A 64,345-nucleotide genomic window follows, 5' to 3' on the forward strand; every position below is an offset into this window, starting at 1 on the left:
TGGAGCCAATGTGGGCTCTGCAGGAATTCTTGGCAGCATTCCCACAGCTCCCCTACTCCCGAAATTCAAGGATCGAGCCACAACGACCCCGGCATGTGAATTAAAACGAGCTCTATTTGCTGGTCATGCTAATTGAGTTAGATGAACTCCAGGCTGGAGGATAAGCAGAGCCTGCCCTCAGGTTCCTGGCTTTCAAAGGAGAGGGATTCGGTCCTGGGTTTTCCGCTTTCATCCTGCCCTGATGAGGCTGGGTGGGAACTCGGCGTGGTTTATGGGGATTGTGGAGTGGAGGCTGTGGTGGATCCAGTGCGAAGTCTCCTCCTCTGGAGCGGGGATGCAGAGCCCCGTGGCAGTGCCAGGCGGTGGTGGCAGCGCCCGGGGTGACCCCAGTGCCACAGAGGGGTGGCAGCAGCTTCTCCCCCGAGCCCACACCCCACATCTCTGTGGGGCAGGACCAGCCTCACCCTCCGGGTGCTGCAGGATCCCTTCCCCCGGTGCTGTCCCCATTGTTCCCACCCCGGCACAGCACCCACCCGAAATCTGGGGCACCCAAGGGCTCCATGGAGGGAGCGCACAGAGGTGTGGGTGGGGAAGGAGAGCACACCGCCCTCCCCAACGTGGCCAAGACAAACCCAACTCGAAAAAATTCGGGCAGGAGGCTTCAATAATCCCAGAGGACCCTGCCAGGAGTCACACTCCCCACACCCAAGTGCACAAAAGCTGGACATGTAAGACACGAAGAAAGCACCGTCAGGGCAGGCCGGTGCCAGCCAGCAAATCTGTAACAGTGGGAACATGAAATATTAATCACTGGTGCATAAAACAATAGGAAAAAGCTGCCTTTTGGGGCAGCCATCCATCCTCACTCAGCAGGGAACATCAAGAGACACTAATGCCATACAGGTTCTGCTTAAATATTTGCCTGCCCTAATGGTCACGCAAGAAGCATTCGCTTTGAAGTCGAAAATAGACTGTAAATGTCTTTTGTGTGAGATGAAACATGATAAGACATGAAACCAGGAGGCTAAACTGTAGTTAATCACGGCGGCTTTACAAGCAACAAATCATTACTGCAGACAGCCGAGTGGATCGCTTGAAAGAGCGGCCACGTGGGGAGAGAGCCTCGCCCTCCACCGCGGGGGTTTTGGGGTCGCGGCACATTGGGGTGGCAGCCACAGGGCTGGCTGGATGCTCACAGGGCTGGGATGAAGGGCTGGGAGGGCTGGGATGATGCTGGGAGTGCTGGGATGCTGCTCACAGGGCTGGGATGCTGCTCACAGGGCTGGGATGATGCTGGGAGTGCTGGGATGATGCTGGGAGTGCTGGGATGCTGCTCACAGGGCTGGGATGATGCTGGGAGTGCTGGGATGATGCTGGGAGTGCTGGGATGCTGCTCACAGGGCTGGGATGATGCTGGGAGTGCTGGGCTGGTGCTCACAGTGCTGGGATGCTGCTCACAGGGCTGGGATGATGCTGACACGGGGCTGGACCAGTGCTGGGAAGGCTGAACTGGAGCTGGCAGGGTTGGATTGGTGCTGGTATGGTTGGATTGATCCTGGCAGTGCGGGATTGGTGCTGGCAGTGCAGGATTGGTGCTGGCAGGGTTGGATTGGTGCTGGCAGTGCAGGATTGGTGCTGGCAGGGTTGGATTGGTGCTGGCAGGGCTGAGCTGGTGCTGGCACAAGTCTGACCTGGTGTTCCCAGGGCCAAGCTGTTGCTGGCATGGGGCTGGACTGCTGCTGGCAGGGCTGGATCCATCCTGGCAGAGCTGGATAGATCTTGGCAGGGCTGGATTGATCCTGGCAGAGCTGGATTGATCCTGGCAGGGCTGGATAGATCCTGGCAGAGCTGAATTGATCCTGGCGGAGCTGAATTGATCCTGGTGGAGCTGAACTGATCCTAGCAGAGCTGGATAGATCTTGGCAGGGCTGGATTGGTGCTGGCAGGGCTGGATCGATCCTAGCAGAGCTGGATAGATCCTGGCAGGGCTGGATTGATCCTGGCAGATCTGGATTGATCCTGGCAGATCTGGATTGATCCTAGCAGAGCTGGATAGATCTTGGCAGGGCTGGATTGATCCTAGCAGAGCTGGATTGATCCTGGCAGATGGGGATTGATCCTGGCAGAGCTGGATAGATCCTGGCAGAGCTGGATTGATGCTGGCAGGGCTGTGCTGGTGTTCTCAAGTCTGGATTGATGCACTTAGGTCTGGATTAATGCTGGCAGGGCTGAGCTGGTGCTGGCACAGCCCAGAACATCTTCCCTGGTGACGTGGCCTGGGGTCACCCAGCTCCTGGGTGACCCCAGGACTGACTCCAGTCACCCTGCTCCTGCAGGGCAGGGTGGCAGAGCTGTGACACTCCCACGCTAGCTCTGTCCCACGGCACGGGGGGAATCAGTCCCACCCCAGCCAGATCCTGGGACACCCACAAGGAAGGGACCCTCAAAAACTTGGGATGCTCTTGGGATGAGGAGGAGCCCGTGGCGGACACAGCTCTCCAGGCATGGAATCATGGAATTGTTAGGGCTGGAAAAGACCTTAAAGTCCATCAAGTCCAACCAGCAGCACCATCATGGTTGTCGTGGGTTTTGGTCAGCTTTTCTTTTGCTAGGGTTGGGATTAAATGTGTGAGATTATATTTTTTTGTTTGGATTTAGATGTTTATTAATTCTTATCTATATCACAGTTTCACAAACCCTGAGTTGTACAGCACTTCTAACTTTCAAGGTAAAAATGGAGCTGTCTCTCTCTCTACAAGGTCTTTCAAGGATAAATTGTCCAATTATGAAATGACACCTGAATTATTTTTACTTTTAACCCAATAACAAACCACCCGTGGTCCATAATGTGGATTTTCCCATCCAGTTACAAAACCCCACCCAGACCCATGAAGGAGAAGATGAAAAAAAAGGACTCAGCCTCTGCCCCAATCCCTCATCTTGCTTTATCTCTATTACTGTATTCCAAACCCATAAACTCTGTGTTTTCCACTGTGTAACATCACACACTTCCATTCAAACCACACACCCATAACCCCAGTTCTGTCATTCGATTTTAAAAGCCTTCTCCACAGCCTCATATCGAGTGCAGCGTTTTCTCAAAGATCAGCACAGAGAGGGTGAAATTCCCAGTGACCAAAGTTCCGGCATCGGTCACCGCTAAGCCACGTCCCCAAGGGCCACATCCACACGTTCTCCAGCTCTTCCAGGGTTTTACAACCTCTTCTACAAAACAAAACCTCCTCTGATCCCATCCAAACCTCCCCTGTGCCGCCCCGGTGCAGGAACACGCCTGGGACAGGTATTTCCCACATCAAAAACGAAGCTCGTGATTACAGGCGATGCTCACTTGGGAGCAGGAGATCAGACCCCAAAGCAAGTGTCTGAGTATGACTGATTAACAACTAAACCCTCACTAATTGCCTTAAAAAGCCAGACCTCAACAGCCAGGGAAGGAGGAGAAAAAAAAAAAAAAAAAAAAAGAAAAAGGATTAAATTTTTCCTTGGGCTAAACATTTTTTTTCCGGCGTGCTCGGACTCGCTCTGGATGTCTCCTGTCATTATCTCCCGAATTAACACGCACCGCAAACCGAAAACAAATTTCCCCACCTTGTGGCGCTGGGAGGTTCGGTCGGACTGACCAAATTCGGGGAATGGGATCGGCCGGTGCCGGGCAGAGGTGGGATTTGGGGTGGGGAGATTGACACAAATCGAGTGACAGTGGCACCAATGATCCGTGCCATTGCCCGTGGATGAACCGCAATAAGCCGCGGATTTTCTGCAGGTGCTGGGGGACGGGTGAGGTCTGGCATGGGGCGGGTGAGGTGATGGGAGCTCCTCTCCTCCCGCCGACCCCGTGCCACCGGGAAATCCTGAGGGGGTTGGATTTTTTTTAAATTCCCACCCCTTTATTTCCTGTAATTAACACAAACCCCGCGTTTTCACGGCCCCAAAAAGAACCCGAACAATCCCTTCGAAGCAAACTGCTGCCAAAGGCCTCTGAAGGGATGGGAGCTGGCACAGCTTGGGATGGAGGCAGCGTTTGCAGGGAACGACGGCGCCAGGGCATCCCAAATCAGGCGGTGCCCCCGGTCCCGAGGGATGTGTAACCCCCAAAAGTGCTGCTTTGGGAGTCTCGGGCTTTTGGGCAGGGAAAAACTGTGGCTCAAAGGACAAAATGGACTAAAACCGACACAAATATCAAAGCAGCCATCCCCCGTGCTGCCGGGCAGCCACTGGAAACACGAGTGAGAGTTCCAGGGGTGCAGCAGGAGCAGCCAGGCGCTGGCTCCGAGGAACAGCGGTAATTAGAGCTTCCGAGTGCCTCCAGGTCATTTTCCCTTTCCTTGGATAACGCGATTTCTATAGGGCTTGTTGTCTTATTAGAGAATTAATCTAAATCTCGGCGGGCTCTGGCGGCTGGAGCCATCCCGGGGAGGGTCAGGGGCAGGTCCCGTGCGTGGCATGAGGGGGGGAAAAATAAACGACAAAACTCGAAAGGGAGGTCAGCTGGAGGCTACGGGGGAGGAAATGAACGATTTCTTAAACAATCAGGGAAGTTTGTGTCAGCCTGGAAACGTAATTTAATCTGCGTCGTTAGAGCCGGGCCGGGGGCGGCTGCTCCCGACTGAGCAAAATCCTCCGGTTGAGGCAGAATCGTCATTAGCGGGATAATTAAATGAGGAGGAATGGCAGAGGGAATGCCCGGGCCATGGAGTGAGGGAGGGAAGTGCAGAATTCCGAGTGCCCCGGGGTCCGGGGAGGAACCGCGGGGCTGAGGGTGCTCGGGGAGATGGGATGGGATGGGACGGGACGGGACGGGATCCATCCTGCAGGATCGCATCCTGAATCCTCGGCACCAGGCGCTGCCTGGAGCTCTCCGCCCTCAGCTCTTTATTATTCCTGCTAAAATCCCATCTCCGGCCAGATTTCCATGAAAATGTCCCACCCCTATTTAATCCATCCCCGGGGGGTTTGGCTCCGGGGACGTTTCCTTGCTGCTGCAGGGCTGGATGCAGGAGATCCCACAGGAGCATCCGGTCCCTTCCCTTCCCTCCCTGGAAGAGTTAGGAAAGGCACTTGCACCCTCCCGTGCCCGCATCCACGAACTGCAAGGCGGCGTGGAATTCCGGCTGGATCCGCTGTGGTACGGGCTGCAGGAACGGAGGAATTCCGGCTGGATCCGCTGTGGTACGGGCTGCAGGAACGGAGGAATTCCGGCTGGATCCGCTGTGGTACGGGCTGCAGGAACGGAGGAATCCCGGCTGGATCCCCCTGGCACAGGCTGCAGGAAGAGATGAATCCCGGCTGGATCCCCCTGGCACAGGCTGCAGGAAGAGATGAATCCCGGCTGGATCCCCCTGGCACAGGCTGCAGGAAGAGATGAATCCCGGCTGGATCCCCCTGGCACAGGCTGCAGGAAGAGATGAATCCCGGCTGGATCACCCCTGGCACAGGCTGCAGGAACGGAGGAATCCCGGCTGGATCCCCCCCGGCTGCAGGAACAGAGGAATCCCGGCTGGATCCCCCTGGCACACGCTGCCCACCACTGGGAGGAAGCTCTGCCATCCCCTCGCTGCTGGCACTCCCAAGTTTTCCTCCCATTGCAGCATCTCGGGGGAAACCACTCCAAAAATCCCTTCCTTCCACACTTCCAGGGCTCACGGGGACGTCACCTGACCTGGGAGAATCCTGGGATGGGTTGGGTTGGGAAGGACCTTAAATCCCATCCAGTGCCACCCTGCCACGGCAGGGACACCTTCCATTATCCCAGGCTGCTCCAAGCCCCATCCAGCCTGGCCTTGGGCACTGCCAGGGATCCAGGGGCAGCCACAGCTGCTCTGGGCACCCTGTGCCAGGGCCTCAACCCCTCACTGGGAAGAATTTCCCCTTAATCTCCTAAAATCCATCCAAGGATGAATCAGTCAAAAGGCAGATTGGACCTCCAGACTGGAACCTGGTGAATAATTAAAGCTGGAGGTTGACCCGAGGTGAGGGCAAAGCGAGGAGAGCTGGCACTGGCTCCTGAGCTCCAGAGGGGACTTCACCCCCTCGGAGCAGGGAACTGCAGCCTGGCAAAGGCCAGCTCAAACCTCCAGGCTCCAGGGGTTTGGGGTGAGGATCCCATGTGAGGCTGAGGGCTGTGGCTTCCAGTCCTGCACACGGCTTTGTGTGGGGAAGTTCTGGCGAGAAGCTGAGCTGCCTGTGCCCAGAAAATCCTGACAGCCCGGGAAGTGCCAGGAACACACCTGGAACAAGCTCAAACCGGCTTCATTTGGGAAAAAGCGCTAAGTGGAGTGAAAAGGAAACCTTCCCAGTGGAGCTCCAACGCATCAGCAACCCCCTTTTCCATGGAAAACGTGGGGAAATGGGAAGAGATTCCCGGTAAAAGCACAGACATCCCACCGCAGCAGCCACGGAGCAGAGGAGGATCCCACGGCGCCGGGATGCCGTTCCCAGCGTGTTCAACACTCCAACACAGTGAATCAGTGCTTTATTTTCAGCATGGAGAGGTACCAGACCAGCAGGGAGCTCCAGGAGCCGGCGTGGCAAACTTCCCCCCGGCGCCCTCGGATCCGTGGGATCGAGGCAAAGCACGTGGAAGGAAAAGGCCCCAACACGGCCCCGAGTGCAGCTGCACCCCTCTAAACCCCACGGGTCAGCGGCAGCCCTTCCCCTCTCCAAAGATCCTTCCAGAGGAGGGTCTGGCACCTGGGGCAGGGAGGGAAGGCCACGGATCAGGCGTGGAATTAAGGAGAATCAGCGTGGCTGCAGCTCAGAGGAGCGTCCCTGGGATTTATTGCACAGTGCAGATCAGGTGTAAGGCCAGGGCAGAGCCCGGGGCGCCGGCGTGGAAGGGAGGTGGGCACAGAGGGAAAACACCTGGATGCTGCCCGGGGGGAACATAAAACATCGCTGCCCCAGCACTCTGGAAGGGTTTATATAGGGCAGTTCATACCATGATCCCAGCCCAGAATAGCTCCAGGGATTAACCCCGACCCCGAGCTCGGCTAATCCCGCGTTATTCCCTGGAAGTGCCAGCGGAGCCAGCCTGGATTGCATCGGTGCCTGCCTGGGATCTGGACACTGTCAGCAGCAAACTGAGAGCTCAGCACAGGCACAGCAGCTCCTTGGATGGAGCTGGAAGAGCCCCAAGTTGGGACTGGACCAGGGAAACCAGGAGAGAGCCGTGACAGGGAAACCAGGGGGAAACTGGGCCAGGGAAAACAGGGGAAACCGTGACCAGGAAATCAGGGGGCAGTCAGGGGAAAACTTGAACCAGGAGCTTCCTTGGGGTTCTTCCTGCTGTGGGGCCCCTTGGCAGGACAGTGCACGCCAAGGAGCGAAGGCAGGATCAGCCCAGGGCAGTGCCGGGTGCAGCAGCTCGCTTACTTCTCCTTCAGGTCGTTGTCAGCTTTACCTAAAAACAGGGGGAGGAACAATCAGGGCTGGTGTTTTCTTCCTCCAGGACCACCAGCCCTTTTTATTTGCGGGTTTTGCTACACAACATCACCAGCAGCAGGACAAGCGGGACAGCAGCTCGTGGTGCCGCCTGGAATTTGTCCTCCCGAGGCCTTTCCTCGACAGGAAACAACTTCCCTTTGCGCGAGGGAGTGTGACCAGCGGACCCCTCAGTGCCACCACACACACCCCCACCTCACAGCCCCAGAGAAACCCCCCAAAACTCAGCCCCGCCTCAGACCCAGGGAGAGCCGTGCTCACAGCCCGGAGCTCCAGCGGGAGGCGGGGGAGCCCCGAGCGGAGCAGCCCGAGCCTGATTTACCCCGGAGCAGCTCCCGGCGTTATCAGCACTGCCAGAGCCGCCGAGCTGAAATCACTGCAGGGCACACAGCGCCCCAAAAACACCTCCCCGGCCCGGGACAGCTGCCAAAGCACGGCCGGTACCTTTCGGGACGAACTTCAGCGAGCTGCTGAATATTCAGAAGCGGGACTGGCCCCTCCTGGGGCCGTCGTTGAGGAACTCGTGGCCCAGCCCGTTGCCACACTTGCCGCAGGTCACCTGCAGGAGCGAGGGGAGGGGTTGGCAGCAAGGTGGATTTTCAGGGGCTGGAGGAAAACAAGCCCCGGGGGTTGTTTTTTTTTGGTGACATCCCAAGGGTTCGGGGATCCGCACCTTTAAAGCCCCCGGGCGCTCCTGGCGCTTGGCCACGCTGTCCCCGCGCAGGGTCTCGGTGAACGCCGGCCACGGGGACGAGTGCTCGTACTTGGCCCGGCTGGAGAAGAGCTCATGGCCACACTTGGCACACACGTAAATACCTGGGAGGGCGGCACAGAGGGGTCAGAGCGGTGACACGGGACACCCGCGGGACTTTGCCCACGCGTGGCGCTGCCAGCTGCGGGGGCCGGAGCCCACGGCACCTCCAGGGCCGGGCAGGGGGTGGAGGGGCAGGACCCCGGTTCTCCATAGGGGTTCCCACAGGGCGGGATCCCCCCCAATTAGAGACCCCGAAGCCCCTATGGAGACCCCCCACCCATCGGGGAGGATCCCCCCCACCCATCGGGGAGGATCCCCCCACCCCGTTGGGAGGATCCCAACCAGGACCGCGGAGGGGGATGGATCCGCACCCGGAGCCACGGCTGGAGGATGCTCCGCAGACGGGACCCCCCCAAACCCCCCCCTGAACCGCTCACCCGCGGGGTTCCGCCTTGCGGGGTGACACCCCCCGCCCGCCCGGCTGGGGATCCCCCCGGCCGCACCCCCGGAGCCCTGGGGGCGCCCCTCACCCGGCTGGAAGTGGTCCTTGAACACCTCTCCCCCCAGGAAGGAGCAGAAGGACATGGCTGCGCCCGGCGCCCCGGCCCGTTCCGCTGGCCCGGCCACGCCCAGACACCGGGGCCACCCCCGTGTCCCTCCCCCCGGCCGGGCCACCCCCGTGTCCCTCCCCCCGGCCGGGCCACCCCCGTGTCCCTCCCTCGGTCCCCCCTCCGGCCCCGCCCCGCCGCTCGCAGAGGGCGCTGCGGGACCGGCGGAACCGGGGGGGGGGGGGCGCCGGTACCGGGGGGGTCCCCGCTCCGAACCCCCCTTCATCCCCGGGAACCCCGGCCCGGCCCGCGGCCGCCCCGGGGCGGTGTCGGAGCCGGGGGCAGCCCCGGCCGGGGGGTGCGGGGGGGCGCGGGGCGGAGCGCGGAGCCGGCTCGGGGCTGCGGATGCTCCGGCATCGCCGGTGGGAGCGGGGCGGGCTCCAGCCCGCCTTTGGGCGTCTGCAACCGGCAGCGGGACCGCGACGGAGCCTCCGGTACCGGCTCTTCACCGCCGGTACCGCCACCGGAACCGGCGGCGCTCCGGCCCTGCTATCCCGGCGCCGGCATCAGTCCTTGGATCCCGGGACCGACCGGCCTCCACCGGCACCGGCACCGGCACTGACACCGGCTCTTCTTCCCCGGCACAAGGTCCGGTCCCCCCGGCACCGGGACTGATCCCCACGTTTTCCTCCCCCGGTACCGGCACCGCTCCGATTCCCCGGCGCTGCTCCACCCCCGGGACCGAGCGACCCTTCCCGGGCCCCCCGGCTGCCGCAGGTACCGGCGCTGCGGGGCCCCGGGGCGGGCGGCGGGCCCGGGCAGTCCCGCTTTCCCCGGCAGGGTTTTATGGGTGGGGGTCCCACAGGGGCTCCTGGGGCTCTGAGGATGGGTGCGGGGGTGGCAGGGCACGGAGCAGCCTGTCCCGGCGGCGCAGGGCCGGGGTCACCCGTGGGGACACACCGGGCCCGTCGTGGGCGCGGGGGGTCCCGGAGAGGAGGAGGTGACAGCCCGGCAGGGTGAGGGCTCTGAAGGTGAGCCTGGCCAGGTTCCAAAGGGGCTGAGCTGCTGCAGCTTCCTTCTCCTTCCAAAACTCAGCGCCGCAAATCCTTCCTTGTGTAGTTCATCCAAAACCTCCTCCCGGATGAATCTCCGGGCTTTGGCTCTGGTGGAAATGGTGCAAGAGGGGGAAAAAAAAAATAAAAAATTCGGTGTCCTTTGGACAAAATGCGGGGTCTGGCCCTGCGGCGCTCGGATGGATCCCCACTCCCAAATGCCAAGGGAAGTGTCCGGAGCTCCCCCGGGGCTGCGGGATCCTGGCGTGGGGCCGGCGGTGCCGCTGCCCTCTGGATGCTGCCGCTTCGAATTAGGTCAGGCTTCATCCCGGGCGTGCTGAGCTCCCGCCGCAGCCCCGGGGATTGATGGCTCGTGGCAGGAGCCCGGGCAGGGGGAGGAAGGGGCTCCGCGCCGCGTCACCGCGCCGGAGGGAGGGGGATGCGCTGCTTGGAAAGCGCCTCCAGCAAGATCCACCGAGATCAGAGGAGCGGGATGTCAGGGAAGGCTCCAAATAGACTCCCGGGCCCCGCGCACCTTGGGGGTGTGGATTTGCAGGCGGTGGAAGGAGCTGCAGCAGCCCGAATGTCTCGGCAGCATCACCCGCCGGGGAACTGCCGCTCGCTGCAGTTCCTACGGTGAGGCTGTGCCGGTGTGAATGGGATGGAGGTTGGAAGTGGCTGCTGGATCCTTCCCCACGGCTGAGAGCTCCCGTGAGCTGCAGCGGCCATGCGGCTCAGGAGGACGAGCGGGATTGGGAATGGCTGAGACGGGAGAGTGAAGCCGAGCCCATGGAGAGGCTCCGGTGGGATGCACAGGCTGCTGTCGAGGCTTTGGGAGCGGCTCCTGGGGCGGGCTGGCTCTCAGCATCCTGCTGGAGGCATTCCAAAGCACACCTGGCTCCTTGCTCCCCCAGCAGCATGAAACCCACTCCAGTACCCGCCAGCAGAACCCCTGAGCGGTGTGATGTGGAACTGGGAGCAGAGCGTGGAGCTGGAATTCCACAGTGCCCGGCCCAAAGTTACATCCTGAGCTTGCAGAATTCCCTCAAAGCCGCCCCGCTGCCCTCTGGTCTCGGGATCATGCGGAGCGCTCCAGGGACAGCGTCACAGCCGGGCTCTGTCACGGCGTTTTGTGCAGATAATTAGAGAGGGATTTCCAGCTCCCCTGGCTGGGTGAGGAAAGCGCTTGCTGTGGTGCCACGTCCCCGCCAGCAGCGCCGCTGCCACCCTAATTAACCACAGAGGGCTGAGGGAAGTTAATGAAGTTGATATTTCAATTAACTCTCCCTGATTCTACGACCGAAGCAAACACCATGCGGGCAGTGCCCACCCGGGAGCTCCCACCCTGCCAGGCTGTGCCGTGCCACCTCCTGCTGCCCTGGCCAAGTGAGGGGAATGCTTTAGGGACAGACACTCCAGAGCACCAGGCCAGGCTGGGTCACAGCTTGTCTCTGTCTGGTCATGGCAGAACCTGAATTTGAGCCGAAGCTGGGAGCAAGGAGCGGAATTCTGGAGCTGGGATCCAGTGGAGAGGCTGATGGTCACGGCTTTGTGCGTCCACACACGGCCAGGGGGGACACTGTCATTAGGGGTCCTGTGTCCCTACCCTGCAGAGGTGTGACCGTCCTGGCCTGGGTGTCCCAAGCACTGCTCCTCGGCAGACTCAGCCCCAATCTTTCTCAGGGATGTCCTGGAAGAGGTGGGATCACCCCTGAGGGCTTATCGCTGGCACCATCATCCCCACTGCCCGTGACCCCACCGAGCCCTCCCAGCTCCCCCCTTTGCAAGGACCTCCCATGTCCAATTTATCCCGTAAAGGGCAACAAATCCTGCAGGGCCACACGCTGGGAGGGGGGTGGTCAGTGCTGGGGCACCTCCACACTCGCTGTTGACTCTCTGAAGCCTGAGCCAGCAGCAAGGCCTCCCCCGGGGCTGCACCTCCCTTTTGGGGTGCGGCAGGTCCAGCCAGGGCAGCCAGTGGGGTCTGTCCTGTGCCCCCCACCCTCCCCAGAGGCAGCAGCAGCAGCAGCAGCGTAGCCCCCGCTGTACTCACCATCCCTGCCAGAGGAGAACTCCCATACAAACCCAGGCTATTATTATCTCTGTCTTCCACCGTGCTAATGGTCTCTCAGGAAACAGACTGCTTTCTTTTTTTTTCTTTTTTTTTTTTTTTCCTTTTTTTTTTTTTTTTTTTAGCCTTTAAAACCCACGAGTACGGGAGCGGTGGGAACGCAGGGCTGGGCACGGTGGAGTGGAGCGCAAGGAGCGCCGAGCCCAGCGCTGGGCAGTCACCGTGCCCCTGACCCGGCAGGGACACGGAGCAGGGGCCGGGCAGGACCCTCCACGGAGCAGCCCAGGGACGTTCTGGTAGGAACCAGGGGTGATGGGAGGCACTGGGGGCGCTGGGAGCAGCCGTGATGTGGGGCCACGGAAAACCCCTCATGGCCAGGGGCAGGGGTGGGAGGCGGACGGGGCCCTGTGGCATCAGGGGAGGGATCCCTTGGAATCACAGAATCACCTTGGGATCACAGAATCATGGAATGCCTTGGGTTGGAAGGGGCCTTAAAGACCACCGTGGACAGGGACACCTTCCCCTCGAGCAGGTCCCCTCTCAGTCCCAGCCCCACTGCTGGTTCCCCTCTGCTCACTCACTCCTCGCTGGGCTGTTTCCGTGCCTTGCCAGGCGCCGGCAGTGCCAGGGCCCTGCCCAGGGGCTGGACAGCACCAGCCAGGCTCAGCCGGGAGCTGGCACCTCCGGGACAATCACCCGCGGGCGATTTGGGGTTAACAAGTGGCTCCTGCAAAGGAGAAGCAAAGCAAGAGCTGAGATTATATAAAGGGGGCTGGAGGCAGCTGCGGCACAGGCTGTAATTAATTCCTGGCACTGAGGAGCTTTGAAGATCCAGGGCGGCGCGGTGCGAGCGTGCGGCAGCCCCGGTGTCCCCGGGATGAGGGGAGGAGGGCAGGGAGGGGCTGAGCGCCCCGCGGACCCGCTGGGAGCTGGCTCAGCGCCGCGGTGGCCCTGCAGAGCCCGTCCTGCAGATCCCTTCTGCCCCCCAAAACCACGGAGGGGGCACGGCTCCGAGGGGGCGGGCGGTGGCTTTGGCAGGAGCGCGGCACTGAGCGGTGGTGGTGGCTGCTGGGGACAGGAGAGCACTTCAGAGAGACCCCCTGAGGACAGCGGAAACTTTGTGTTGGAAACACTTTTGTCCCCCGCACCGCCAGTAAAGCCCGAGGTTGCTGACTGTGCTTGCGGAGCATCCCCGCGCTGCGATGGGCCCGCAGCTCGGGCCGGCTCCGTTTTGGATTCATGCAGCGCTTGGAACAGAGGCCCCAAACCAGGAACTTTTAGAGCAGTCAGGGAGCTCTGCCCGCTGGCCTGGCATCCCTGCTGGCAGCCCCAGCGCTCGCACTGGGACCAGTGGAATGCGCTGGGGTGGAAAATCCCCCAGGTTCTGCAGCATCCCCGCCCGGCAGCTCCGCGCTCTCACAGCCCCGGCTCTAATCGCCTGGCTGAGGTTTTTCCTCCTCAGACAAAGCGGTTTCTCACACGCAGCCTTGGAGCTCACCGGCTGGAAGGCGCCCAGCGCCGAGCGGGGGTCCCGGGAGATGCCCCAGGGCGGTGAGCGGGGATGTTCTGTGCCCTGAGGTTGACACGGAGCTCTTCCAGCTCTGACAGCTGCTCCCCTGTCCCTCGGCAGCGATGCGAGCGATGGCAGACCAGGCTGCGGTGGCAGCAGACGCCTCTCCGGCCCTGGCACCGTCCCCGGGCTCACCTCGGCGTGGGGACATCGAGGGACACACGCCCCACGCCGGCGGCACCAGGGAGGACGGAGGCGGCCGGGACGGCTGCGGGCTCCTGCCCGCGGCGGAGGGCGACACGAAGCGTCCCCCCTCTCCCCAGCCCGGGGGGATGCTCCTGGCCGACCCCCAGCCCCGGCTGAGCCCGGCCAAGTCGCGCACGGCCCCGCCGTCGCCCAGCGCGTCCCCGTCGGAGAGCAGAGCCGCGCTGCTCCGGCTGCGCGACGCCAGGCTGGAGGACACCAGGAGGCGGCTGTCGGAGGCCGTGCAGGAGCCCCTGAGCCGCCTGAGCCGCCTGATGGCCGAGGAGAGCAGCCCCACGGGCCGGGCCAAGGAGCCGGGGGGCAGCCCCGGGGGCAGCCGCGGGGCCGGGAGCCGCCGGCTGCGGGACTGGACGCCCTGGGAGCCCACGCTGAACTGCCGCTACGAGATCTGCTCCTACGGGGACGTGATCCAGGTGGTGGAGGTGGCACAAAGAGACGCAGAACCCCCGCTCCCGGCGGCCGAGGAGCCGCCGCCGCCGCGCTCCGGGGGCTCCGTGCCGGGCAGAGCCCTCGCCTCCGTGGCCCTGCTCGCCTACGGGTACCTGGTGCTGCCGCTGCCGCCCTACGCCGCCGGGCTCTGCGTGGGGCTGCTCTGCGGGCTGCTGCTCGGCTTCCTCGCCGTCCTCCTCCTCGTGCCCAAGGCTCCGCCGGCCGCTCGGGGACCGTGGGGCCGCCCGCGCCCCAAGCTGCTCCCGGGGGAGCCGCGGGAGAGCCCCCGTCTGCAGGTAGGAGAGGGGTGCTCCGGGATGAGGCGCCGGAGGGGATCCCGGGGTTGGGGGTGCTCCAGCCGGCTCCTTCCTCCCCCTTTTCCAGGGCTGGATGAACCAGCTGCACGCCTACGACCCCGAGCTTTTCCACCCGTCGCTCACGCACTCGGTGCTGGCCGTGCTGGACGGGGCCACGCTCAAGCTGTCCTACCCCAAGAGCAACATCCCGCGCCGAGCCACCTTCGAGGAGGAGATCCTGGACGCCGTCTTCGTCAGCCACCGCTGCTACGACCTGACCGACGCCAAGGTGAGCCCGGAGCTGCCCTGGACCCTCCCACGGGGACCCCCCACCCCAGGCCTGGCCCGGTCTCACCCCGCTCTCGGTGCTGCAGGTCTTCCTGTGCCCCCCCAGCCTGGCCCGAAAGCGGACGTGGAACAAGAAATATCCCATCTGCGTGCTCCTCCCCGAGCCGGCCGAGGGAGAGGAGCGCGACGCGGAGCTGCCGGGGGATGAGGGGAGCAGGAAGGCGCCGGTGTCCGGGCAGGACGGCGCAGGGGACTGCAGGGACAGGTGCCTGTACCTGTTCGGGCGCACGGGGCGGGAGAAGGAGGAGTGGTACCAGCACCTCGTGCAAGCCTCCCGTGGGACAGCCGGCAGCCACGGTGACGCCGGGGCAGGTGAGGGGCAGCCACCACGGCCTGTGCCCTGGGCCAGGGCTGATCCAGCAGCACAGTGAGCACCGAGGGACAGGGAGGGGCCCAAAGCGTAGCCGAGGGGGTTCACCTCGTCAGCACAGGGCGGGTGGCGTGTCACCGGCACCATCGTGTCACCTCCGATGCCATCCTGACACAACAGATTGGACACTGGGGACAGTTCTTTCACGGAAAGGGCAGTCCAGGCCTGGCACAGCTGCCCAGGGCAGGGGTGGAGTGCCCGTCCCTGGAGGGAGTCAAAGCCACGTGGATGTGGCACCCAGAGACACGGGCTGGTGCTGGGGAATGGTTGGATTGATGACATCAGAGGGGTTTTCCAAGCTAAAGGAATCTGTGATTCCACATCCCCAGGCACGGGATCGGCTCCGCAGAGCAGCGGCAGCAGCAGCGGGGGCAGTGCCGAGGACATCCCGTCCATGGACGTGGCCAAGGACGTGTCGGGAAGCGCTGAGGAGATTTTCCTGGATTACAGCACCTACATGGCCCGATTCGTGCCAGCACAGGGGGCACCCAGCCCGGAGCAGAGCCCCTCTCACGGAGCTCTGGGCAGCCCCACGCCCACAAAGGTGAGCGGGACAAAGCCAGCGCCGGGAGCGGGACTCCAGCGCCAAGCGGAGGCTGATGGACCCCGCTTCCAGTCTGTGGTGTGTTTGAGGGGCCAGGCCCTGGGGCAGGGGAGCACAGGACAGCAGGTCCCACTGCTCACGGGGACACCTCGCTGCAGGGGCCGGCGGCTGCTGTCCCCCCGCAGCTCGGCGAGGACGCGGCCAGCATGGCGTGGATGAACGCGCTGGTGGGGCGCGTCTTCTGGGACTTCCTCCGCGAGCAGTACTGGGCAGAGCAGGTGTCCAACAAGATCCAGAAGAAGCTGAGCAAGATCAAGGTGAGAGGCAGGAGCGTCAGCTGGCTCGGGGGAGCCGTGTTCCCGAGGCCCCACGGCGAGGGGTGACTGTCCCCTGTGGGGGTTTCCCTCCATCAGCTCCCGTATTTCATGAACGAGCTGACGCTGACGGAGCTGGACATGGGCACATCCATCCCCTCGGTGCTCAGTGCCTCCAACCCCACCATCAACGAGCGAGGTAAGAGCCCCGCAGAGGGACAGGGAGCCCCGTGCTGGCTCCAGGATGCCTTTACGGAGCTGCCAGCCCGGTCCCCAAAGCCGGGAGGGTTTGGCAGTGCACGGGCAGCTCTGGCCTCTGTGGTGCTGACCTGATCCGGCCCTGTCCCTCTCCCTGGCAGGGCTCTGGGTGGACATGGAGGTCACCTACAGCGGCTCCTTGCAGATGACACTGGAGACGAAGATGAACCTCAGCAAGCTGGGGAAGGAGAGCTCTGCAGAGGAGAGCGGCCCTGCAGAGGCGGGCAGAGAGGGGTAAGGAATCTGTCCGTGGATGGGCTCGTCCTGCTCCTCCTGCCCCAGGGAGGCGAGGCCGCTGTCCCCAGAGCACCCCGTGATCTCCTGGGGCTCGCAGGGCCAGGCCACGGCTGATCCTGCTGGCGGACAGCGATGCGGAGTCGTCCAGCGCCGGCTCCTCTGATGAGGAAGATGCCACCACTGCAGAGCCCCCGGGACCCCCGGGGGAGCGGCTCCCCCCGCCCGGCACCGAGGGGTAAGGGGGTGCCGGGGGTCTGTGCCGTGGGGGGCACGGGGAGGGGCCGGGGACATCAGCACGGGGCATGGGGACGGTGTCCCGAGCAGGAGACACGCAGCACATCGTGGCAGCTTTCAGAGGGGACTCTGTCCCTGTAGGGTGCTGCGGCAGAGGGCTGGGGGACCCCAAAACCCATCAGGGCTGAGCTGGGGCCCCTCTTGCTTCAGCCACGTCAGCGGCAACAGCACGAGCCGGAAGATCCTGCGCTTCGTGGATAAGATCGCCAAGTCCAAGTACTTCCAGAAGGCCACGGAGAACGAGTTCATCAAGAAGAAGATGGAGGAGGTTTCCAACACGCCGCTGCTGCTGACGGTGGAGGTGCAGGAGCTGGCAGGAACCCTGGCCGTGAACATCCCCCCGCCACCGACCGACCGTGTCTGGTACCGGCTCTCCTTCCCCCCGCAGGCGCATCCTGCTTCCAGCTCCCCTCGCTCCCTGCACGGAGCCAGCGCCAGGGCTTCGGGCTCACCACGGGCACCAGCAACCCAAGGCCCTGTCCCAAAGGGGCTCCCAGACCTCAGGCTCCAATTTCTCGGAGTCTGCACCCAGGCCAACACAGATCCGGGGAGCCTGAGCCGTCACCTCCCCGCTAAAAGGCAGCGGCGGGGCCGCCTGGGCTGTGCCACGTCTTCGGCAGGTGATGATTTCTGCCTTTCCCTCCCCCTCACAGGTACAGCTTCCGAGTGCCCCCGCAGCTGGAGCTGAAGGTGCGCCCCAAGCTGGGCGAGCGGGAGGTGACGTTCCTGCACGTCACCGAGTGGATCGAGAAGAAGCTGAAGCACGAATTTCAGGTGCCTGGGCTGTTGTTCAGGGGATCAGCAAACCCTGCTGGGAGCTGGGCGTTGCTGCCGTCGGGGAGAGTCGGCCTCGGTTCGGGCCAGTTGTTTCTGCAAACACCTGGTCTGGTCTGGCCAGCTTGGAACAGTAAAGAACCCAAATAGTGAGCTCAAGGGCTGAGGAAAAGTGATTTCCTCCCGTTTTTTGCAGTGCTGCCTCAAGCAGGGAGGGTTTGGGGCGTCAGGCAGCCCCAGGCAGACACCTCCCAGCAGGGCTGTATCAATCTGCCCCTTCTGGTCTGGGGATGTTTGGGAGATTTGCCTCCCCAAGGGTCTGTGTTCAGCCTCTCACCTCTGCTCAAAGAGCAGAAATGTCCCCACAGACATTTAGGGCCCCTCAAATCCACCCATTTGAACGGCTTCAAAATGCTGGTCCCTCCCCTCTGCTGTGACCACCCCTGCAGCCACGGAGGTGGCCAGGGCAAAGAAAAACTGTTGCTGCTTGTCCCCACCCTGACATCCAGAGCTGGGACCCTGCTGGGGCTGCTGCTGCGGGGGTGGGAGCCCAGGACCTGCAGCTCCCAGCCCCGGTCTCTGACCCGGGCGTGGCTCCTGCCGAGCGCCTGCAGGCAGTGTCCCCGTGGCGTTCAATCCCACTGATTTGTCATCCTGGATTCCTCTTTGCAGAAAATTTTGGTGATGCCGAACATGGACGATCTCATCATTCCCATCATGAGCTCTGGCCTGGATCCTTGGCCGCCCAGCACGGGGCTGCCCCGGGACGCGCCAGCCAAGGGGGACAGGAGGCTCTGAAGCACAAACCCAGGGGCAGGGACACTGCCCAGAGCTCAGGGACCTCGCTGGGACGCGGGGACAGCCGGGACCTGGCCACTGACTGCACCCAGGGCTGTGCCTGGATTCACCCTCATCCTCTGCTTCTGCAGATGAGCCTCCTCAAATCCTGCAAGCACACGTTCAGGGCACAGCCAGGCTGCTGGAGACCCAGGAGCTCCATGGCCACGTTGGCAAGACTCCTGGTCAAGCAGGCAGCTCTGGACAGTGGAGGGCTGGGCTTCCCACTGGCTGGTTCCCAAAGAGGGTGCAGGACACCTGGATCGTGGCACCAAAGGGGTTGGGATCACCGCTGATCCAAAATTCCCAGCTCTGGGGCATCCCCCCCCCCTCCCCACAGGCAGCTGGGCTGCAAGGAAAGCACGGGTGGGAAAGGATCCCGAGTGAATAAACCCATGGCTGCCCAGCCCTGCCTAGCAGCCCTCTTGTCGTGCACAAATCCCCTCCTCTGCCGAGGGTTCCAGCCAGCATCAGGGGGCTTTGAGCAGGGAGGAACCCCCGGGCTGCAGCTTCAGCTTGGCAAAGGCAGGGCTGGAGGTGTGTGGGAGAGGCACGGAGGGGACAGCCGGGGGCCAGGGCAGAGGCAGCTCACGGGGAGGCCCTGCATTCCCATGGAAACCGGTGCAGAAGTGCTGGGACGTGCTCTGCTCTCTGCTGGGGGAGAGGAAGGGGAGTCTTCGTGGTGATTTGGGTGAGCGGGAAAAGTTCACTGGGCAAAGGAAAGGGAGGATCCAGAGCACAGAGCAGGCACTTGGCTGTCCCAGTTAGTCCCTGCCCGTGTGGGCCAGTCCCAAATGCCGCTTTTCCCATCCCCACCTGCTAAGGAGGCTGAAAACAGGGAAATGACCCCTCCAGGAGAGAGGGAGCAGGTGTGGCTTGGAGCCCTTTTATTGCAGGTGCCCAGTCAGGCAGCCTTGGATCTCCATCCTTAGAGCTCTTCCTGCACACCTGGCTTCTTCACCAGATGTTTCTTCTGGGGGCCCTGGAAGAGAGCAGAGAGGAGAGTTCGGATTTAGGGACACACAGACCCGGCCTGCATGGCTGTGTCTGGACTGTGGCCACCAGAAATGCGGCTGTGGCCAGCAGCTGGAAAATGGGGTTGTCCCACAGCAAATCAATCCTGTGGGAGGAGGTGGCAGGAATTATTTACGTCCCTCAACTTCCAGACAAATGTGGTGATTTACCACAGAATCCGTGGGGCGAAACGGCCAAGAAAAGAGCTGCACCCAGGTCAAACCTCCTCCTGTCACCCAGCTCCTCGTCACAGCAGCTCGGGGCTGGCAGTGACACAACTGGCTCCTGACACTGAGCTGAAGGAAATCAGCTTAACCTCTAAGGAGCTCTGCAAAGGCAGCACCCAACCAATCCCCCTGCCAGCACTAAGGAGGCTTAGCCAGCTTCACATGGCATTTCTGGCTGACAGGCCAGAGCCAGACCCAGTTTACATCTGCGTGGGACTCAGGCAGTTGTTTCTTTCCCTTCTCCTTCTCCCTCTCCTGGTTTACTCAGTGCTTCCTCCACTTCAGACTCAGACTCGCAGCAGCCTGGTGAAGGCTGCAAAACTAGTCAAGAAACTGCTGTGTTTGGATTATATATATATATATTTTTATATATATATATATATATTTTTTTTTTTTTTTTCCCCTGGATTTAAGAAAAATACACTGCTTGGCCTTCTTGAAAGCTTCTGACAAAAGCACCACAAGTTCGTATCTGAATTTGACCCAAACTTTTTTTCCTCTAAGAACATTAAAGCTATAAATCATTCCGAACAAATCAAAGCAGTGCACAATCCCAAGTGAAAGGGACCATATGGCCAAGGCAGTGCCTGCCAAGTTAACTCCTTGTTTAAAGCTCCCCGTGGGGAATGGGAACTGGTTGCCCATATGGTCTTTTATTTGCGGGTTGACTTGTCTTGGATCGCTCACACAACCATCCTCTTCTTCCTGAGCATCATTTCTGCCGTGTGAACGGAATTCACGGCTGCCTTTAGTCAAGAGAGTCTCAAGCATTCATTTGGCTGTTGTTGTATCGAGAAACAGATCACAGAATCATGGAATCATGGAATCATGGAATCATGGAATCCTGGGGTGGTTTGGGTCGGCAGGGACATTGAACCCATCCAGTCCCACCTCCCTGCCCATGGACACCTGGAAGATGCTTGGTTGGAGTCAGTCATGTGCTGCGGCCCCACGATGAGCTGGAGGCAGCCCGAGGAACTCACCATGAAAGCTCTCTTTTCCTGAGCTGTCTGGAAGCGGCCGTGGCCGAATTTGGAAGTGGTGTCAATGAATTTGAGCTCGATGGCTTCATGGGCCCGGCGGCTCGTGTGCACCAGGAGGGACTGGGAAAGGACAGACACAGCATCAGGAGAAGCGTCACAGAAACCCAGGAGGGCTGGTCTCATGGAAGCAGGGCTGGAATACCCTCTGAACAAATGTATCCTCCAAAATCTGTGCTCTCAGAGCACCACCCTGGTGCTCAGGTGGTGGAGAGCTTGCAGAGCTGCTCCTCACTCGGTGTTTTACAGAATCACAGAATCAGCTAGGCTGGGAAAAACCTCTGAGATCACCAAGTCCAACCTATGAGCCGACACCACCTTGTGACCCAGGCCACGGCACTGAGTGCCACATCCAGCCTGTCCTCAAACACCAGTGGCTCCACCACCACCACGTCCCCGGGCACCCCATTCCAACACCCAACCTGTGACAACCCAAGGTTTCACTTCTGTAACGAGCCACAGCCCTCGGGGCTCTGAACCTCTCCAGCTCCATCCACCTGCCAATGGTCTCAGCACCACACTCGCGTGTGACACAGCACCAAGGACCCACCCAGTGTCCCTGCCCAGCATCTGGAGGGCTCTCCACGTGGGGAATGTGTTCCTGGGGAGCTGCAGCCCAACCCAGCTCTCACCTTGCGGAGGGTGAGCACGCGCTTCTTGGTGCCCACCACGCAGCCCTTCAGCATGAGGAAGTCGTTGTTGACCTCCCCGTAGTGAGGGAAGCCACCCTGCGGGGAGAGCAGAGGGGTTGGTGGGCAGGAGAGCCGGCTGGGAGAGCCAGGAGGGTCCCAGCCCCGGCAGCCCTCACCAGAGGCGTGATGCTCTTCTCGGTGATATCGTAGTGCGTCGAGGCGTTGTTCCTCACCACTTTGCCGTCCTCCACGTGGATGCCGTGGCCAATGCGGTAAATCTGGCAACACACAGGCAGCGGAGATGGAGACTCTCCCGCCCTTTGCTGAGGAGCTTCACGGGGCGACAGAACCCCCCGCAGAACCCCGCCGCTTTCACCAAGGTGTGCCCTCGAGCAGCGGAAAAGCACCGGGGATGACGTGGAGGCGTCCAGGGAAACACGCGGGAGGATGAGGGGAGCTGAGGGCGCTGAGGGGAGGAGGATGGTGACGGATGGCAGGCCTGAGGGAGCCCCCTGGGCCGTACCTTCTTGTTGATCTCAGTGCGGTGGTGGTAGCCCTTCTGGCCAGCCCGGGCGATGGAGTAGCCCACGCGGGCCGGGTGCCAGGCCCCGATGCAGGCCACCTTCCGCAGGCCCTTGTGCGTCTTCCTGGGCAGCTTCTTGGTGTGCCAGCGGCTGGTCACCCCTGGGAGGGTGGGGACAGCGGGCAGGGTCAGCAGGGAGGGGCGAGGAAGGACAGCCACATTGATCTCCTAAGGGACAATCCCATTGCTGTCTTGAGGGACAATCCCATTGCTCTCCTGAGGGACAATCCCATTGCTCTCCTAAGGGACAGTCCCGTTGTTTTTCTAAGGGACGATCCCATTGTTCTGAGAGACAATCCCGTTGTTCTCCTAAGGGACAATCCCATTGCTCTCCTGAGGGACAATCCCATTGTTCTGAGGGACAATCCCATTGTTCTGAGGGTCAGTCCCATTGTTCTGAGGGTCAATCCCATTGATCTCCTGAGGGACAATCTCATTGCTCTCCTGAGGTACAATCTTATTGCTCTCCTAAGGGACAATCCCATTGCTCTCCTGAGGGACAATCCCATTGTTCTGAGGGACAATCCCATTGCTCTCCTAAGGGACAATCCCATTGCTCTGAGGGACAATCCCATTGCTCTCCTGAGGGACAATCCCATTGCTCTCCTGAGGGACAATCCCATTGCTCTCCTGAGGGACAATCCCATTGCTCTCCTGAGGGACAATCCCATTGCTCTCCTGAGTTACAATCCCATTGTTCTGAGGGTCAATCCCATTGCTCTCCTGAGGGACAATCCCATTGCTCTCCTGAGGGACAATCCCATTGCTCTCCTGAGGGACAATCCCATTGTTCTGAGGGTCAATCCCATTGCTCTCCTGAGGGACAATCCCATTGCTCTCCTGAGGGTCAATCCCATTGCTCTCCTGAGGGTCAATCCCATTGCTCTCCTGAGGGTCAATCTTATTGCTCTCCTGAGGGACAATCCAGTTGTTTGCCTGCCACAACAGAACTCAATGTCATGCTTAAGATCCTGAGGCTCTTTGCTACTCCCTCTACAAAAAGGTGGGGGTTCTCAGCGTGCCTAACACTCTCCAAACCCAAAACCACCTGATGGGCAGAGCCATGTGAGAAGGACAGCCCCAAACCCTGCACCTTTCATCCCGTGCCCCTTGGTCACGCCGATGACATCGATCATCTCGTTCTGGCTGAAGACGCTGTGCACAGAGATCTGCTTCTCCAGCCTCTCCCGGACCCAGTCGACCTTCTCAGCCACCGTGCCCCCATTCAGCTGGATCTCCATGATGTGGGCCTTCTTCTGCCTCAGTGGGAGCAGCCTCATCTGCAGCACACGGTGTTTTAGGGTGACGCCCCACAGACAGGAGGGTGCAGCAGGGCTGGGTCGCTCACAATCGGTGAGGGAGCCACTGCTTCACCCCTCTGCCACAGTCACTCCCTTTCACAGCAGCCCTGTGCCGGCTGCTCTTTAAATCTGGAATTTTATGCAGACAACTCCTTGTCCTCGAGCCCAGAGACCTTGTCTGGCCTTGAGCCAACTCAACTCTCCCCCCGACTCCAAAGCAGCCCTTAACTCCAGGGTCCAGCATAAAAATGGGTCCCTGTGTATCCAGCAACCAGCATCTGGCAAAACTCTGCCTGCCCGTGGGGTTATTTTTGCCCAAAACATTTGACACCGGTTGCTAATTTGAGGTGATCATGAGGCCCAAGGTCCCTTGCTGACACAGGACTCGGGACCTGCCCAGGCTCTGCTCTCCTCCACGGGCTGTGTGGGCTCCCATGGGGATGTGGGGGCTCCCCAGCGTTCCCAAACCACAGCCCCCACGGCAAGCCTGGAGCAGAAAGCTCTGGGAGGGGACAGGGAGGTCAGGGGGCAGCTGGAAAGGTCAGCCAGCACCTCCCATCGCCCGTCTCACAGCCTCTGTGACCCCCCCAGAACACCCCCTGCTCCCGTCTCCAGGCCCTTCCGAGCTGAGGAAAGCCCCGAGCCCCCTGCCCGTGCCGGGGGGAGGCTCTGACCTGCGTGTGCATGATGACACGGATGACCTTGCAGTACTTCTTCATGGCTGCAAAATCCTTCTCCAGCTGCCTTTTCCCGGCCTCATCCTGCCACTTCTTGCAGTACTTGGTGAACGCCTTCTTCTTGCTCTTGTGCCTGGGGGCAGAAGTGGTTCAACACCCATCAGAGCTGATCAAGGGCTGGTGACAGCGCAGGGGGGGACAGGTCACCTCGCCAGCCGCCTCCTCCACAAGGAACCTGAGGATACCTGAACCTCACCGGGCTGTCAGGACCTCGAGGTGGGAAGAGGGGAGCGGATAATGAGCCGTGAAAAGGGCTTGTTCAAGGGTAATGCCCTTCTGCGTGAGGGATGCAGATGTCTCTCGCTGCCTGACTCAGCACCATCGAAACACAGGCGCAGGATCAGAGGCAGGAGAAAAGCAGGGGTCAGCGGCTTGCGGTGGGTGGGTCTGCACGGAGATTCCTGCAGCCAGGAAATCAGAGGCGCTTCCCTGGTGCCTGGGGATACCTGAGCCTCATCTGACTGTCAAGGGCTCTGGGTGGGCAGAGGGAAGCGAATGAGCCGTGAGAAGAGCTGACAGGAGAAAACGGGGATCGCAGACATGCGGTGGGTGGGTCTCCATGGCACTGTTACAGGAGACACCGTTCCTACAGCGAGGAAATTCGTGTTTGCACTTCCCTCTCTGCCGAGGGGTGTCGATGTTTATGAGGGCCGGGGGCCACATTCTGCATCAAATTTTCCCCCTGGCAAATCTGGTTTCACTCCAGCTCAAGGATTCCAGTAAACTGGGGAGCCCGACGAGCCCGAGCTGCGCGAGGGAAAAGGAGCCTGACACACGATACTGCGGAGAGAGCTAACTTGGTTCGGCTATTAGAATAAATTTACATATGCAAACGCTGCTCCCCCAGCATCGGGCTGTTTGCAGCGTCCCTGTGCATGACTAAATAGCAGCAGTTTCACTCCACGGGAGCTGAGCTGTTTGGGCATCCCGGAGAGCCTGTGGAATTCCTGCCGGAGATCCCTCACAGGCAGCTCCCCAGGACACCCCCACTCCGGGAATCACAGGATCATTTATGTTGGAAAGCCCTCCCAAATCATCGAGTCCAACCTGTGAGCGACCCACACCTTGTCACCCAGCCCAGAGCACTGAATGCCACATCCAGCTGTCCCTTGGACACCTCCAGGCTGGTGGCTCCAAACTCCCCTGGGCAGTTCCAGCGTTTAATGACCCTTTTCTGGGAGCACGTACCAGTTCTTGTAGAAGCGCCGCCGGCACTCATCGCTGATGTGCTCGGCAAAAACCGTCTTGAAATTCCTCAAGCCCTTGGGTGTCTCGATGTAGCCCACCAGCCCCACCACCACCATCGGGGGCGTCTCGATGATGGTCACGGCCTCCACCTCCTCCCGCTTGGAGATCTCTGCAAGGCAGCAAAGGGAAGTGGTGCCCGGCATCCTCTGGGATCGGGTCGTTCCCTGGAGGATTCCCGCTGTCACAGAGAGTGCTGAGGGCAAGGTTCCAGCCCCAGCCTTCCCACCTCCCAAACCACCGCTCACCATCCCAGCGTGGGGAGATCCAGGAACCCCCACACCCAGCCCGGGCTGAGGTGGCCTTCGACCCACCCAAGATCTGGAGAGCCAGGATTTAACCCGGGGCTGTGGGCTCCACCAGCCCTCCCCACGAACAGCCTTTCCCCGGGAGCCTATCCCCTCCTCTCCCTCGTGGATGCTCAGCCTTACTGAGCCCGGGCCGGTGCACCTCCCGCACGGTGTGGGTCATCCCAGCCTTGTAGCCCAGGAAAGCTGTCAGGTGGACTGGTTTGCTGGGGTCATCCTTGGGCCAGGCCTTCACCTTCCCCCGGTGCCGGCGGCTCCGCTTGTGGGGCAGGAAGCCCAGGTGGCCGTGCCTGGGAGCGGAGAACTTGCGGTGGGACTGCGGAGAGCAACGACCGAGGGGGGCTTCACTCGCAGCTGCCCGGGAAATGGGCTCAAGGGAAACACAGCAAAAGCACAACAAAGATTCCCCTCGTTTCAGATGGGACTGCCACAGAGATTCTGGGCTCTTCCCTGGGTCGTAACAGGGCAGGATTTTGTTCAAGCTTCTGTCACATACGTGGAAAAACGGCATAGACTACTGGGATGGTTTGGGGTGGAAGGGACCTTAAAGCCCACCCAGTGCCACCCTGCCATGGCAGGGACACCTCCCACTGTGCCAGGCTGCTCCAAACCCTAGTGTCCAGCCTGGCCTTGGGCACTGCCAGGGATCCAGGGGCAGCCACAGCTGCTCTGGGCACCTCCCTCACAGGGAAAGGATTCCTTCCTAATACCCATTCCAAATCTACTCTCTGTCAGTGTGAATTTACTAAATTGCTGGATGAATGATGCCACTTAAATAAAAAATTTAATGTGATCTCTCCTTCAGCTTCTTCTGAAGGACTTTGAAGAATAAATACATTCTTTACTAGGTCTGTCCTTCTGTCCTTCTGTACTCTTAATTATAACAATTTATTTTGTATCCTGTAGCACGGAAAAGGCCTGCTTGGAGTTCCTGGGCTTCATGTCATCAAGGCAAATGGCACAAAACACGCACAGCCAAGGATCAGGAAAACAGGGGAAAGGATGCCCAAAGGAATGGGTAACAGGAACATGCACAGGTTCTACAGGCACCGTGAAAGCCAGGTGAGAAGAGGCAAATACATAAACCTCAAGCACAAGCAGCCAAGGGTTAGTCCTGCACCCACTGCAGCTCCTTCCTAGCTCAGATCAGTCCCAGCGCCCGGCTGTGCTTTCCACCGGGCTCATTTTCCAGCCTGAGTGGAGCTCTGAGGGTTCTGACCCCCTTCCACTGGAGCACAACCCAGCCTCGCTCGCTGACCCTCGCACACAAGCGACTCCAGCAGAGCTGTACCAACCATGGGACGTCTTCGGGCCGGGGCAGCAGCAGAGAGAGGCTGTCAGAAAGTGCCTCCCCAGATTAATACTTAAGATGGGTATGGGTCCGAAGACACAAATTTAGCCGCTCGCTTCACCCGCTGCGATATTCATTTCATTCCTGGCAGGTTGGACGCGACAGTTGTGGTGTGGTAAAGGTCAGTTGCTGCTGGCTCGGTTTACGCTTCTCCCTCCTGAACAACTCTAATGTGGATGGCAGGAATTAGGGCAGTTTCCTGAATTAGGGCAGTTTCCAAAAGGGGTACCACACACCCAGGGCTGTGAACACCTGCACCAAGTACCCCCAGCACAGACTGAAAACCTGTCAGCCCAGGTTTTGTGATTCTGACTGGAAAAGGGATCGAGACAATACATATGGGAATCACAGAACAGTTTAGATTGGAAGGGACCTTAAAAATCATCCAGCCCCAACTCCTGCCATGGGCAGGGACAGCTTCCACAGCTGAGAGGAGCCCTCAGCCCTGCGTGTCCCTGTGTGCAGGGAGAGCTCCGAGCAGGGACCAGGCTCTGCTTTGGGGACCCAGCAATGGCACAAGAGGAACGGGCAGGAATTGACCCCAGGAAGTTTCACTTGGACACGGGGCAGGGCTTTATCCCTGTGCAGCAGCCGAGCACAGGTCCCAGAGGCTGCGGAGCCTCCCGCACCGGGGATATCCCAAAGCTCTCTGCTCACAGCCCTGTGCCATGCGCTGCGGGATGGCCCTGCTGAGCAGGGAGGTGGGACAGACGGGGCACACTGCGGGCTCCTCCAACCCGGCCCATCCCGGGGTTCTGGGATCCCCTCCCGGGGTTCTGGGATCCCCCCGCGGAGGAGGGAGACGCGGACTACAACTCCCGGCGTGCCCCGCGGCCGCCGCCATATTCCCGCGCCCGGCCCCCTCCAGGGTCGCCGCCATATTCCGGCCTCCCGCCCCCTCAGGGGTCACCGCCATCTTTCCCCGCCGCCGCCGCCATGCCGGAGGATCACGACTGGGAGGCGTACAAGGTACCGCCGACCCGCACCCCCGTCTCCGAGAGGACCACGTCGGTGCCCAACCCCGTCAACTACTTCCAGACCGCCTTCAACTATGTCTTCGACGCGCCCGTCACCTTCGTCCGAGGTATCGGCGGGACGAGACCCTCCCCCGTACCCCCCGTTCCCTCCCCGTGGGAGTTGAGCGGCGACGCGGGGACGGGGACACCGGGATGGGCACACCGGGCACGGGGCAAAGGCGTGAGGACACGGGCACCTGGACAGGCAGAGGGCACACGCAAGGACACAGGGACGCTGGTCCTGACAGTGACAGCACGGGCAGAAGGACAGGACACTGGGACATTGACAAGAACACAGTGTGGACGTAGAGACAGGGACAGACACAGGGACATGAGACACAGCATGGACACTGGGACAGATAGAGGGACATAAGGACACGGGACACAGCTCAGACACTGCGAGAGATGCAGGGAATACAAGGGCACAGTAACACAGCATGGACAGGACACGGGACACCGCACAGAGGGACGGACACACAGCTGGCCATGAGCCGGACACAGTGGTGGACCCACTGCCGCTGCCTGGGAGGTGGCAGCGGGTAGTGCCAGTGCTGGGGCTGTGCTGCCCCTCGGATCTGGGATGTGTGACCGGGCTGTCCCTGCAGAGTGGATCGAGCGGCTGCAAAACAAGAACAAGTTCTACTACTACCACCAGAAGTTCCGCCGTGTGCCTGACCTGAGCGAGTGCCTGGAGGGTGACTACCTGTGCTACTATGAGGCCGAGGCTCAGTGGAGGAGGGACAGGTACGGCTGCTCCTGGGCTGTCCCCAGGCGAGCTCACAGCAGAGCACACGGCTCTGGGACCTGCAGCATCTTGCTGGATTGCTGGGGTAGCCGCTCCAACCCACCCCATTACACACCAGTGTCCTGCTGTCCCTGCAGCACATCTGGGCATGGTGGCATTAGGGACCAGGACCCTGAATATCCCAGTGCTGACATTCCATGGGGTGCCCTCACCCTTTGGGTTCAGCTTTTGTGTCATCTCATGGCTGCTGCTGCATTCCTCACCATCTTTCCCGCAGGATGGTGGATCAGCAGATCGTGGAGATAGTCCAGGAAAGGATGGCTGCGTGCAGGCAGAGGGAAGGACCCAACCAGTTCCAGAACTGTGCCAAGGAGATGGAGCTGCTGGCACAGGTCACCAAGGCCTACCAGGACAGATGTGAGTGTGGCAGCAGCACACGGGGACAGGGTCTGAAGCAGGGAAGGGGGTCTGAAAGCACGCCCCACACTCCTCATGGAACACAGGCTTGTGGGAGGCACTGCTGAGGCTTTTCCTTTCTTTTTCAGACGGTGAACTGGGTTACCATGGGAATGCACGGACGTGCCTGATGAAGCAGAAGCACAGGATGATGGAGGAGAGGAAGGCAGCACAAGAAAAGGAGCAGAGCTAAAACAGTTCCTCCCTCCATGGTGCTGGTATCCAAGTGCATGTTGTTTCCTTGTCCTCTGGTGCCGCTGGCCTCCACAATAAAGACACATCTGTACAGTTGGGATCTGTATTTGTTCTTTGAAGAGCTCTGCAAGCCCCCAGCTCCAGGCACCTGGGGCTGCCACTATTGGGGTTTGCCCTCTGGACCTCTCCCTCTCCTCCATGAGCCACCAGAACGCTCTGTGTGCTGCTCTGCCCTGGCTCAGAATTCCCTCAGTGTGAAGATCCAACCCAGCCCATTCCATGGCCCAGCACCAACCCCCCGTCACACCAAGCAGCGTTCCTGGTTCTCTGATCTCTTTATTCTCGTACAAAACCCGCTTAGGTGGTGGCCACAGCGGCTGCCTGCGTCCTCTGCACCGACACTCTGGTGTGGGTCTTGGCCAGATGATCAGTGAACTCCTGCAAAAAACACCAGCAGTGGGTTATTCCCTCAGATCCCTCTCACGGGTTCCTCAGCACCGCTTCCCATCCCTGCTGTGCACTGGGGCTGGGGCAGCTCAGCCTTAGAGATACCAAATCTCGGGGTACAGGAATCTGAATTTTAGGGGCAAGAAGGACAAGATCTGAGCTGCAAGTTACCCAAATGCTGTTACCTGGTAAGGAGACTTGGTGAAGACAGTCTCTTTCCAGAGGTCAGGAGTCAGGTAGCTGTAGGTTTTGGAGATGGCATCGAAGGTGGCTTTGGCTGTGGAGAGATGTCACACGCTGCCCATCAACCGCTGCAGAAGCAGCCCACTGACCCCAAAACATCCCCCAGGCTGGAAAATGTGGAATTTTGAAAGGACCGGGGAGACCACGGGAGGGCCTCTCGGATGAACCCACAAACCCCGGGTTTCTCTCTCTCGCCAGTTACGACAATTACACTACGGCACACAAGTGCAATCGCGCAGATTGGGAGAGTCCGGTGTAAAACGCCCATGTCTGTGATTAACCGACACAACCCGCACCAGGCCCGCGCTACTGAAGCACCAACGGCTTCTGCCTCGCTGCTGGAGGCACAAACCACCATCAGGCAAGGGGAGCTGTGCCCCACCCGTGACAAAAGCCGCCCTTTTGTCCAGTGCCAGCCCCAGAGCTCACCGAAGTTGCCGAGCGTGGCCGTGCAGCCCCGCGCCGACGTGTAGCAGTCGTCGATGCCAGCCATCATCAGCAGCTTCTTGGGGACAGGGGCGGACACGATCCCGGTGCCGCGGGGAGCCGGGATCAGGCGCACCAGCACGGAGCCGCAGCGCCCGGTGACCTGCAGGGACCAGGGGGGTCACAGCCAGGAACACGGCCCTGAGCAGCCGCAGGGCCGGGCCAGCGCGGGACACTCACCTTGCAGGGCACCGTGTGCGGCTTCCCGATCTTGTTGCCCCAGTAGCCGCGTCGCACGGGCACGATGGACAGCTTGGCCAGGATGATGGCCCCGCGGATGGCCGTGGCCACCTCCTTGGAGCACTTCACCCCCAGCCCCACGTGGCCGTTGTAGTCCCCGATGGCGACAAACGCCTGCGGAGAAGAGGAGTTTTCACTGCTCCCTCCAGGGATACTCGGTGCTGTGTGCTCAGAAGAACTGACAGCTCACCCCCAAACCTTACACACAGATCTTGAAACCCGTTCTTCCCCTCCTTCAGTCAGAATCAGCCAAGGTTAAAGCACTGAGATTCAATTCCCTGCTGCAGCCTCACATTGGTCAGAACTCCCCATGATTTCCCAACAGCATTCCCTCTTCATATCCAGAACTTCTCCCCGAAAACCCAACACTGCTGTGCAAGAACAACTGAATTCTGAGATATCAGAAGACTTTGCAGTCCAACTTTTGGGACACTGCTGCTTTAAAGAACATCTGCACACATCGCTGGCATCTGAAAGTTAATACATTTGGCAAACTACTAATGGTCCTCACAGCAAAGTATTTATTTACTAGATGTGATAGAAAAAGGGATTTGGAGTGATTAAAATCACACTAGAAATGCAGGAGGAAAGTTGTGAACAGGAGGATCCAGAAAAACAGGATTACCTTGAACCTGGTGCGCTGCCCAGCACGGGTCTGTTTCTGCACAGGCATAATCTTCAGCACCTCATCCTTCAGCGAGGAGCCCAGGAAGAAATCGATGATCTCCGACTCCTGCAAGAGTCAGGCACTGAGCACACAGAAATCAGGGAATCCTGCAATGGTTTGGGCTGACAGGGACCTCAAAGGTCAGCTAATCCAACCCCCTCCCAAGGGAAGGGACATCTTCTACCGCCCCAGATTGCTCCAAGCCCTGTCCAGCCTGGCCTTGGACATTCCCAGGGATCCAGGGGCAGCCACAGCTTCTCTAGCCATCTGTGCCAGGGCCTCCCAGGGAACAATTCCTTCCCAACATCCCGTCTGACCCTATCCCAGCTCTCCTGGAGCCCCTGTAGGCTCTGAGGTCTCCCCGGAGCATTCCCTTCCCCAGGTGAACCACCCCTGCTCTCCCTACCTGGCTCCACCCCTTGGAGCATCTCCCTGCCCCATCGCTTCCATAACCACAGCAACAACTCACCTTGATGGGAAGCGAGAAGAGATAAATCTCCTCAAGAGACTTGATCTTCATATCCTTGACCAGGCGACCGAGTTTGGTGACAGGAATCCACTGGCAGAGAAACCCACGGGGCAAGAGTCACCAGGTGCCAGCACCCGCCGGGACCCGGCTCTGCTGCCCCATCCTGGGGACTGGCAGCACCCCCGTCCCCGTGTCCCCACTCACCTCCTTATCCTCGGCTTTACCTCCGCGGGCCCCGCGGCCTCTCCCGCGGCCCCTCCCGCGGCCGCGCCCGCGGCCCCGCAGCCCGGTCCCGAATCCACCGCGGAAGCCCCCGCGGGCCGCTCCCGCTCCTCCCGCAGCACCGGCGTCGTCCGCCATTTGCTGGAACAAAGCGGGACATCAGGCGGGCGGCGCCGGGCGCCGATGGGGCCCGATGGGGCCCGATGGGGCCGGATGGGCCCGGCGCCGCCGCCATGGCTCCCACAGTACTTACGTGATCCCTCAGCGTAGAAGGCCGCGCCGTGGCGCCGCACGGTATTTATAGGGCGCGAGCATCTCGCGAGAGCAGTGCCCACCCCGCGTGCTGAATGAGGAACACACCTCGGGCCGGGATGAGCCATTGGTGGTAAATTATACAGAGCGCGGGGCCGGCGCGGGCCCCGGCATAAACGGGCGCGCACGGCCCGAGCCCTCAGAGCGCGGCGCGGAGGCGGCAGGTGAGGAGCGGTGGGTGATCCTGAGGGCGCTGCAGCATCTCCCTCCTTCCGTGCGCCTTTAGCCTTTGGAAAGCTCTGGGAAGTGCATATGGCGCTGGCGGGGTGGGGGTGCACGGAGCGTCCCAGGAAGGCGCTCCGCGGGCTGCGGTAGCGCCCGGCGCGGTCTGAAAATCATTCGGGGTCTGCTGGTGGCCCCGGGTGAGATAACGGCGCCCAGAGCATCGGGAACATTAAGCTTATTGCCCACGGCTGTGTGTGGGGAATGAAACCCATGTTCCCATAAGCCCCGTGCCCGGCGGGTACCGGGGGCGAGGGGTTGTTTTACCGAGAGTGGGGGCTGTTTCTCAGAGCTTTGTTCTCCTGCACCAGGTGCCGTTCCCGGCCGCTGAGAGCCGCGGCCCCGCCGTGGGCTGGGCTGACATTTGCACGGCGATCCCTTCCCCGGAGGAGATGAGAAGAGCACGGGGATGCTGTGATGGACGGCGACACGAGAGTCACAGCTGAAAACGATTCGATTTTGTATTTTGATGTGCAATAAAAAATGAAATGCTTAAAAGATGGAGCATGTCTCTTTGTATGCGTGAAAAGTCCTGCTTGACGCTGTGGTGGGACCCAGCAGGTCGCTTCCTTGGGGCGGGGAGGGGCGGTTCTGCTGGAGATCGCTCTGGATCGCGGAGAAGATGCAGCACAGAAGCTGCTCCGGGCGGGGCTGTCGCGCTGGCCCGGAGGAACCGGGGATTTTTATCCCGGAGGAACCGGGAGTTTCTATCTCGTTCTCCGGAGCCGCCCCGCGTGGAGCTGGTGGCGCCCTGGCGTTACGTCACTGGAGAGGGCGGAAGTGTTCCCTCACTTCCCGGAAGTGCCACCGGAAGCACGTGGGCCGCGGCCATGGCGGACACGGACCCGGCTGCCGCCGCCGTGCGCTTCAAGAGCAAGTGAGGGACCGGCGGGACCGGGCTGGGGCTGCGAGGGCGAGCGAGGGGCCGGGCGGGGCGGGGTTGCCTCTGTCCCCGCCGCTCCGCTTTAACGGGGCCTCTCCCCGCGTCTCTTTCCCTTCCAGCTACGCCGTGACGCGGAAGATCGAGCCGTTCTACAAAGGAGGGCGAATCCAGGTAATCCCGGCTCTGGAGGAACATCTGGGAATGTCGCGCCTCCTGGCTTCTAACGTTCCTGTTCCCGATCCCTTTTCTCCAGATAAGCCAGGATGGGAAATTCATGTTCTGCCCCTGTGGGAGCAAAGTCAACGTCATCGATGTGGAATCGGGAGCTCTCCTGCACAGCCTCCAGCAGGTGACGGGGATCAGCCTCTCCCGAGCGTTTTCCGAGGCTCCCGGAGGGTTTTCTCACTGTGGATATAAAGCTCCCAGGAGCGAGGAGTGCAGGGAGGGTGGGAACGGAGCCAAACACAGTTTTTGGGTGGTCCCCGAGCTGTGCTCGGTGTCAGCAGAGCCGCGTGGAGAAGGGAGCTCTGAGATCTCTCCAGGGATGGTTTAACTGTGGCATTTCCCTTCTGTTTTCCCAGGATGAGGAAGAGGATGTCACAGCATTCGTGCTCAGCCCTGATGATGAGGTGGGTTTGTGCTGGGGGCTGTGAGCAGCCTGGGCCAGGCTGAGCCAGGAATGGGGCGTTTTGGAGTTTCTGTGCAGGGCCAGGGCTTGGACTCAATGATCCTTGTGCAGCTTTTCCAACTGGGAATACCTCATGGTTCTATTCCACATCCTTTGTGCTTCCTGGGATCCCCCTGGAGCCTTCCCAGACCCTCCCCTGTGGCTCAGACCCAGAGCTGCCCAGAGCCCGAGCTCCAGCAGCAGCTCCCTGTGCCGTGTGGGGCTGACAGGAACCCAAACCGTGTTAGTGAGTGCGTGTTTCACGGTGCTCCCACTGTCCCCAGGTGCTGGTGACAGGGAGCCGGGCGCTGCTGCTGCGCCGGTGGCACTGGAGGGAGCCCAGGTGTGAGCGCACCTGGCGAGCCGTGCACACCGCGCCCGTGGCCACCATGGCCTTCGACCCCACGGCCACCCTGCTGGCCACAGGTAGGAGCCACCCCTGGGGTGACCCGTGGGATTTCCTGCTCCTGGATGAGCCCCCGAGGGCAGGGTCAGGAGAGATTTGGAGCCGTGTCCAGGCTGGGGATCTGCTCTCTCCTCCTCAGCTCATTCCCGGGTGTTCTTCTCTTCCCAGGTGGCTGTGACAGCACCATAAAGGTCTGGGATATGATCAAACACTACTGCACACACAACCTGAAAGGATCCTCTGGAGTGGTACAGTAAGGGCGAGTCCTGTCTGTCAGTCCCTGGCTGTGCTGGGATTCCTGTGGAATTCTTGAGTTAATGGAACATGAAGGTCCATTGCATGCAGGTTCTGGGCTCGTCCTGGCTTTTGGGAGCAGGGTTATGGCTGATTCTGTCCAGAGAGGAAAGTTTGCTCAGGGTTTTTTGTGGAATCACAGAACTGCTGGGCAGGGGCACCTCCCACTAGCTCATCTGAGCCCATCCAAGCTGTCCTGCTGTGGGATGTGCACTGTTTAAAGGTTGGGTGGTTTATTCCTGTCCTGTCCGTCTCCTTCTGCCCAGCCTGGTCGAGTTCCACCCCGACATCTCCCGCCTGCAGCTCCTCTCCTCCTCCATCGATTACAAGATCCGCATCTGGGACCTGAGGTCCAGCAAGTGCGTGGCAGTGCTGGACGGGCACTTCAGTGCTGTCACCTCGCTGGCCTTTGCAGACGGGAACACCCTCCTGAGGTACCTCCTGGCAGGGCTTTGACCTCCCTCCATCACCTCCTGCAGGGTTGGGGGATCCTGGGGGCTCTGGGCAGGTTCTGCTGTGAGGGAGGGGGTGGTGCAGGTGCTCAGTGAGTGTCAGCACATGGAATTGGTACATTGGAATCATGGAGTGGTTTGGTTTGGAAAGGACCTTAAAGCCCCTCCAGTGCCACCCCTGTCATGGGCAGGGGCACCTCCCACTGTCCCAGGACGCTCCATTCCCCATCCAACCTGCCTGTGTTTCTGGGAGTATCCTGTGCTGGCACGGGGAATGCTGCTGCTCTCTCTCCCATGGCCTCTCCAGAGAGGTGTTGAGCTCCCACAGAGCCAAATTCGCACCAAGACCCAAGCTGAAGAGGTTTAGCACTAAAATCGAGCTTTTTGTTTGCAGCTCGGGCCGTGACAAGATCTGCATGGTCTGGGACCTGGAGACCAGGCAGAGCAAAAGAACTGTCCCTGTCTACGAGGTGAAACTGCGTTTTGTTTCTCCCTTTGAGGTCCTCTGTAGTTTCTGGGCTGTGGTCTCCCTCTGTAGGGTCTGTACCTTGTGAAATCAGGTTTCTCTCCCTTCCCAGCGGTTTTCAGCTCTGGTTCTGTGCCTCTCTGACTCTTGCAGACCGTGGAAGCCGCTGTGTTGTTGCCTGAAGAGGGAGATTTCTCTCAGCTGGGTGTGAAGAAACGAGGGCTGCACTTTGTCACAGCTGGCAGCAAAGGTGAGTGTCACTTTTGGAGCCTGAGGGGTGGCACTTCAGTCACTTCACTGCTGTTATTCCTGGGCTGTGTTCTCCACGTGGCAGCAGCCTTGGGTGGAGAGCAGGGCCTGCTCCTGAGTTCCTTGGGCAGCAGTGGGTGAGCAGGATGGAGCAGGCACAGTCTGATCTGTTTAATACTCAAACACATTAATTGCTGTTTTCAAACTCGATGAGTTTGATTTGCGCTGAGGAAGCAAAACTTGGAGGCTTTTCCAGCCTCTGGATCCTGCGCACTCTTGCCTTGGAGCTGCGTGGCTTTTCCCAGCGTGGTTTGGATGATGTTCCTTGGACACCCACAGTGTAAAGCAGCGGCTCTGCCATGATTTCTCCTGCTTTTCCAGGCATCCTGAGGGTGTGGGACGTGGCCACAGCTGCCTGTGTGCACACCCAGCCCGTGCCCTTCACGCTGCAGGAGGAGCCCAGCGAGCGCAGCCTCTCCCAGTGCCAGTTTGTTCCTGCCAGGAATGAGATCCTCACCGTGTCTGTGGAGCACAACATTGTCTTCTATGATGCTGAAACCCTCCAGCTCAGGAAGCAGGTGACAGCCCTCAGCCTCCCTTTCCCTTTATCTGTGCTCCAGGATCAGCTCTGCTTCTGAAGAGCTTTGCCCAGGGGCGCCCTTGGCTCCAGCCTGTTCTGGAATTGTTCCAAGGTGCCAGAGAATTCCTCTGGTTCAGGAGAATGTTGCCCAGAGACCGACACAGGACCGAGAAAGCAGAACACACTTACCCAGAAATGCCTCCTGTGTGTAGCAATTACACCCAGTATGGAATGAAAACCAGTGATTGCCACCTTCTCCTTCAGCTGCCTTTTCCCTCTTGGACTGTTTCCATTGCAGCTCGCAGGGTACAACGAGGAGGTTCTGGATGTGAAGTTCCTGGGCCCTGGTGACTCTCACGTTGTTGTGGCCACCAACAGCCCCCAGCTGAAAGTGTTTGAGCTGGCAACGTCCCACTGCCAGATCCTGTATGGCCACACAGGTGTGTGACAGCGCTGGCCGGCGGGGACACGGGCAGCTCTTCCTTTATCCCGCTTCTCCTGGAACTCTGGTGGGCAGGAGTCCTGGAGTTCTTGCTGCAGCAGGTTTGGGAGATGTGTGGGGAGAGGATGTGTCCCACTGTCCCTGTCCCTGGCAGTGAGATCAGTTTAAATTGCAGCTGAAGGTACAGGTGTGTGACAGGCTCAGTCCATAGGGACTGGGGCTGCCATGTCCCAGACCTGTCCCCATCTCATTAACTGGGCTCATTAAGCACTGGGCTCATTAACTCACTCAACTTTCTGTTGTCCCATCTCATTATTAAACGTAGATTAGATTTGATTTAAAAAGTATCTTTATATTAATTAGTTTGATTTCTGTATATAGAGTTGGAAGGAGAAACATTTTTAAGTAAAGATTGGGGTTTTTTTGTGTAATTAAATTTGGTACAAGAAGTTATGCTTACAAAATTAAGGCTGTTTAATTTTTTAAGTTTTGGATATGTTTTTGGTTGCTCTGTGCTCACCAGCTCTTGTTTCTTCTCTTTAGAAACAATCCTGGCTTTGGATGTCTTCAGGAAGGGCCTGATGTTCGTCACCAGCGCCAAGGTGTGTCACTGTTCTCCATTTAATGAAACTCTTCATTCCCAGTGATACTTGTGGGCAAAATTATATTATTTTTGGAACTCCAGAAAGGGATTATGTTCATACAATCCCTCTCTGCTGCATGCCTCAAATACAAGGTTATCCCACTATCCCTTTTTAACATTGCCCCTGGGAAAGCTGGTTGTATTTTATTGGCCTGAAGGAGATGTTTCCTTCTCCAAACATCCTGGTCTGGTGTTAAGAGTTCAGAAAAGTTGTTAGTGTGAGACTGATGGGGGGGAAAAAGTGCCCAGAGCTCTGACAGAGCCAAAAATAAAGCTCTGATACAACCAGAAATAAACCTCTGTGCTGGGGCTGATCTTGTCACCTGCTGTGACAAAGACGAAAGTTCAAGCTGGAACATTGGGCACCAGTCGGGCTCAGGGATGGGATGGAAGCGCAGGGAAGTGCTGACTTCCCAGAAAACTCAGGCATTTCTGTCCTTTTTCCCCCCAGGACAGAAGCATCCGTGTGTGGCGGATGGGCAGGGCTGGCAGGGTGACCTGTGTGGCCCAGGGCCTGGGCCACGCGCACGGCGTGGGCGCTGTCGCCTGCTCCAGGTAACGCACAGGGGGAGGGAGTGAGGGGAATGTCCTGCTGGGTGCTGTCCCCGTCCCAGCCCCGCTGCTTCTCATCCCTGCTCCCAGCCTCTCGTGGTGCCCGAGTGTGAAGGGATCATGGGACGGGTTGGGCTGGAAGGGGCCGCAGATCTCACCCAGGGACCCCTTCCACTGTGCAGCCTGGCCTCGGGTACTCCCAGGGATGGGGGAGTCGCTCTGAAATGAAAGGGCTTGGAAAGCCACAAAAGCACTTTTCCACATCCCAGCAGTGGCTGAGTGTGGAGATCCCGGTCGGGGAGGAGAAACCCCTGGATTGTTTCCCTGCACTGGGTGGTTTCATTCCTTTCAGGCTGAAGGAAAGCTTTGTAGTGACCAGCAGCCAGGACTGCACCATCAAGATCTGGAACATCCCGGAATCCCTCACTTCCAAAGCAAAAGCAGCCTTGATCTCCAGCCCAGAGCCCCTCCATGCCAGGGTGACTGAGAGGGGCCACAACAAGGTACAGCTCCACCCCACCTTTTAGTGCTTCAGTCTCCCTTTGTTCCGTGTCCCACGGCCAGAGCCGAGGCCTGACCCTCTTTCTCCTCCTCTTGTGGCTTCCCCAGGACATCAACAGCGTGGCAGTGTCCCCCAACGACAAACTGCTGGCCACGGGCTCGCAGGACCGGCTGGCCAAGCTCTGGTCCTGCTCCGACTGCTCCCTCCTGGGGGTCTTCTCTGGGCACAAACGTGGCATCTGGTGCGTGCAGTTCTCCCCTGTGGATCAGGTCTTGGCCACGTCCTCGGCTGATGGCACCCTGAAGCTTTGGGGACTTCGGGACTTCAGCTGTCTGAAGGTGACGAGAACTTTGCCTCTTGCCCCGGGCAAAACCTTGGGGTTCCTTAAGGATCCTTCCAAAACTTGGAGCTTATTTCTTTGGGCTTTATGAGTGAATCAGATCCTTTTGGGGCTCTCCAAAGGCCTGGCAGTGGCTCTGGCACTGCTGAGCTCCCTTTCTGTTTTGCAGACCTTTGAAGGCCACGATGCCTCAGTGCTGAAGCTCGTCTTCGTGAGCCGAGGGGCTCAGCTGCTCAGCAGGTTTGTGCCTGCCCAGGGATCTGGGCAGATTCCAGAATTATGGGAATATCTGAGCTCATCATCAGCACCAAGAGGGAACAGCCTTGTGTCCAAAGAGTATTTGTAAAGATTTATAGGAAGATCCTGGTCAGGATTTCTGTAGAGGTTATTTTAATCTTCCTCTTCTCCAGTTTTTCCATGGATTCCTTGTGGCTCCTGTGGCATCGCTGGGTTGGGGACAAAAATAGACAAAGCTAAGGGGGCACCTTGCCATCCACATTTTTTGTTAACTCTGCTCCTGTTTGGAAGGAATTGGGGTGGGACAATTTCATCTGCTATTCGAGGTGGGACAGAGCAAGAATGGATCTGTCCAGTGATTCCTCCTGTTGTGTTTCTCTTCCAAAAGTGGATCTGATGGTCTCCTAAAACTCTGGACAATTAAAACAAATGAGTGTGTGAAGACACTGGATGGTCATGAAGATAAAATCTGGGGCCTTCACTCCAACAAGAAGGATGACATGGTCGTGACAGCCTCCAGTGACTCCTGCATCACCCTGTGGCAGGTACAGCACGGGGCTCGGTTCCTCCCTGGGTTAATAATCAGAGTAATTGGAGAGCTCAGGGTCTCAGTGGTTTGTTTTCTCATGTGTTCTCCTTTTCTGCCGTTTGAAATTGGTTCAACAATTGGATCTTGGCGTTTTTGGGGTATTTTCTGTCCATCCTGTGTTTCTTTGGAGCTTTGGAGGGAAGCTGGAAATTGTTGGATTTTACATTTAAATTACTTGACCCCGAGATTTTGCTGCAGAAACAGGTCTCCACATCATTTGATGGCTAAAGCAAAACCCTTCTGTCTTAAAGCAGGATTTGACAAAGTTTTATCCTGTTTTTTTTCCAATAGGATGTGACTGAAATTGAGGAGAAAGAAGCACAGGCTAAACAGGAGGAGCAGATTATGAAGTGAGTTGATCTTGTGCCATAAAGAGCTGTGACAGGCAAACTGTGCAGTGGAACTGTCCACACCTGGAGCCATCCAGCTCCACCTGATCCCAGCATTGGAATGAGGAAATTGAGGTGTTTGTTGTCGAGCACCACGGACTTCTTAACTGTTATTTCCAAATCTGCTGCTTTTTGTGTAGTTTTGGGTTTTTCCACCACCCAAAGATTGGTCTCACTCTCGGCCCTGATTTGTTTTCCAGAGAGCAGGAGCTTTCTAACCTTCTCCATGAGAAGAGGTACCTCAAAGCTCTGGGCCTGGCCATTTCCCTGGACCGGCCACACACGGTGTTGACAGTGGTCAAGGGTGAGTCCAGAGCGTGCTCTGAAGGCATTTCCTGCCCTCTCTCCTTTCCTGGACACCTTTTCCATCTGGTTCGAGGTTACAAAATCCAATAATTAGTCTGAAAGCCTCAGTTTTCCCCTAAGTGAGGTTGCCCACGTTGTCCCTGCTCTCATTTCTCCCTCCAGCCATCCTCAAGGAGCCCGAGGGGAGGAGGCACCTGGAAGAGAACATTGTTCGGCTCCGCAAGGATCAGAAAGGTTTGTTGCAGGATTAAAGTGCTGAAGGCTTTCAGGTCAGCTTTTGTCACCCGACATTAGAATCCTCCAGTCCCGGAATGGTTTGGGTTGGGAGATGGTGCAGTTCCACCCTGTGCCATGGGCAGGGACACCTTCCCCTAGGCCAGGAGCCGCCCTCGGACACTTCCAGGGATGGGGAGCCTCAGTCAGCGTGTGGGAACTGAGGGATTCTCACTCTGTGAGAGCCCAGGGATGTTCCCCAGTGTGGGCCCTGCCGTGTGCCAGCCTGGCCAGGCCTCCTTCCCCCACAGAGGCTGTGCTGTCCTTCCTGGTGACGTGGAACACCAACTCCCGAAACTGCCACGAGGCGCAGGCTGTCATGGAAACGCTGCTGAAGCACGAGGCCCCCGACAACCTCCTGCAGTTCTCGGGAATTAAATCCGCTGTGGAGTCCCTGCTGCCCTACACAGGTGAGGCCCTGTGGGGACAGGCGTGGGCTGCAGGTGCTGGCTTGGAGCAGGGATCATGGAATGGTTTGGGGTGGAAGGGGCAGGTCAGTTGATCCACCCCTGCCATGGCAGGGACACCTTCCACCATCCCAGGCTGCTCCAAACCCCGTCCAGCCTGGCCTTGGGCACTGCCAGGGATGAGCACCCTGTGCCAGGGCCTGCCCACCCTGCCAGGGAACAATTCCTGATTCCCAGTCTCCCATCCAGCCCTGCCCTCTGGCACTGGGAGCCATTCCCTGTGTCCTGTCACCCCATCCCTTGTCCCCAGCCCCTCTCCAGCTCTCCTGGAGCCCCTTTAGACCCTGGAAATCTCCCGGGAGTGTTTCCTTCTCCAGGCTGGGCGTTCCCAGCTCTCCCAGCCTGGCTCCACAGTCCGAGGCTGGGTTCTGCTGTGCCTCTGACCCTTTCCCTCCTTGCAGAGCGCCACTTCCAGAGGCTGAGCCGGCTGCTCCAGGCTTCCACCTTCATCGAGTTCATGTGGCACAACATGAGGCTGGCAGAGGTGGCCCAGCAGGACCAGGGGACTCTGTGACCCCCTCCTCCCACCAATTTCTCTTTCCAAAGAGCCTTTTCCCACCAGGATGGCAGCTGGGTTTTTAGTTCTTGTATTTTATAATAAATGGTTTTATTTCTAAACCAAGTCTAGCATTCAATCTCCTCAGGGATGAATGAAAGGAAAAGCTCATTTCTTTGGCCAAGCTGGGGTTTGCATTTTCACACCCTGAATTTTCAGACTCACAAATAGCAGTTAATTTGTGGGATAAAAGAGCAGAATCCCAACAAGCAGTTGGGATTTAAAGGATTCATGGAGCTGAGATCCTGCTTGGGCATTCTGATCCAGGGCAAGGGTCTCACTTGTGCCCACCCAAAATTTAGCACCTGGGAGAGAGAGAAGCACAATTTAAATTTAAATTCCCCAAATAGCAAATTTTTTAAAGCATAAAATGCAAGCAGGCTTCGGAGATATTTACATGTATTTTATTTCATAGACGCAAATGTATAAAATTCAAACAACACACACACTTCACAAGTTCTTTATAAAAATATTAACAGATGTCTGGGAGAATAAGCACAATTAAAGCCATCAGTGTAAAGAAAAGTCTTAATTTTTCTGTAACTCTTTTTCTAACTCATTTCTAGCAAATGAGTTTAGGATTAGAATTGCTGTGAGTTTCAGTAACTACCCAGTCCTCTGGAAAGAGGAATGTTTTGTCCATAAAAGTGACCTTTGTTGCCATCCCCAGGTGAGCACAAGCTGTGACTCCCCTGGCTGTGTTCCTGTGCCTGCACAGACACGGCTGGAGGGAACGGGGATGAGGTTCCTCCCCACCAGGTTTTTTATTCTCACAACCATTCCACAGATCCAGCCCATCCCTATATTTCATGGCCTTTCCACTAACCTATAAAAAAATCCCCAAACCAAAAGTCAAAATGCTAAAAAAAAAATCTATACAAAAGGGGGTTCAGTAATTGCCATCACACAGGTGATCATCCCACCCCTCCCCTTTCCCGTAACCAGCTCAGCGTGCCAGGGGTGACTCGGGCACTCTGGTGCCGCTCCTTTGCCCTCCACGGTGGCTGTGCCAGCTCATCCTGGCACGGGGAATAACCCAGCCACAGCTGTGAAACACTCACCTACTGCAGGGCTGGGCAACACCCGCCTCGGGGAGAACTCCCTGAGCTCCGAGCCACCTCCAGCTCCGGAGCTGCCAGATCCCCAGGTGACCCCACTGAGTCCTCTCCCGGGAAGTGCCTGTGGAAGCAGGGGGTGATGGATGTGTGTGTGCTCCTCGGGAAGGGACAGTCCCAAACGCTGCCACCCCGGTGCTGCCCAGGGAGGTGATGGATGTGTGTGTGCTCCTCGGGAAGGGACAGTCCCAAACGCTGCCACCCTGGCATTGCCCAGGGAGGTGATGGATGTGTGTGTGTGCTCCTCGGGAAGGGACAGTCCCAAACGCTGCCACCCCGGCGCTGCCCAGGGAGGTGATGGATGTGTGTGTGTGCTCCTCGGGAAGGGACAGTCCCAAACGCTGCCAGCCCGGCATTGCCCAGGGAGGTGATGGATGTGTGTGTGCTCCTCGGGAAGGGACAGTCCCAAACGCTGCCACCCCTGTGCTGCCCAGGGAGGTGATGGATGTGTGTGTGTGCTCCTCGGGAAGGGACAGTCCCAAACGCTCCGGAGCCGCTGCCCAGGGCCCCAGGGGACTCCGGAGAGCGGGGTGCCGGGGCTGTCGCCGTGTCCCCTCCCCAGGGACACTAATGCCGGCTGGGGACGGGGAGGGCCGGCGGCAGAGCCGATCGCTGCACGGCGCGCTTGGTGACGGTGCTGCACCGCTGCAGGATCTCGTGGGCCGAGGGACGGGCCGGCACCTTGGGGACACCCGCGGCCAGCTCAGGGTCAGCCGGGGACGAGCCGAGCTCGGCCGCGGAGGACTCCACAAAGCCGGAGTCGTTCCTGTTCCTGAGGGGGGGCGATTTGCTGCCGCGGCTCGGGGCAGGAGAGCCGCTGGCCTGCTCCACCTCGGGCAGCGATCGAGACAAGTCGTGCTCCCAGGCCAGGCGCGCGTCCCCGGGGCCGCTGCTCCCCGAGCTCAGGGAGGAGCTGTCCGAATCCAGCTGCGGCGTGGAGCTGGCCCTGGGCCGAGGCCGGGATCCGCTCCTCGGAGAGCCGCCGTGCTCCTGCCGGGCCGGGCCGGGCCGGGGCACAGCCTCCCCCCGGGGCTGCGGCGAGCACAGGTTCGGGCTGGAGGCGTTGAGGCCGCCGCTCAGGATGGTCTGGAGCTTGCGGTGAGGGTTCTGGTAGGGCCGGAGGCACAGCGAGGGTATGTAGCCAGTGCAGCCGTTGTACCTGAGGGCAGGGAGGGAAAGAACACTGAGAAAAGCCGTCCAGCACCTCGGGCCAAGGGGAGGGAGCACTTGGGGAAGCGGGTCCATGCTGTACACGGGGTGTGAGGACAGGGAAACCATCCCACAGCTCAGAGGGCTCCCGTGCATCCCGCACAGGAGGGGAGGAACAGCAAGCAGCTCCCTCGGGGAGCCAGGACTTTGGGAAAGCCTCCTCACCGGATCTGCCACCAGCCGTTGTGGGATCTCCTGAGCACCTCCACCACCACCCCCTGGTTCAGCGAGAGCTCGTCTGCCTTCTGAGCCTCGTAGGCCTGCACCACAAAGTACAGGCTGCCTGCAGAGAGAGGAACAGGTTGGATTTGCCTTGTGGAAAAAATGCACTGATCCCTGTGAGAGACCAGCCCAGCTGCAGGGCAACTGTCCCCGAGAGTGACTGGTTTGTGCAGGGACCCCAGTCTGAGCCATTTAAGTTGGATATAAAGAAGAAGTTTTTTACAAAAAGGGTGTGCAAGAGGTTGGCCAGAGAAGCTGTGGCTGCCCCTGGATCCTTGGAAGTGTCCAAGGCCAGTTTGGATGGGGCTTGGAGCAGCCTGGGACAATGGGAGGTGTTGGGGCTGGAACTGGATGGGCTTTAAGCTCTCTTCCAACCCAAACCACTCCATGATTCCATGACCCACACGTGGTGGCAGAGCCAACCAGAAGAGTCAGAGGTCCAGGCAGGAATTCCAGGCAGTGGGTAGAGTGGTGGGGTTCTGCAGAACTCATGTTTTGAAGGAGGAACAGGCTTACCCTCCTCGTCTGAGCTGAAGGCATTCTGGATGTCCTCACAGGCATCAAGCTCTTCCAGGTACGAGGCTGGGAACCAGGCTATCTGCTTGTCTGCGTTTTCCACCAGCCACCAGCCTACAGAGAGGGAAAATACCCAGATTTTAACGGCCTGCAAGTGAAGACACGACAATAACCCCTGGGTAGGGGACACAAGAGACCGGAGGGACATTCACTGTCCCCCCAGGTAAGCACACAAGTGCAAACACCTGAACCCCTGACACTACCTCAGCATTTGCCTGGCTAGAAATCCCCCTGCCCATCCACCCCTGACATTGAATCCTCTCAAACCTACCGGTCATGTCCTTGATTAGCACTTCCACAATCTCCTTCTGGGCCACTGTGAAGGGTTTGTTCTTTGTGTCTTTGGTTTCAAAGGCCTCGATGCAGCGGTAGCTCTGCGACGCCTGAGGGAGGGTGATGGAGAGGGGCTGGGGGCTTTTCTCCCTTCTGAATACTGATGGCATGATCACAACACTGAAAAGTAAAGGTGCACGTCAAAAACTCATGTGAAAGGTTGAGCACTGATTTTGGTAAAATCATTTCTGCAGTAGGCTGAGAAGAGGCATCAGAAATGAAATTAACCTGGATGGAAGCACCCAGCTGAACTGCCCTGGAGTGTAACTGGTGTTTCCCTTCTATCCATATCCCATAACATTTCTGTTTCACAAGCAAAAAAAAAAAAAATACAACTCATGTCTCATACCTGTTTTCAGGGAAGGAAGGATCGAGGTCTTGAGTCTGTGCCTTGAAAAACTGATTCACCTCTTCACCCCGGGATATTTTCACATCCGTCTTCAGCAGCTCCCGGGAATATGTTTCCAGCAGTTTCAGGATCTCCAGGCACCGGTTCAGCTTCCCAACCTTCCTCTGCTGCATAGTTATACCTTCAAAATAACAAGAGCGCAGTTGGGATTGGACAGTAATGGATCTGGACCCCTGGGAGCAGCATCTTCTCCCTGAACACTGGGGTGCCCTCACCCACCACCCCTCCTGCCCAAGCCCAAACTGCCCAAAGTCACTGTCCCTTCCTCCCTGTCATTTTTAACAGCTCCTGATACAAGTTTTTAACACCCAAAATTTCTCTTTTTCTTTTCACGTGTAAAGTTTCAAGATGCTCTAGGTCAATGTTTGAAGTGTAGCATTAATTTGCCAAGTGGAGCTATCTATTAGAAAAGCCTTCCTGGGCGATTTTAAGTCTGTACTCGACCCAAACACGCTGATGTGACCCAGTGGTGCCACGGCAGGAGCAGGAGTGAGCCCCTGATCAGCTCCAGAGGAAGGTCAGGCTCAGAGGTTTCAGTCTCTGTCATGGGTTATGACTGTCCCCAGCCACTCTCATGTTTGTTGGTCCATCAGAGATTTGTCCTTACCTTTAAACCTGGGTAAACTCCTCAGTGACCCATTCTCTGTGGGGAATTTTCTCTTCAGCTCTTTCTAAAAACAAGGAGAAGGAGAGAACTCTGATTCCTCAAAGCTGACACATGGCTGGGCTCCTTCCCCTCCCCAGGACAGGAATCTTGAAATTTGAGGAATTGAAAATTCACTTACATGGAACTTCTTAAAGTCTTCAAACGTCCTGTAGATGAGAATGTCGTTCTGATCTGACCAAGACACAAACATCATGTAGTTCTGGGAAAAGAAAAGGGAAAAGAAAAGCAGTTTAATCACAATGTTCAGTTTTGAATGCTTCCAGGCAATCAGCATTTGCTGTGGTTTAGTTGAGCCTTTTCATGTCACGTTAAAAAATTAAATGAAACATTAAACCTACAAAAATTATTTCCTTAATTTAATAATCCCCAATGGATAATCACTGCTGAAACCAGGAGAATTGTATGGAGCTGTGACAAAAAGTGAGCAAAACACAAGATACTAATCCCATTAAAAAAACAAGTCCCCTTGTCCTAGACCCCTAGGCTCCAATCCCAATACTATGGGGAATAAGCAAGCATATCCCTGGCAGAGTAACTCAAAATCCTCTAGTCTCCCAGTTAGTAAAATATATTTAAGGAAAAAAACAGAGGGAAAAAAAAAAAAAAAAGAATAAAAAATTCAGGTACCTTCTGTTTTCTGCACTGCATGAAGCCAACAGCCTTCACATCCACGGGGTACCTGTTGCAGCTCATCTTCCCCACGGCTGCTGCTCCTCCTCCGCAGGGAGCCAGAGGGATGCGTGAGGGAAGGCTGGGAGCTGGAGGGATGAGAGCTGGAGGAAGCAGAGATGCGGCTGCAGCCCCGAGTGCCGAGGTTAAATACCCTGGAGCAGGAGGCAGGGCAGAGGTGCTCCCGAGCTTCCTCCTCCGCCCAGCCACCGGGCAGAAATTCCGTGATTTGGCAAACTACCGCGTGCCTTTTACCTTTCCCCACGCTTTTGACATGCAAATGCCGCCGGGTGCAGGCGGGACGTGGTTCAGGGAGCCGCGGAGGAGAAACACATTCTTTTATCACATCCTAACCAGTGCCGGGAAGGGAGCCGGGGCTGTTTGCCAGCGCTGCGTTAGAGGAGGTCACAGGGCAGCAGCGCCTGCCCCGAGATATTTCCGGGACACATGTGAGGTTTTTATGGCTGTATCGCATAGACAGTCACCTGCAGCTCAGGCTGAGCTCACTAAATCAGCTCCCAAAACTGATTTAGAACATGGGTTGTAAAACACAGACCAGGCACCATTTAACGTGAGTAATATTTGTTGCAAATATTTTTTTTTCCCCTTCTTTGTCCCGCCTGTCGAGTTACTTTAAATAGATTTCTGACATTTTTATCAATGTTATGAACAGACACATTCCCAGGATGTAACTAAAAGAGTGAAAGCTCCTCTGGTGTAAATATCTGATGGAAATTCAGCTCTGAGTGCTCTGCCCTGCATCCAGCCAGGTGCCCACACCCTTCCAGGGCAGCCACCGGCTCTTCCTAAGGAGCAGCTCCAGTGCCCAGAAGCAAAGCAGGAGAGATAATTCCAGCCTTGGACAGCCCGTCCTCTCCCTGAACCTCGGGGCTGACTGATGGGCACCGTCTGATCAATCCGCCTCTTCTTTGATAAAGCCTCAATTGAACCATTATCACTATAATTATCTTCATCATTATTATTAAAACCCAAAATGAGAGGCCCAGCAGTGCCTCCCTTTCATTTCCCAGCTACACCTGGTGTCTCAAACCTTCAACAATGGCTGCAGGTGATTTTTTATCTACCAAAAAAAACCTACCCAGAACTGGATCAGGGAGCCAAACCAGATTCCTTCTGGAAAACAGAGTCAGGAGGGCCTTGGTTTGTGTTCCATGAGCACAGGAAGCTGCTCCCACACAGCAGGGTGGCAGTTTCTGGGGACAAAAAAAACCAGGTTTATTGCAGTTTGGATTTACTGCTGCATTAAAAAGGAAAAGATATCCACAGAGCACTTCGGTTCGGTGTGGATATTGGAGAGAAAATCTCTCCAACAGCATCTCCAAGGCATTTCCTGGCTCAGGAAGCTGCAGAGGAGCTGCCCTGTGGAAAAGGGATGTGAAGGAGCTCCCTGCTCTCCACATCCCTGGAATCAGACCCTCCATCCCCTCTGTTACAAAGGCTCCAGCCAAAACTTGTGCTGGTAAATCTCCCCAGATCAAAGACTGAGGATTTTATGGAGTGAGAGGAAATCACTTCATCCAGCAGATTTATTTAGAAAGTCCCAGTCTCTGAAGTGCCAAAACCCTTTGCTGACTCCATGTCCTCAAACCTGCACTCCTTGGCTTCTGCACTCCTGCTTCTCCTTGGCAGCCAAGCCAGGGCCAAGCTCACCCTCATGTGGCTCTCTTAAGTGGCTCTTGGAAATATCTGGGACCAAGACTCCCAATGAAGCACCTTGGCTTGGTTTCCTGTCTCAGAGCAAACACAAACCACAGCGTATTTCCAAGAACGTAAAGGTTTAAACATGTTCATCCTGACTGGGAAAAGCCAAAGACAGGGAAAGCCTTGGAGGAGCTGCAGGATGAGGAGATGGCTGGGGAGGCTCGCAGAGCACCTTGAACTGCGAATGTCATAAAAACCAGAAGAGTAGGAAACGGCCTTGGTCAAAGGCTTTGCTGTGTTCCATCATTCTCTCATCAATTCAAGCAGAAAGAGGGGTGTGGAAAATACTAATGAAACGTTAAACAGGAAGGTGAAGCTACACATGGGTACACAAGTCACCCAAGGCAGAAGGACCAGCCATGCGGTTTGGGGAGCTGATCTTCTGGAAAAGATTGGACTGACTGGGAGATTGCTGCTGACAGGGGTGTTGTATAAAACCAAATATGAGCAAAACTGCTCTAAACTCAATAATTGGTTATTGAGTAAACATTTTGTGGAAGTGCAGGTCGCTTTGAGACAGAACTGAGGTGCAGGGAGGGAGGGGAAAAGCCTGGCACTCCTCTGGGACACCAACACATCTGGAGTCACGTGGAGGGCTCAGCTCCAGCTCTGCAGCTGTCACAGCAGTATCGGTGCCCTGGAGGTGTCAAGTGTGATGTCACGAAACTGTCTGCTCCAGGATGACCTCAGGAGCCACGTCATGCCTGCAGTGACACCGCCTACGAAACTGGAAGGAGGCTGGGCCAGAGGGCACTTGGATGGGCACAGTGCTCCTCAAAGCTCTCCATAACTCCTGCCCACGCCAGGGCCATTCCTGTTGGGAAGGATGGGTAACCCACCAGTAAAGGCCATAATTCCACTTCTCTGCTGGATGCATTTGAACTCACTTAGGAAAAACAAGGCAAACATTGTTTTTCTGACATTATCAAGTTTACTTTGTGTCTTCTACAGCTTCCTTGTCATCCTGCCATAAATTAGTGCCTCTTCGTGGGTAATAATTAATGGCAGGGGAGGAGAGGTCTGCCCAGAAAAAGTGAGACTCAGCAAGAATTGCTGGGCACTGCTGTTTCATCATCAATATTTATTTTCACAGCTCTGAGGGCAGCAGTTAATTTTCCTTTAGCTGTTTTACAAGGTACCAAAGAGATCATAAATTAACAGGCAGTATGTAGGAGTGCACTGCCCAGCTTTGCCAAGATGCAGGAAACAAGGGATTTTCCGTAATGACTCCCATAATTTTGCAGTCTGCTCCAAGGGACCCCCCTGCACCCCACCAAGGTGGAGCTCTGTCACTCAAGGAACATCACTCCAGCCATAAACAGCTGCTCTGGGGACGGAAACATGTTTGTGTCAGGGGAGGTGACTAAGGCACTGTCACAGGGAGTCACACCAGACTGCCTGCCCCAGATTGCCCACAGCTGGCAAGACAAAGAAGGTCACCCAGAGACTGCAGAAAGGCCTCAGAATCACCAGGGCTGTCCCACTGAGTATTTCCATTCCAATGTCAGCCTCCTTTCCATGACAAATGAACACTGATGCTCTGCTGCTTTTCATTTCAGTGTGGATCAGGAGTAACTTCAATAGAAGCAGAATCTGAGTGCACCGATGCCCGGAGGCAGCCAAAAGCAGCTCCTCTCCAGCGCCTCCTGAGCCATTTTCCAGGTCCAGCAAGAAACAGCTTTGTCCCAAATGCTTGGAGAGGAGCAGCTGTTATGAACATCTTTCCCACACACAGAAGTCATGTCTGGGCTGGTGAGAGACCTGTGCCCCTCATGGCTGGCGATGAGTGGGACCCTGCATCAGGGATTTCTCCTTCCATGGCCGGCACAGGAAGGGCAAAGAGAGGAAAAGTCCTCAAACCACCCTCAAGACACTGCAGCTGTGAGGAAGAGATACAGAAAGGAGCTGTGGGCACAGCTGGGGGGGGCCTGGAACAAAGCTGGTGGAAAAGCTTCATCTTTCTCTCGCTCACCTTCAGGATCAAAACCTGCCCTTTACTGTTCTTGAAGGTCACCTGTGATGACACACAACCTATCAGCACCTTTAATGAAAAGCCCAGATGCTAAAAGCCGATTTTAAAACTACAAAGAGGTTTTAGACTTTTAATAAATAGAGAAACAGACCTTTATTTAAAAAGAATAATGAAAACCCAGACACTGGAGTTGACAAAAGTCTCCTTCACCCCACGAACAAAGGAAGCAGTTGAACTTTCACACAGGCTGGGATGAGAGATTTTGCAGTAACTAATCCAGAAGAACGTATTTAATTTCATCCTGATTTCAGCAGCTGCTGCACTGAAGCATTTCTCTGTGGCAGACCCAATTCAGCAAGCCTTTGAGCCCCGGCAGCAGCTCAGCCCTTTCCCACTCCATCACGGGAGCTTCCCAAGGTGCACATCCCTCTTCAGTGCAGGGAGTCACTCACTCCTCACAGGCAGCTTTACTTCAGGATCCAAAATCGCAGCATCGCTTCAAACTCCATCAAACCTCGCTCCCGAGGCGTCACTGTCTCTGCAAAACCCTTGGGATGGTCCCGCCCAGCCCAGGGAGAGCTCTGCCCGTCTCAGGTTTGCTCGCTCGCACAGCGGACTGTTTACCAAGCACTTGCTGCAATGATTTCATAGTTCTTTCATAAAAGTGACATGTTTTCCTAAGGTTATGCAGAGGACAAAAGTGTGATTCAAGAGGGAATCTTCCAGAAAGGGCGAGAATGTAACTTAAGCTGCTTCAAGGAGAGGATGTTCCCTGAATTATTTCCTTAGGGAAAAGCGGGGTTTGATGAGTGCATGGCGTGAGGCCAGTGCTGTGTGGACGTGCTGGGACCCAGGAACGGGAGGTGAAGGGAGAAGAAAAGCAGGGTGGAGTTTCCAAGGGGGTTTGAGGCTCTGCAGTGCACAGCCTGCCCTACACATTCCCAAATCCAGCGGGGGGAAAATCCCAGCAACACCAGTACAGCCAACAGCAAACGCCGCAAGCACCAGCCAACATTGAGAAATGCTGTTTTCACTTGGGGAAAATCTGTTCTTACATCATGCTAAATATAGTAAATTGATTGGAGACAAGACTGTTGTCCAGATTAGTCAGGGATGCTCATCCCACTCTTTCCTCATTCCGCAGTGGCCATCGAGGAGCAGCGTGTGCAAAGCCTTATCTCTCCCGGGGATTCCACCAGTACCAGGAGCTCTGGGTAAGGTTCACCCGTATTTCAGAGCAAAGACAGCAACTTGTGCTCCTTGGCCCCTTCAGAAACCAGGGAAAACCAGATCCAATCTCCACTCAAAAGCCTGGTGGGAGAAGAGCAGTGTGGAAGGAATTGTTCTTTCATGTATGTTTCATTTTTATGAGCCCAAATATAGCAACTATTACCTGAGGAAAACCTCTTCCACTGAAGGAGACTTCCTGTTGAATTCCTTTGACTTTCTTCTGGAAAAAAGGAATCGCCCCAAATTAGGGGCCACTCTCCTTTTGCAAAGCCAAGAGGAACAGAAGCTGCTCACTGAAGACTTTGTGCTCCATTTTTCAAGAGAACAAAAGGAACCCCCAATTTTGCTGTGTTTATCCTCAGAATGGATGGACTGATTCCAGGCATGCTTGGAGTGGGTCTGGGAAGGAGGAGATAGATTGGAGCATGACACAGGCAGGACCATCTGAACCAGCCTGCCAAAATATTTTGGTTTTCTCCCTGCCCCTGCCATCACCATTACTCATGGATGCTCATTTTTATCATAAAAATGGCACCAGCTTCAAAAGAACAAACTCTGTGTCTGGTATAGATTCCCAGATTTGAGCAAGGCAGTGCCTTGTGCTCAGTCTTACGCTTCAGACTGTTCTGAACACATTTCAACAGTTCTGGATGGATCCAAACTGAGATCAACATCTCACCAATTCCCTGGCAGTGGGGCTGTAGGCTCCTTCCTGATATCTGGGGGATAAACTCATACTTTTGGGAAATTTTGCAGGTGATAAAGTTCTTGCACGCAAGCAGAGAGGATCAATATTATTCACTTTCCTAGAAATAAATGTCTTTTGTTGTTGTTGTTGCTATTTCCTAGTTGGCTGTAATTTCTCAAACAAGTCTGTGACTAATTCCTGGTGCTGGTTTATCACTGGTCAGACTTTAGGCTCACGCTCGCACATGTAAATACAGGACAGCTTCCTGCTGTATTCCCCTGCAGAGGGAAACAGTTACATCCAGCTGGAACTGCCTACAAAACCCTCACAAAAATGCTTGCTAAGGATCCTGAGAGGCACAGGGTACATCCCCACCTCCCAAAAAAAAAAAAAAAAAAATTTATATATATATATATATATATAAAAAAAATATAAAAATATATAAAATATATTTTTTATATATATAATATATATACACACACACACACACACACATACATACATACATACATACATACATAAATAAAATCATGGAATGGTTTAGGTTGGAAGGACGTTAAAAGTCCCATCCAGTGCCACCCCCTGCCATGGGCAGGGACACCTTCCAGTGTCCCAGGGTGCTCCAAGTCCTGTCCAACCTGGCCTGGGACACTGCCAGGGATGGGGCAACCAGGATCTCTCTGGACAACCTATTCCAGTTGCCTCATTCAAAACTTCAAATAAATTACTGGATCTTCATTGGTGTTTAGATTCCCAAATGAAGAAGGCTCTGAGAATATTATTCCTTGTCCCAGTCCACAGTGACCAACCTGCAGGAACCTGGGGCCACACTGCTGGGACAGAGTTGTGTGACGCCTCCTTGGGACCGTCCCTGCTCTGGATCATTTCCCCTTGTGTTTGCTCTCTTCAGAGCCACCCCTCCTTGCTTTGCTCAGGGGCTTTATTTAAGCTGGGACCTCTGTCCTTGCCCAAGCTCACTGTGAGGATCTCTGTGCTGTGGATTTTGCAGGGCTCAGAGGGGCAGGGAGGGTGTCCAACCCCATTTCTTCTTCCTTCCCCAAGCCCTACTGTCAGCTGCCCATTCCCAGCTCTCATCTAGCAGGCGCAAAGGTAAGAGCAGAAGATCAAACAGCTCTGAGAAAGGCAAACAAAGCCTTTCATTCTCTCCAGCATAGGTTTGACTGCTGCTTCCTGGTGACTGCTGTCATCAGCCCCTGAGCTGCCCCATTCCAGGAACGGCTCTGAGGAAGAGCGACATACTCAGTGACATCTGTCACTTCAGTGGGCCCAGTCTCACAGATATGGATACTGAAATATAGGTGCTTTTCTGGCAGCACCTGCGCCCAGGAGCCCTGGGCAGGGACACCTTCCACCATCCCAGGCTGCTCCAAGCCCCATCCAGCCTGGCCTTGGGCACTGCCAGGGATCCAGGGGCAGCCACAGCTGCTCTGGGCACCCTGTGCCAGGGCCTCCTCACCCTCACTGGGAAGAACTCCTCCCCAAGATCTAACCAGCGTGAGGAGTTGGTTTGGTAACAGGCTCTAGCACACTCCAGCTCCTAAATCAGTGTTGGGAGTAGAGGATTGGGTGGGTTAGGCTGTCCAAGGGGGAGCAGGAGGAAACGTTCCCTCATCCTTCCTCGCCTCTGCACCACATTCCTTCCTCTGGATGGAACTAATTTGACTCCGCACTTGGATTCATTTAGAGGACAAAAAGTAAAGTGAATTTCCTTGCTCTGACTTGAATCGGAGCATTTCTCCACTTTTTAAACTTTAAACTTTGAAATCCAAGCTGATGCTGGGACTGAGGGCAAGTGGACAAAATTTTGGAGGACCTTTTCCTAAAGAGCCAGCTCTGCTCCTAGAGCTGAGCAGGAAAAAGGAGAGAGGAGCAATGTGGAGCACAAACCTCTGTAACCAACAGCCTCCTTCGAGGCTATGAGCTTTTTCCTTTTCAATAAAGATGTTGATATTTTATGTGATAAATTAAATCACTATCAAGGAAGCAAAGTCTGCTAACGGCCAGACCAGGAGATTTCTGTGACTTGGAAACATCTCTGCAACTATTTAATTGTTTGAAGACCAAACAATGAAGTTCTAGAGGAAATTCCCTGAGTATCTCAGTCTCTTTTCTCCTGACTTTATAAAAATTAACGAGGTCATGAGCATCAGTTAAAACATTTATTGGTGGGCAAGGAAAACATACATAAAAATTCACTGTCCCTACTAGATCTTTCCTTTGCATGTGAAATTTATCTTTATGGTTGTCTACGACTTTACACAAAGCCATCCCAGTAGTTCCTACCAGTTAGTCACGTGTCTTCTCCCTCACTCACAAAAATCAGCAAATAAATATTCCCAAGAAATTGCAAATAAATAAAAATAAAGGAGCACTGTAAACAGAGACTCCAAGATGAAAATCCAGACCATCAGCTCAGTGCTCTACAGAGCAGGAACAGCTCAGCCATTTCCACATGAAACACAACAAGTGTTGAAGTATTTTTGAGGGCAAGTCCTTGGGGTATTTCTTTAAAATTATGCTTTTTCTAATACACATTTTAAACCACACTGTGTTAAATAAATCACACACATATATATATATTTATATATAAGGTGACATTTTGGTCCAGCTCCATCCTGGACATACATTTGTTTGCATTAACAAAATAATTATATTTTTCACTTGACCTACAGGTGATGAACAGGAGAAAAGTTGAAGTGGATAAAAATTCACATTGCTCACGGTAGGAGACTTGTGGCTCTCAAACCTTTAAGAGCATGACAGAATCAAGCTGAAAAGAAGGATGAGAGCAAGTCTGTGCTGCTCTCCAAGTTTTCACCCTGTGACCTCTCATAAGAATTTTGTAGGGCCACAGCTAACTAATGTTTCCAAGGGGTGAAAGAGCAAGCTCCAAAGTCTGAGCCCAGGCTGGACCGTTTCCCAGGTCACCCCCCTCATGTGCTCACAAGCCTGTGGCTCTCTGTGAATAAAGGAAAAAAATGCCAAATGTCCACTCAAGACCAAGACCTCGGGGCCAGGTTTGGCTCTCCATCACCCCAAGGAGCCCAGCCACCCCCAGGCAGCGCCTGCCCTGACACATACCAACACTCTCAGAAAGAGGAAAATCGTCCCTCAATATGGATTTACAAGCATGTGACATGTGTTAGAAAACATGCAGAAGTTCATATGGGTGTGTTGCTACAGAGGAGCATGAGTTGAATGGAGTTTGTCCATAAAATCACCCTGTTGACTGTATGACTCTGCTGGAGATTACACTGAGGCGCCCGTCAGAAAGAGACCTGCTATGTGCCATGGGCTCTGCCATACACAGTATCTACACATCCTGGAATGCCAGAATGGTTGAGTTTGGAAGAGATCATCCAGTCCTGCCCAGGCAGTGTCACCTGGAGCAGTGACACAGGAACGTGTCCAGGTGGCTTTGGGATATCTCCTGAGGGAGATCCACACCCTCCCTGGGCAGCTGTCCCAGGGCTCTGCCGTGTCAGGGCTCTGCTCTGTCCTCTGCCATGGAAGGAGGTTCTTCCTCACGTCAGGGTGGAACTTGTCGTGTTTTAGTTTCTGGCCATTGCTCCTCGTCCTGTCACTGAACAGTCTGGAACCACGCTGTGACACCCCTGGGAGGGATTTGTGTGGATTGATGGGATCCCCTCTCAGCCTTCCCTTCCCCAGGCTGACCAGGCTCAGCTCCCGCAGCCTCTCCTCATTACAGAGATGCTCCAGACCGCATATGAACATATATTTATACATATTTTTGTGCTCATTTGTGAGGGCCATATGAGGGCAGCTGCTCTTTGGCACCCGCTGAGGTGACATGGCCGAGCCCCCCTCAGACCCTCAGGGAGGACATGGCAGAACCCCCTCAGACCCTCAGGGAGGATATGGCAGAGTCCCCTCACACCCTCAGGGGGGACATGGCAGAACCCCCTCACACAGAGGGGAAGCAGAGGAATACCCCCTTCAGCCTCTCGCTGAGAGGACCTGTGTGCCCACCCTGAGGGTGAGCACAGCCCCACCACAGCCGAGGGGCGATATGAAGCGAAAATCGAGGAAGCGGGAGCGTCGTGTACTCCTCACCCACGACATTTAAACACAGAGTTTACTGCTGATTTTTGGTCAAAATACACCAGAAATGGCAGTTGGGTGTGCGCCGGATGCCAGCCCCCTCACGGCGCCCGGGCGGGAATGGCGCCGCCCCGGCCCGTCCTGCACCGCGGCGCCGAAATGGCGGCGCCCAGCGAGGGCCGTGCGGGCCGCGGCTCTGCGCCCTTCCCGGGCACCGACAGCGGCTCCTTTCCCTTCCCTTTCGCCGGCCCGCACGGCACGGCGGGGGAGCCGCCCAAGAAGCCATGCCGAGCCTGCACGGATTTCAAGAGTTGGCTCCGCGAGCAGAGGAAGCAGGCGGCCCCGGGCAGCGCGGTGAGGCGCGGCGGGAGCCTGCCCCTGGAACTCCTGGCCACCCCCAGTCATTGCAGAGCTCCCTCAATCCTCCATCCTGTCCCCTCAAGTGGGATGAGGCTGCCTGTTCCCTTCAGCGTGTGAAGGAGCCGGGGGCAGGGTTCCGTTCGGTGGGAATGGGAAGGGGATCCCCATCTTCTCCCTGGGGGTGAGGGGGCTCTGCCATTGCCCCCGCTGAGGGCGTGGGGGGGCTTCTGCCATGTCCCCTGAGGGTGCGAAAGGGTCTTTGCCTTGTCCCCACAGAGGGTGTGAGGGGGGCTTTGCCATGTTCCGATTGAAGGTGTGAGGGTGGGCTCTGCAATGTCCCCTCAGGTGTGAGGGGGGCTCTGCCACGTCCTCAGAAAGGATGCGAAGGACGTGTTCCCCCCATCTGACCTTCCCACCCAGCACAAAAGGGCTGTTTCCCCACCAACCCCGGTGTGCCCTCACACGCCTCTGGTCCCTCTGCAGGACGTGGCGGTCGCGGAGGAGAAGGAGCCCCCTCCGGACTGTCCCCTGGACAGCGAGCAGCTGGGCCGCAGCACCTGGGCCTTCCTGCACACCATGGCCGCCTACTACCCCGACCGGCCCTCCGGGGCACAGCAGAGGGAGATGAGGGACTTCATCAACCTCTTCTCCAAGTTCTACCCCTGCGAGCACTGCGCAGAGGACCTGAGGGAGAGGTGAGTGGCCACGGAGGGTTTTGTGAGGATCTGGGGAGAAGGTAAGTTTCCTCAGTGGGGTTTTTTTGAGGCTCTGAAGGACAGGTGAGTGGCCTCAGCAGGCTTTTTGAGGATCTGGTGGAAAGGTGAGTTTCCTCAGTGGGTTTATTGAAGATCTGAGGGAAAGGTGAGTGTCCTCAGCAGGTTTTTTTGCTGGAGGGGCTTGCCCCAAGTGCTGGGCTGCAGCAGCTACTTTGCATATCAGCGGCTCTTCCTGCATGTGGCGTGTGTAGCTACCTGAACTGGTTTCTTCCATTGTTGCATCAATCACAGATGCACTTCCTCAAAAAACAAACACCTGTTCTCATGCTATTGGGTTCTGTGCTGCCTCCAAGGCCTCCCTGAGGCAATTTTGGAGTTTTCTGTTTCAGAACAGGCTTATGAACAGTAGTGGAATTAGACTGGGACTTGGAATAATTTGGTTTTCAGGAGACAAAATGCCCTGTATTGGCAATCTCACTAGTGAAAGCAAAGACTGAAATGGGCTGAGGTATTTGATTTGGTGGAAGGTGTCCCTGCCCACGGTAGGGGCTTGGGATGAGATGATCAACTCACATCATTCTGGGATACTGTGATAAAGTTTTCTGCTGCTCTCAGCTTCTTTCTCAGAAGTTTCAAATCATTTGTTTCCCCTCCCCTGTTTGCAGATTACGGACAAACCAACCCGATACGAGCACCAGGAGTAACTTCTCCCAGTGGCTGTGTCTCCTCCACAACGAAGTGAACAGGAAGCTGGGGAAGTCAGAATTCGACTGCTCCCGTGTGGATGAGCGCTGGAGGGATGGCTGGAAGGATGGGAGCTGTGATTAACCCACAGGGATTGCTCTGGGAATCCAGCAGGGCAGTTCAGTCCATGTGGACTCGCTGCAGGGACAGTGGGAGTCAGTAACTCTGTTTGTGTGGGACTGATTCAGAGCTGAACCAATGCCAGAAGGAGAATTGAAAATCCTATCCCAATGATTTTTTGATAAGTGGTACCAGTAACGGTACCTGAGGGGTTGAGGCTGCCAGAAACCGCTGAGATTGGGTCACTGACAAATTCATTTCATTATGACATTTCCTGATTTGGGGGGCATTTGCTTATTTTTGTGGCTAGAATTAATTTTCCCTGAACATAGTGGTGTTCTCCGCAGGCATTTCCTGATGTTTTAGAAAATGCATCTGATTAATTGTCGTTTTCATTTCTGTTGTTCTGATAGAGAAAATTCATGCTGGCTTTTGTGCCAAGTCTGCACCCCTGGATTTCTCTTTCTGGGATCTCCAACATTTGTTGTTACTCTCGCATCCAGTTCCTTTGATAAGAGTCCTGAGGGCGGGTACATTTAATTTACACACTAAAATTGTGGAGCCCAGATTTCTCAGTTTGGTTTCGTGTTTCACTTTATCATGTCAGAGGACAACACAGAGTCAAAATCATTTCAAGTTCTTCACAGAGCTCGTGATCTCATCCCTTCCTGCACTCCTGGCTGGGAGAAGTTTGCACAAACCCTGACAACAGCAGTTTTTTTTCCCTTCCCTGCTTCCTGCTGAGGTTTCCCTGCGTGTTTTATTGAGCTTCCTTATGTCATACCCCACAGCACACCTGTGAATTTGCTGTTGAGGTGGGGTTTTTTTGCAAGTTTTGACTGGAAACATTAATGCACCGCTTCTCTGAGACTTTGGTCCTCACACCACTGTGTGGGGCTCCTCTGTGGTTAGAGAACCAGTAACACCTTTGGAAGCACATTTTAATATTTTATGGCACAGTCAAGTCCTTTCAAGTCGGGGCTGTTAAATGAATGTGAGACTTTTATGGGCTAATGATTTCTGAACTTTTTATGTCATAACGTTTGCTAAACACAAACCCAAACAAACTCATAATGAGGTACTGCACGAAGAGTGTGATTGAAGGCGTCCTTCAGGCTATTAAAAGTGCTCAGAAAATTTTCTTATCACCATGTTGGGGTCCTTAGAACAGATAAATCCCAGCTCTTGGGTTTTGTCTTTTGGTAATAAACTCAGCCCCCAAAAGAAAGCCCAGTGGGATCCTCTAGAGGGGAGAGGACCAACGAAAGGGCTGCAGCTCTCCCTTTTTGCAGGTGGGACCCAACTGACTCAGTTCTGTCAGGACACTTTCAGCAGCTGGGGGCGTGGGTGGGCGTTTCCCTCTGGGTTTGGTTGTGCTAAAGCAGGAATTTTGTGTTCTTCCATTCCAATCTGCCCTCCGCTGCTCTCTGTGACGATTTCCTCGCCCACGGGGCAGATGATGAGGTTTCTCCCTCGTTTGTTTCAGTGTGAACCAGCAGGTTGGTGAAGCATCTGTCCCATCCTTTGTCACCTTCATCTACCAGGGGACCAGGCTGTGGAGTTGCAGTGCCCTGTGCCAGTCCCGGGATGGGCTGGGCAGGGTCAGGGACCAGCACAGGGACCTCCCACCACACCTCCCTGAGCGCAGAGAGGGAACTGAGGGGGCATCCAACACATTCTTCAGGGAAGTGCTGGTGGAGTGCAGGAGGAAAAGCCTGTCCTGTCCTGGCAGGGGTTGGGAAGAGGCTTCAAGCTGAGTCTGTGTCTTTAGCAAATCCTGCCTAAAAATGAGGCCACCAGCTGTGGCCAGGATGCTTTTAGGGCAATTTCTATCTTTGCCAAGTGGCCATTTGATAAAATCTGTGCTTGCACTCTCATGTTTTTTGACTAGACAGAAGAGCTCTGACATAGTTTTTTCCTCAGGCATACCCTCACCTCTGTGGACTTGACCATGTGAGGAGTGGAGGGATTTGTTCTGCTGCTCGTTTGTACCACAAGTTTTAGTCTTGGGTAAGGAGTTTCCATTGGAGGCCCTCATACTCGTGTACAGAAAATGATGAATTCTCTACTAACTGCACTCAATTAAATCTAGTTTAAAAAATCTCTGTATTCAAATTATATTTCCTGTTGATGTGAAAATAATAAAGCAACTGAGTTCACTCCTGGTTCACTCCTGCTGAATGGGAAAGGGATCATGCTGTGCTAGTGGGTCTAACCTCTGCATGCCAAGACACTACTGTTATATATATAAAAAACAAGATATATGTATGTAGTTATTTATGTATGTGTTATAGTTTGGTGGCTCAGGTAAATTGTGTGATTCTATGTGGATTGATCAGATAAGGTGGAGCCACTCCTGGTCCTTTCCTCTTGTGCTGTTGACTTGATGCAGTTCCCTGTTTGCCCTATAGAAATGCAGGGATTTGTACAGCAGCTCCTGCCACGTCTGAGTTTGCTTTTAAATGGGGAACATTGGGAATTTTTACGGGATCCCAGTGACTTTTTGACTTGCTGGCAGCGTGAGGGGCAGCGTTAGAGTTGGGAGCAGCTCAGCTCTTGCTGGCTTGGGGCAGGGTGGCATCACTGAAGGGCAGGGCTTGCAGTCCCATTCCCTGGAATGGAGAAGCTGCTTCCTCTCCGTACGAGGAGCCCTTGTGAGGAAGAGCAGGGTCAGGAGCAGGTGCTGCCCGAGCAGCTGCTGGGACCTTGCTGGAGAGCTGCTGCTGTGTGACAGGTACCTGACCAACCTCACAGCTTCCCAAATTCCTCCCTGTTTTCATGCGCTGGTTTGCATTCAAGCTGTACTTCACTTTTTTTCCTTTTTTTTTTTTTTTTTTTTTTTAATTCCCTCCCCAAAAGCAAAGAGCAGGGAGCCCTGGGGGAGTTGTCTGTTCCATGGATGGCAGGCAGACTTGCAGATGCTGGCAGAAGCAGCGCTGTGGCTTTGACATTTTTCCAAGGATTAGCTGTTCCTTTGCAGTGCGTTGGGTGTACGCAGGCTCCTGTTTACAGTAGGATTCCCGAGAATTGCTTTGTTTTCTCGTGTCTTTTGCTTCAGTCTGTTCCAGGCAGTCTGGGAGATTCTTCCTGTTGGAGTTTTACAGCTGGAGAGGGAAGGGTTTGGATTTTTTTAGGGTTTCTCTTTCCCCTCCCTACAAGCACTGATTTTGTTGGGGTTTTATTCCATTCCTGGAATGGCTGCTCAGGGTTTTTGTCTGAAGCATGGAGAGGAGCTGTCCAGTATTTTTTGAAGTCAGGATTAAGCACAGCCAACAAGGTGATGTGAAGTCAATTCTTGATTTTGTAGGGTAATAGGGAAAATAATAAAACATGGAAAGCAAACCACAGGTAATGGCAAGAAGACAGATCAGTTAAAATGTAATCCAAGGGGATGAGGGTCAGCCTTGGAACCACAGGGAAGTGTTGATGAACAGCAAATCCTAATTCCCAGCTGGCCAACCCTCGGTTCAGGTGCTAATCACAGCCCAGGGAGATGAGGCATGATTGTTGGCATCTTCTGCAAAACTGTGAACAGGGATTGTTTGCTGAGGATAAATGGGCTTCGGTGCCCTTCTCTGTGCTGATGTAAAAAAATAATAAAAAAAAAAAAATAAAAAAAAACCACCAAAAAACAAACAAACAAAAAAACCCCACACCCAGATGGATCTGATTTTTCTGTCATTTCCGAATATTTGTAATTGCTCTCAAGAGTTCCACGAGTACAATCACAGGATATCCCCAGTGGGAAGGGACCCACGGGGATCATCCAGCTCCCGAGTCTGACGTGCCACAGCAGCTTTTGCCAAGATTTGAAACCGCTGTGTTCCCCTTGCCTGTGACAGTCCCGGTGAGGGGAGGCTGATCCAGCCTGGAAACTGTGCTGGCATTTCTCTGGGCTCAGCACCTGGCATGGGCTGGCCCCCAGCGGTGTCCCTGGCACCGGGACCGGCCCCGTTCTGCCCTTCCCATGGAAATGTGCCCTCCCCTTCCACGTGCTGTGCTAGTGCGGGCTGGTGCTTTTCCTCCCGAGCGCTCCAAATCCAGAAGCGCCCCTCCCCGGCCCCAGTTTTCCCTCCCATCCAGCACATCCTGCGATTCTCCTGGGCTTCTGTTCGTGGCTGCAGCGTGCTTCCCACGGGGAGCTACCGGGGAAATTTCCCTTCGCGTCTGACCAAGCCAACAGCAGAGGGCAACAGAGGATGTATTTCCGTGTATTTCCGTGTATTCCCGTGTATTTCCGTGTATTTCCGTGTATTTCCGTGCATTTCCTTGCATTTCCTTGACTTTTCCACCTCTTACGCATCCCTGGAACAAGACTCCAGATACTGAACATTTTACCTCATCCTAGCCCCTTTCCTGTGACTTTGGGAGGAGATTTTGGTGCCTTCAGTTACTTTTCAAACTAATGTGCAAGTCTCTTGTATTGTACCTAAATGAGGGATGTGTTATTCCTCTGCCTGCAGCTGAAATCTGCACTTGGAAGCAGAACAAAACACTGGATGCTGTTTTCAGCATTGCCTACCTGATCTTCAGCCCATAGCTGGTGATATATGGAGATGTTCTGGCTTTTTTGGTCATTAATAGATTAGAAAGCATAAATTCACTGGATAATTTTGTAACAGTGACAGGGCTCCTGCACAGACCAGAGGTGGGTACGGGGAACAAGGCACAGCAGTCATGAAGAGCCAGAGAAGGGATCCAACATCCTTGGCATTGTTGTCACCTGCTCTGCTCTGCATGGGAAAAGGTAGGAAGAAATCCCACAGAGTTTCATGTGAGCTTTGGGGTAGCAGATCTGTGAGAAAGAAAACAGCTGACTTAATTTAGTATCTGTCCCACCAGGCATTTCATGCAGCCCCTAAAACCTTCTCCATCTCCCAGAACACCAAGCCTTAGTTCTAAGCTGAAGTCCCAGTGCTGGATGGAGACTTGTCCTGTGAATTCTGAGTATGGTCAGGCAAAGCTGGACTTTTCCTACTTTTTCCATCCAGGTGTGCATAAAAAAAAGTGGATTCTGTGACTGTGCCTCGTGTTCTGCTGCTTAGATGGGGTAAAAGATATATAAGGAATAAAAGGCAGTGCCCTCATGGCCAGAGCATGTAGCTGGAGGCTCTAGAGATCAAAATGCAGTACTTTTTTAGTCATAAGTTTCTTGCTAGACATCAGGTAAGTCACTTCATCTTCTGCAGGCACATTTCCACTTCTGCATAAGGGGGTAAAAATAGCTGTTAGGGCAGCCTTTGCCTGTATTTCCTGTTTAGATGAAAATATCTTTCAGGGAGGCTGTTTTAATGTGCTTGTGCTGCACGAGCCTGGGCCTGAGAGTGTTCCCAGTTATAAAATCCCTCATCTCCATCCACCCCACTAACCTCCTTCCCATCAGGTTGCATCCTGCTCGTGAATCTGAGGGCCTGTTAGGGTTGTGTTCGGTTAAGAAACCAAGCTTTTCTCATTTTCAGTGTATTTTGGCAGCAAAGCTTCGTGTAGCTCAAATGAGAGATGTGGAAGCTCTTCATGTCCGGTATGGCTTGAGCTGCCCCACGTCCTTGTACCTGCTCACACGGGTGACAAGTCGGCTGTTGGCTGGCACGTCCCCAGCGCGCTGGGACTTGCCGGTGTGCTCCTGAGGAGACCAGTTTGGGGAACAGCAAGAGACTTTGTTCCTATTTTTCAAGCTCCTCCCAATGTGGGGAGCAGTAGCTGAATCAGATTAGATTCTGGTTTGCCAAAACCCCCCCAAACTTTCCGTGCTGTGAAG

The 64,345-nt window shown here is 56.3% G+C and overlaps 8 protein-coding genes, 1 long non-coding RNA gene and 2 other non-coding genes across 11 annotated transcripts; 6 read left to right on the forward strand and 5 right to left on the reverse strand.

Moving 5' to 3' along the window:
* Positions 1 to 6,476: 6,476 nt before the first annotated feature.
* On the reverse strand, positions 6,477 to 8,860 carry MSRB1 (methionine sulfoxide reductase B1). Its single transcript, XM_040079176.1, has 4 exons — positions 8,746 to 8,860; positions 8,135 to 8,277; positions 7,906 to 8,020; positions 6,477 to 7,420 (listed from the first exon to the last, which is right to left on the reverse strand). Exons 1-4 carry the CDS (start codon positions 8,798 to 8,800, stop codon positions 7,389 to 7,391), a joined length of 345 nt encoding a protein of 114 aa, XP_039935110.1. The 5' UTR covers positions 8,801 to 8,860; the 3' UTR covers positions 6,477 to 7,388.
* A 364-nt stretch (positions 8,861 to 9,224) lies between these two features.
* Positions 9,225 to 18,468, forward strand: LOC120759819 (testis-expressed protein 2-like). The gene is given in 13 exon segments (XM_040079450.2): positions 9,225 to 9,540; positions 12,012 to 12,182; positions 13,517 to 14,385; positions 14,474 to 14,674; positions 14,760 to 15,045; positions 15,433 to 15,711; positions 15,714 to 15,964; positions 16,061 to 16,160; positions 16,321 to 16,453; positions 16,554 to 16,691; positions 16,901 to 17,113; positions 17,404 to 17,524; positions 18,197 to 18,468. Coding segments are annotated over 11 exon segments (2,715 nt in total). The 5' UTR covers positions 9,225 to 9,540; positions 12,012 to 12,182; positions 13,517 to 13,518; the 3' UTR covers positions 18,323 to 18,468.
* A 765-nt stretch (positions 18,469 to 19,233) lies between these two features.
* On the reverse strand, positions 19,234 to 26,891 carry RPL3L (ribosomal protein L3 like). The gene is made up of 10 exons (XM_040079452.2): positions 26,744 to 26,891; positions 25,572 to 25,764; positions 25,084 to 25,252; positions 23,833 to 23,968; positions 22,951 to 23,137; positions 21,798 to 21,958; positions 21,451 to 21,552; positions 21,275 to 21,370; positions 20,586 to 20,705; positions 19,234 to 19,343 (listed from the first exon to the last, which is right to left on the reverse strand). The coding sequence occupies exons 1-10, from the start codon at positions 26,744 to 26,746 to the stop codon at positions 19,290 to 19,292; spliced, it is 1,221 nt and encodes a 406-aa protein (XP_039935386.1). The 5' UTR covers positions 26,747 to 26,891; the 3' UTR covers positions 19,234 to 19,289.
* Positions 26,892 to 27,676: 785 nt separating this feature from the next.
* Positions 27,677 to 29,307, forward strand: NDUFB10 (NADH:ubiquinone oxidoreductase subunit B10). Its single transcript, XM_040079426.1, has 4 exons — positions 27,677 to 27,883; positions 28,421 to 28,559; positions 28,838 to 28,977; positions 29,106 to 29,307. Exons 1-4 carry the CDS (start codon positions 27,736 to 27,738, stop codon positions 29,207 to 29,209), a joined length of 531 nt encoding a protein of 176 aa, XP_039935360.1. The 5' UTR covers positions 27,677 to 27,735; the 3' UTR covers positions 29,210 to 29,307.
* Positions 29,308 to 29,527: 220 nt separating this feature from the next.
* Positions 29,528 to 32,253, reverse strand: RPS2 (ribosomal protein S2). Its single transcript, XM_040079425.1, has 8 exons — positions 32,239 to 32,253; positions 31,968 to 32,126; positions 31,764 to 31,853; positions 31,253 to 31,360; positions 30,568 to 30,741; positions 30,331 to 30,490; positions 29,844 to 29,935; positions 29,528 to 29,649 (listed from the first exon to the last, which is right to left on the reverse strand). The coding sequence occupies exons 2-8, from the start codon at positions 32,121 to 32,123 to the stop codon at positions 29,569 to 29,571; spliced, it is 861 nt and encodes a 286-aa protein (XP_039935359.1). The 5' UTR covers positions 32,124 to 32,126; positions 32,239 to 32,253; the 3' UTR covers positions 29,528 to 29,568.
* On the reverse strand, positions 30,014 to 30,151 carry LOC120759916 (small nucleolar RNA SNORA64/SNORA10 family). Its single transcript, XR_005703260.1, has one exon. It is a non-coding gene; the product is annotated as a small nucleolar RNA SNORA64/SNORA10 family (small nucleolar RNA).
* Positions 32,254 to 32,422: 169 nt separating the features above from the next.
* On the forward strand, positions 32,423 to 33,017 carry LOC120759837 (uncharacterized). The gene is made up of 2 exons (XR_005703234.1): positions 32,423 to 32,461; positions 32,831 to 33,017. It is a non-coding gene; the product is annotated as an uncharacterized LOC120759837 (long non-coding RNA).
* On the forward strand, positions 32,621 to 32,746 carry LOC120759917 (small nucleolar RNA ACA64). The gene has a single exon (XR_005703261.1). It is a non-coding gene; the product is annotated as a small nucleolar RNA ACA64 (small nucleolar RNA).
* A 310-nt stretch (positions 33,018 to 33,327) lies between the features above and the next one.
* On the forward strand, positions 33,328 to 41,878 carry TBL3 (transducin beta like 3). The gene is made up of 22 exons (XM_040079032.1): positions 33,328 to 33,396; positions 33,522 to 33,573; positions 33,656 to 33,751; positions 33,984 to 34,031; positions 34,354 to 34,495; positions 34,644 to 34,728; positions 35,036 to 35,203; positions 35,616 to 35,691; positions 35,841 to 35,937; positions 36,318 to 36,514; positions 36,815 to 36,956; positions 37,502 to 37,560; positions 38,053 to 38,156; positions 38,506 to 38,656; positions 38,763 to 38,993; positions 39,165 to 39,235; positions 39,621 to 39,777; positions 40,113 to 40,171; positions 40,411 to 40,514; positions 40,679 to 40,750; positions 41,041 to 41,199; positions 41,658 to 41,878. Exons 1-22 carry the CDS (start codon positions 33,350 to 33,352, stop codon positions 41,768 to 41,770), a joined length of 2,430 nt encoding a protein of 809 aa, XP_039934966.1. The 5' UTR covers positions 33,328 to 33,349; the 3' UTR covers positions 41,771 to 41,878.
* A 1,616-nt stretch (positions 41,879 to 43,494) lies between these two features.
* NOXO1 (NADPH oxidase organizer 1) lies at positions 43,495 to 47,106 on the reverse strand. The gene is made up of 8 exons (XM_040079445.1): positions 46,971 to 47,106; positions 46,462 to 46,542; positions 46,284 to 46,347; positions 45,617 to 45,797; positions 45,206 to 45,387; positions 44,875 to 44,988; positions 44,302 to 44,419; positions 43,495 to 44,086 (listed from the first exon to the last, which is right to left on the reverse strand). Exons 1-8 carry the CDS (start codon positions 47,034 to 47,036, stop codon positions 43,495 to 43,497), a joined length of 1,398 nt encoding a protein of 465 aa, XP_039935379.1. The 5' UTR covers positions 47,037 to 47,106.
* A 9,752-nt stretch (positions 47,107 to 56,858) lies between these two features.
* Positions 56,859 to 60,746, forward strand: GFER (growth factor, augmenter of liver regeneration). The gene is made up of 3 exons (XM_040079624.2): positions 56,859 to 57,061; positions 57,551 to 57,762; positions 58,449 to 60,746. Exons 1-3 carry the CDS (start codon positions 56,867 to 56,869, stop codon positions 58,609 to 58,611), a joined length of 570 nt encoding a protein of 189 aa, XP_039935558.1. The 5' UTR covers positions 56,859 to 56,866; the 3' UTR covers positions 58,612 to 60,746.
* The last annotated feature ends 3,599 nt before the right edge of the window (positions 60,747 to 64,345 follow it).

This window comes from Hirundo rustica, chromosome 15 (genome assembly GCF_015227805.2).
Source record: "Hirundo rustica isolate bHirRus1 chromosome 15, bHirRus1.pri.v3, whole genome shotgun sequence".
Taxonomy (NCBI): Eukaryota; Metazoa; Chordata; class Aves; order Passeriformes; family Hirundinidae; genus Hirundo; species Hirundo rustica.

Bases quoted from the DNA above. Each gene is read 5' to 3' on its own strand.
- RPL3L (XM_040079452.2), bottom strand. The intron at 25,253-25,571 runs GTAAGGCTGAGC...GCTGCCTTGCAG, and splicing joins GGTGCACCGGCCCGGGCTCA to AGATCTCCAAGCGGGAGGAG. The intron at 20,706-21,274 runs GTGAGAGCTGGG...GTCCTTTCCCAG, and splicing joins GCGTGCTCACCCTCCGCAAG to TCCCTCCTGGTGCACACGAG.
- NDUFB10 (XM_040079426.1), top strand. From the start codon at position 27,736: ATGCCGGAGGATCACGACTGGGAGGCGTACAAGGTACCGCCGACCCGC. The intron at 27,884-28,420 runs GTATCGGCGGGA...CTGTCCCTGCAG, and splicing joins GCCCGTCACCTTCGTCCGAG to AGTGGATCGAGCGGCTGCAA. The intron at 28,978-29,105 runs GTGAGTGTGGCA...TTTCTTTTTCAG, and splicing joins CAAGGCCTACCAGGACAGAT to ACGGTGAACTGGGTTACCAT.
- RPS2 (XM_040079425.1), bottom strand. From the start codon at position 32,123: ATGGCGGACGACGCCGGTGCTGCGGGAGGAGCGGGAGCGGCCCGCGGG. The intron at 30,491-30,567 runs GTGAGTGTCCCG...TGGTCCCTGCAG, and splicing joins CGCACACGGTGCCCTGCAAG to GTCACCGGGCGCTGCGGCTC. The intron at 29,650-29,843 runs GTAACAGCATTT...TGTTTTTTGCAG, and splicing joins TCACCAAGTCTCCTTACCAG to GAGTTCACTGATCATCTGGC.
- TBL3 (XM_040079032.1), top strand. From the start codon at position 33,350: ATGGCGGACACGGACCCGGCTGCCGCCGCCGTGCGCTTCAAGAGCAA. The intron at 40,515-40,678 runs GTGAGTCCAGAG...TTCTCCCTCCAG, and splicing joins GGTGTTGACAGTGGTCAAGG to CCATCCTCAAGGAGCCCGAG. The intron at 40,751-41,040 runs GTTTGTTGCAGG...CTTCCCCCACAG, and splicing joins GCTCCGCAAGGATCAGAAAG to AGGCTGTGCTGTCCTTCCTG.
- NOXO1 (XM_040079445.1), bottom strand. From the start codon at position 47,036: ATGAGCTGCAACAGGTACCCCGTGGATGTGAAGGCTGTTGGCTTCATG. The intron at 45,388-45,616 runs GTATGAGACATG...TTTACTTTTCAG, and splicing joins CCTTCCTTCCCTGAAAACAG to TGTTGTGATCATGCCATCAG. The intron at 44,087-44,301 runs GTGAGGAGGCTT...CCCTGCCCTCAG, and splicing joins AACGGCTGGTGGCAGATCCG to GTACAACGGCTGCACTGGCT.
- GFER (XM_040079624.2), top strand. From the start codon at position 56,867: ATGGCGGCGCCCAGCGAGGGCCGTGCGGGCCGCGGCTCTGCGCCCTTC. The intron at 57,062-57,550 runs GTGAGGCGCGGC...GTCCCTCTGCAG, and splicing joins AGGCGGCCCCGGGCAGCGCG to GACGTGGCGGTCGCGGAGGA. The intron at 57,763-58,448 runs GTGAGTGGCCAC...CCCTGTTTGCAG, and splicing joins GCAGAGGACCTGAGGGAGAG to ATTACGGACAAACCAACCCG.